At 51.0% G+C, this 70,117-nt stretch overlaps 2 protein-coding genes across 2 annotated transcripts; both read left to right on the plus strand.

Annotated features, from left to right (window-relative positions):
- The first annotated feature begins 23,126 nt into the window (after window positions 1-23,126).
- On the plus strand, window positions 23,127-30,673 carry LOC142050898 (E3 ubiquitin-protein ligase RBBP6-like). Its single transcript, XM_075080114.1, has 9 exons — window positions 23,127-23,171; window positions 25,002-25,090; window positions 25,210-25,306; window positions 25,797-25,936; window positions 26,854-27,026; window positions 27,777-27,880; window positions 28,328-28,504; window positions 28,760-28,767; window positions 29,337-30,673. Exons 1-9 carry the CDS (start codon window positions 23,127-23,129, stop codon window positions 30,457-30,459), a joined length of 1,956 nt encoding a protein of 651 aa, XP_074936215.1. The 3' UTR covers window positions 30,460-30,673.
- A 24,003-nt stretch (window positions 30,674-54,676) lies between these two features.
- LOC142050899 (E3 ubiquitin-protein ligase RBBP6-like) lies at window positions 54,677-66,002 on the plus strand. The gene is made up of 12 exons (XM_075080115.1): window positions 54,677-54,865; window positions 56,130-56,229; window positions 56,983-57,019; window positions 58,662-58,706; window positions 60,539-60,627; window positions 60,750-60,846; window positions 61,337-61,476; window positions 62,393-62,565; window positions 63,316-63,419; window positions 63,867-64,043; window positions 64,299-64,306; window positions 64,880-66,002. Exons 1-12 carry the CDS (start codon window positions 54,700-54,702, stop codon window positions 66,000-66,002), a joined length of 2,259 nt encoding a protein of 752 aa, XP_074936216.1. The 5' UTR covers window positions 54,677-54,699.
- The last annotated feature ends 4,115 nt before the right edge of the window (window positions 66,003-70,117 follow it).

Consider the following 70,117-nt stretch of genomic DNA (forward strand, 5'->3'; position numbering starts at 1 on the left):
AGGAACTACCACCGCACTTTAGGGAATTGCTTTTGCAGCCAGACTTTTCTGAGCTGCTTCCAAGTGCAGCCTTCAGAGTTCACCAATGCAAGAATTAATCGTTATTTCTCACAGCTGATATTTTTTGCTATGGCATGACATGGTAGTATTTGACACGGAAGCCTTGAAAAGCCCTAAGATTAGGTACAAGACCACCAGTGTTTCCGTGGCATCTGCCTCATCACAAAAGTCATACTTATGACCATGACCTTTCAGAGGCAAAAATTACCAGCTCAGCCTTTCTCTTTCTACTTAATCGCTTTCTTTTCAACTAGGTCACCTGAACAGCTTACTTTTCAATTGTCAAGAAGATTCATTACAAAAAATCCCCAAATCCAGAACATCCATTTTACTGCAAGCTACTTAAAACATGGTGAGTGATACTTGAATATAGAATCACGGAACTGTTAAGGTTGGAAAAATCCTCTAGGATCATCAAGTCCAACTGCCAACCCAACACTACCAAGTCTCCTAAACCATGCCCTGAAGTGCCACGCCTACACGTCTTTTAAATACCTCCAGGGATGGTGACTCCCCCACCTCTCTGGGCAACCTGTGCCAATGCCTGAGCACTCTTGCAGTAAAGTTATTTTCCCTCACACCCAACCTAAACCTCCCCTGACAAAGCTTGAAGCCATTTGCTTTCATCCCATCGCTTCTTCCCTGGAGCAGAGACCAACCCCCCCCTCACTCCAGCCCCTCTCAGGGGGCTGCAGAGAGCGAGAAGGGCTCCCCGCAGCCCCCTCTTCTCCAGGCTAAACCCACCAGCTCCCTCAGACATTCCCCAGCACACTTGTTCTCCAGACCCTGCCCCAGCTCCGTGGCCCTTCTCTGGACACGCTCCAGCACCTCAAGGTCCTGCTTGTCCCGAGGGGCCCAAAACTGAACATAACATTCAGTGCCCCACCAGGGCCGAGCGCGGGGGCCCCATCCCTGCCCGGCTCCTGCTGGCCACACCATCGCTGACACAAGCCCGGCGGCTGATGGCCTCCTTGGCCACCCGGGCACTGCTGGCTCATGCCCAGCCGGCTCTCAGCCAGCACCCCCAGGGCCTTCTCCGCCGGGCACTTCCCAGCCCCTCTGCCCCAGGCCTGGAGCGCTGCCTGGGGTTGGGGTGACCCAAGGGCAGGACCCGGCCCTTGGCCTTGTTAAACCTCACACAATTGGCCTCAGCCCATCGATCCAGCCTGGCCAGGTCCCTCTGCAAAGCCTTCCTGCCCTTGAGCAGACCTACACCCCCACCCAACTTGCGGTCGCCTGCAAACTTACTGAGGGTGCACTCGAGCCCCTCAGCCGCATCACCGACAAAGCCACTAAACAGGAGGGGCCCCAAAACTGAGCCCTGGGAACCCTGATCGTGACCGGCCGCCAACTGGGTTTAGCTCCGTTCACCACCACTCTCCGGGCTCGGCCGACAGCCAGTTTTTTACCCAGAAAAATGTTGCTCCCTTCCAAGCACAGCCACGGTTATTACGCTGTGAGCCCGCATGTGCGCACCCAGAGCTCTCGCAACTCCACTTCTGCGCCCAAGATGCGGCTAGAAACGACTCCCCCCACTTCTCCCACCCGCACCCGCAGCCGCCCCGTTTCTGATGCAGCCCACGACGCGCGCCACGCACGGGCGGAGCCGTCTCTCCTTCCCCGCCGCAGGCACGGGCGGAATCCCGGCTGCTGCACGCGCTGCCCCGGCTGGGAGAGGGCTCCCGGGGGACAGCGATCGCCTCGGGAGCAGCTCTTCCCCGCTGCCGAGGGCAGGGTCACCCGCGGCGCGGTGCCGCGTTCCCAGCCCCGCTCCGCAGGCGGCTCCGGCGGTCTCCGCCCGCCCCGCTGCCGCTCTCCGAGAGGGGGGGGCTCGCGGCCCCGAGCCCTCACCCCATCCCCCGCCGCTGCCGCCCCCCGTCCCGCCGCCCCAGCGCGGAGCACATGTGCGCGGCCGCGCAGCCCTACCTGCCGGCTGCCCGCCGCTCCTCTCCGCCGCCGCCCCGCCGCCCCCCGCCGCCAGCCCCGGGCCCCAGGCGGAGCCCCAGGCCGCCCGCACGCCTCCGGCACGGCAGGAGCGGCAGCAGCAGCGGGAGCGGCCCCGATGGCCCCGCCGGGCCGGGCCGGGCCGGGCCGGGCCCCTCCGCGGCGCTCCTGCGGCTGCTCGGCGCGGGGCGGCCCCGATGGCCCCGCCGGGCCCGGCCGCCCGCCCCGCCGCCACCGCCGCCGCCCGCTCCGCTCCGCGCCCGGCCCCGGGGCTGCGCGGGGGGCTGGGGCAGGGGGGAAGGGCTCCGCCGGGAGGGGGAAGGGGGCGGCTGGTGCCGCTCAGGGGGGGCCGCGGCCCCCGCCAAGTGCCGGGGTGAAGCAGGCGCCCTCTCCCATCCCCAGGAGAGCACAGCTGCCTCAGAACCCCCCGGCCGCGCTCCCACGGCGGCTCCGGGGGGCATCGAGCGTCGCGAAAGACACCCGGGCGGTTCCTTTTCCTGGCCCTGGAAGCGCGTGTTCTGCAAAGAGGCGGCGGGAGCGGGCTGAAGGGCTCCGTGGGGCGGGGGCAGCACAGGAGCTGCAGGCAAAGCTGTGGCTCAGCCTGAGGACTCACAGGGCTCATGGGCAGCACCCCCTGCCCCGGCAGGGCTGCCACAGCGTACCCCGAGGCAAAGCCGCCAGCCTGCAGCCTGCTTCGAGTACCCAGCTGTCCTGGGTAGAGACTGGGGGTCCTCACAGCCCCTGGGGGTGTTGGCATGGCCAAAACCACTCTCTCCCGTCACTGCCTCTCCAAAGCCCTGCCTGGCAGGGAGGCTGCTAACCTCTCTCTCTCTGAAAGTGCAGCCTGGTGATAGTCGTAAAATAAGATAAATGCAGGCTGCTGCCAGCAAAGTTGGCCGCAGGCGTGAATGCTTTGAGCAGACCCTTCTGCCTCTCTATCGGGAGATGGGGACAGGACAGGCTGTGAAATGCCTGTCCGAAGGCCCTTGGGGCCGAGGCCCCTCGCGACTCCCACTGGGGGACATTGCTGGAGGAGAGCATGCCAGGAGACGGGCTGTGGTGGCACGAGCCGCTTCCCTTCCCCCCTGCAGTCTCTCCTGCGTGCTGGTACAAGCCACTCGCCTGCACATCTGAGCTGTCGTATTTAGCAAAGCAGGCAGCCAAGCACAGGAGCGACTCTTAGCTGATGCGGTGCTGGGCTGAGTGAGGGTCTTGCAAAAATGATAGTGGGGACTGGAACCCCCATACCTCCCCCTCAGTGCATCCGCACAGAACTTGCTCCCTTAGCAGGCAGAAAGCGATTCCTGACTCAATACTGAGCCAGAGAAAAGCGATGAAGCAGGAAAAGCTTCACTGGGAGTTTTCATACTCTGGGCAAGTTTGATCAGAGATGTGGTCACGTGAGCCTCTGAGTAGGATCCGTTTAGGAGCACACAATAACTATTGCCAACTGTTTCCTGCAGCACCAGGGCTTGTTAGCTGACTTGTGAGCCAGGCTGAGCGTTGCAGCGCCGCAGTGCTGTAACGAGCTGCTCCTCCTGCCCAAGGGACCGTTACGAGCTCGCCTGAGGCTGAAGTGAAACATGGGTTCAGAGATCAGTGCCAGGGTGCCTGGGCAGCAGCCCAAGCTGCCACCCCTTTGCACCCAAGGGTTAAGTAGCATCGGTGGGTGCAGACGCTGGGGTACATTTTCCAGAGCTCATGTCGCTATCCATTTATACCAACAAGGTGCACAAAGGTCTGTGAATCCAGGCAGGTTTATTGCATTTCAAGCCGGGAATAAAACTCCTCAACTCCGGGAGTATTAAAGAGCTGGCACTGCTTTATTCGGCACCGGGTGCGCGGGGGAGAAGTCCTCCTGGCGTGCACACCTACCATAACTCCTTTTTGACATTTATACATGAAAGTTAACGCACCACGCCTACCTAATACATAACCACTGACCTGGCTGGGCATCCCCTTCTTCCATTGGTCAATATAGTCTCTGCTTAAGTTTAAAGGTACAATGTGATTTTAATTCACTGCGCGTGCTCAGGAGGAGTGGCGGGGTACTCCTTTCATCCCCCAGTTGAGTTGGTGGTCGCAGTCTCCCCCTGCCAGGATTACCTTTCCCCCAGTGACAGTGCTTCAGCAATTGTCCAGTTTTTCAGGGCGGCTGGGTCCTGAGACCATGGAAGCAGGCCAGAAGACCTTGCCAAATTCTTTGCTGAAGCTTCTGGGAGCTGCTTCTTCCTTTACTATCCTTATGGGCAAATGAGGTAGAGCAGGATAAGACTGTCTTGATCACGATAGTTCAAAAGACCTCGCAGGGCAGCCAGACGGAAGGTGTTGAATGAGGCCGTCGCTGCTGTTGTGCCCGTCATGCCACAGCAACTGCCCGTCTCAATGATTTCCCATCTTGCTGCTGATTTCCTGTCCTCAATGCTGATTTCTCATGCAGGTGAGGGTTTCCCATCCCCACGATGGATTCCCATCCCCACGGTGATTTCTCATCCCGATGATGGCTTTCCATGCCAGCAATGATTCCTCAGCCCCGTGATGGTTTCCCAGTGTCATGGTTTTAGCTGGGATAGAGTTAACTTTCTTCACTGCAGCTGGCCCAGTGCTGTGCTTTGGACTTGGTATGAAAACAATGTTGGTAACACACCGATGTTTTGGTTGTTGCTGGGTAGTGCTTGTACTAGTCAAGGCTTGTCTAGCTTCCCATGCTCTGCCGGGTGCACAAGCGGCCGGGAGGGGAGGGGGCACAGCCAAGAGAGCGGATTCAAAGTGGTGACCAAAGGGACATTCCATATCATGTGACGTCATGCCCAGTATGTTAACTGGGAGGGGCTGGCCAGGGGATGGAAGCAGGAATCGCGGCTCGGGGACGGGCAGCGTTGGTTGGCGGGTGGTGAGCGGTTGTATCGTTTGTGTTTCTGTTTTTTTCCCTTTTTCCCTTATCCTCTCTGTTATATTATCATTATTATTATTATTATTATCATAATCATTCTTCTTATTCTAATTATTTTATTGTAATTGTTAAACTGTTCTTACCTCAACCCACAAGCTTTGTTATTTGCTCTTGCTCTTCCGATTCTCTCCCGCGTCCCACAGGGTGGGGGCAGTGAGCGAGCGGCTGCGTGTTTAGTTGCCGACTGAGGCTGAACCATGACAGCAGGACAGGCTGCAGGCTCAGGGCTCTTGCAAGGCTAAAAGGCCCAACGAAACCAAGGTCTTCGCCCCTTGGCTATCAACCAAAGTCTTTGTCCCCTTGGCTATGGCAGTTGCCTCTGCCACCAAGGCTCAGGAGGAGAATCTGCACTGTGAGGTTTTCAGGCTCTACTTTCCCAAGGGCTCTGGTCAGGGCTTGGCCTTTCTGCTTCATGAAACTAGCTAAGGGTTTTCTCCCCATCAGGGACGCCTGCATTTTGCATTTTTCAAACCATAACCACAGCCTCCAATTACTTTCTCTAACGAGTCCATGGGGAGGGAGGCTTTGTCGGTAACAGCCCTTAGTGGGGCCCATTAATGAATGCTTCAAGGTACTTTGGGTTTTGCTTCTGACTTTGACTTCCTGAGAGGTTTGTTCAGTGTCCCGACAGTATCTGAGGTTCATGGACTCAGCCCCAATACACCGGGGGGCTCCTTAAAATACTGATGAGCCATGTCTCATCCTATAATTTTTTTCAAATCCTCAAGACTTAGGCAGCTAATGGAGAGGTTTTGTAGGGGCAGAAGATTACAAAGAGCATCTAATACAAATTATTTTAAAAGGTATATTTACGACTTTTCAGTTTAGAAATGTATATTCCGTTGATATTGATCCAGAGTGTTTCTTCAAGGGGCTTGGACAGTTAGGAAAAGCAGGCCCTTAAGGTCCAACACTGTACGGACAACCTTGCTCCTCACCTCCCCAGCGCCAGCATTTCTCTCATCAGCTACCTGTGACTTGCGTCGCTTTTCCGTACATCACGCTTCTCCTCTGAAGTTTGCAGCTGTATGCCACAGCTGCTTTGCACCAACTCCCAACCCGTCTTCCTTAGAGAACTGGCTGTATGCAGGCACAGCATCCAGTAAAACATCGTAAAGTTTCATAAACAAGAAAAAACACTCTGCGACCATACGCTAAGTAGAAGTTACGTTTCTACGAGGGATAGTCTTATGAGGAATGTTTTAGAGTGATAGCTACAAAAAGGTAGACATAAATATAATTAAAGAGTCATCTAAGGAGACAACTAGACTGTTGGAAGACAGGTAATATTTGCTCCCTGAACCTCACAGCAGCAGCGTAGGTGAGGCGACTCTGAATGAACAAAGAGCAAGGGAAGGAGAAAACTGGAGAATAATGGAAAGAGCCTTTGTGTGGACAGCCTGCTGAAACTCCTTAACACCCAACTAGATTGAGGGGTAATCCCTGCCTTAGTCAATGTGATCTTTTTAGGTGAGTCTTTATCTAGTTTCTAGCAGTTTCGTTTTTTCTGCTCTTGATTTACATAAAAACCCTATAAAGCATAAACACTGTTGTTCAGTAATGCACATACTCTGTCCTGTGCTGGTAAAAGTTGGTTTAGGTCTAATCGGTTCCATATTTACCATTTGTGATAATAATTTGATTTCTTCGTGTAGGGCTGTGATCCTCTCTGCGCTTTCATTAGTGGCTTTTTCTAATTCTCTTGACATATTTGCAATAGCTCTTTCTAGTTTTGCAACCCCGTAACCGTGGTATAAAAGCTGTTACAGAGGTGGAACTTAGTGCCACGTTCTGCCCGAGGGCTGTAAGACTTTTTCCTGCAGGTATCAGTAGTTAGGAGCTACAGAGGCAGAAGAGATACTGGTTCTAACCTGAGCGGAGGGTATTAGTGCACTTAGAATGCACTTTTCAGCTCAGGCTGAGGCCGCGTTTGGTGCCTTAATTTTGTCTTGTTTTACGCCACTGCATTGGAAAACGGGTTGTGTGGCTGTTGCAGAAACTGCTCACTAGCAACGTTTTGGCTCAAGGGTGTATCTGTGAGTTAGAAGCTGTGCAGGCACTTGGAAGCCACCTTGCACAGGAGTGTTCTCTCTGTCTAAATTATACTTTGGAATGTCTTGTGACTATAATTTCTTTTCTACACCAAAGGCTGAGCATCATTTCATCGTTCATTTCTAACCGTGCTGTTTTTCCTGGTCCTACGTATTGACCCTGTCAGGGCAGTACTGAAGTTTGATGGCAGAACATTTATGGTGCATATACGTAAGAACTGTTCTTAGAGAAGTCTCTTTTAAGTCTGCTAAATGGTGCTTGATTCTCAGAGATGATAATGGCTTCTTATTCCTTAGTATGATATTTCAGTTTGATAATCTGCCGTCTTGATAAGTTTCAATATGATTCAAGAGTTTGGGATATGACTTTTCAGGAAGAAGACTTGTAAGGTGTTCTCATTCCTTAAACACCAAATTTGAGTGAAGCTTGAGTGAAGATGGCCTACTTGTTCAGAATATCCGAGCTGTCTACTCTTTGACAGTTCATTAACTGTTGCTTTTCGTAATGGGTATCTAGTAATAGAAGCAATAGTAATCTATGCTAAAAGTAAACAGGGTTTTACATATCAGTGGGAAAAAAAGGTACGATGAACTCTCTTTTTCAGATGCTGGGAAGGCTGTCCTTCTTGGGCAGGGATGCGTGAAAAGCGCTCTCGTGCCTGCCCAGTGCTTGCCTGGCATGCAGGGAGAGCTCAAAAGTGGCAGCTCCTGGTGGGTGGTGCAGCAAGGCTGGAGCCCCTCCAAGCACAGGCTGTTCTGCACAAGCAAGAAGCCCTGGGGAAACGGAGCCAAGGGAAGAGCAGAGCTGGCTTCTGCTCCGAACTTGCCGTGGGCAAGAGAGGCAGGGAGAGCCAGGGCACGAGGGGCACCTGGGAGGTGCAAGAGCAGCAGGCAAGAAGCAGGGGAAAGGCCCAGAGGAGCCCTGACAAGGGGCTGTGCTCAGTGCTCGAGCGGACAAGAAGCAAGGTGCGGGGGCCACCCTGGAGGCCTGTCCTGGGAGTCGAGAAAGCTTCCTCCCCCGGGCGCAGGGCATGAGGGCCACTTTGGTGGAGCAGGAGCAGCAGGCATGTGGCCCAAAGGAGCCCTGGCAAGGGCCCGTGCTCAGTGCTGCAGAGGAAGGCAAAAACCCGCGGTGACACTCTCTAGCCCACACCGTGAGGGGAAAAAAGCCTTCCTCCCCCCTGCAGCTGCAGGGCCCCAGAGGCCATCTCGGTGGCACATGCGCAGCAGGCAGTAACCCATCTCAAAGGGACCAGAGGAGCCCTGACAAGTGGACCTGCTCCAGGCTGCAGAGGAAGGCAAAAAACCCCAGGGAGCAGTGCCAGTCTGCCCTGGGGGAAAATTCCTCCCGGAGCCCGGTGCTGGTGATGCGTGGGCTGTTCCCAGAGCACGTGGGCAAGACCTGCCTCCTCGTCCCACAGGCTGGTCGCGCCTGCCGGGAGATGCCCAGGCCTAGTCTCCCTCCATGGAGTCGTCTCAGGGGCTTGCAAGAAAAGCAGGCCATGGGACGCTGCTGCCTTTTATCCTGTCCCGGGGCGTGGGGACTGCTGCGTTGCCGGGTGGTGGCCCTGCGACATGGGGATGACACGGGGGCCCTCCATGCGCAGCCCCAGCCGCCAGCCCTCTGCCCAGCCTCCTTCAGAGGAAGGCTTTTGGGGTGCTGGCCCTGAGGCAGTACCCGTGTACCCAGGAGGCCCAGGGGTCTGTCCCTGCCCTTCGTGGCCATGCACTGGGCACAGCTGCCGGCTGGGCATCCCTGACGTGTCCTCTACCACTCAGCCCCAAGGAGAAACCTCACGCTGTTACTCATAGAATCAGAGAATGTCCTGAGTGGGAAGGGACCCACAAGGATCATCGAGCCCAACTCCTGTCCCTGCACAGGACACCCCAAATTCACACCGTGTCTCTGAGGGCCTTGTTCAAGTGCTTCTGCAATATTGCCAGGCTTGGTGCTGTGATGCCTCCCTGGGGAGCCTGTTCCAGGGCTCCACCATCCCCTGGGGGAAGACCCGTCTCCTAATATCCAGCCTAACCCTCCCCTGGCACATCTTCCTGCCATTCCCTTGGATCCTATCGTTGGTCACCAGAGAGAAGAGATCAGCGCTTGCCCCTCCTCCTCCCCTTGTGAGGAAGCAGCAGACCGCCAGGAGGGCTGCCCTCAGCCTCCTCTTCTCCAGGCTGAACAAACCAAGGGACTTCAGCCACTCCTTGTACGGGTTCCCCTCCAAACCCTTCACCAACTTCGTGGCCCTCTTCTGGACGCTCTCCAAGTCGCTTTATATCCTTGATGTCCTGTGGCGCCCAACACTGCCCACAGCACTCGAGGTGAGGCCGCCTTCATACGGTTGGTGACTGCCCAGCTCTCCAGTCTGTCCAGATCCCTCTGCAGGGCCTCTCTGCCCTCAAGAGTGTCAACAGCTCCTCCCAATTTTGTGTCCTCAGCAGACTGAGTTAGTAAGTTAGTATTCCTTCCAGTCCTGCATGCGAGTCATTTCCAAAGAGATTAAGAAGTGCCGGGCCCCAAGATGGAGCCCTGTGGAACCCCGCTAGTGACTGGGCGCCAGCCCAATGTAACCCCATTTACTATAACCCTTTGAGTGCGACCCCCCAGCCAATTGCTCGCCCACTGCATTACGCGTTTATCCAGCTCTATGCTGGACATTTTGTCCAGGAGGAGACTGTGAGAGACAGTATTGAAAGCTTTACTGAAATCCAAAAAGATGCCATCGACAGGCTTCCCTTGGTCAGCTAGGCGGGTAACCTTGTCATAGAAGGCAATAATATTCTTTGTTGAACGCCAACAGTCGCTCCCATTTGTCGTCAGTCTCCAAGTCTATACTCTCGTGGGACTGCTCCAGGCCTTTGCAGGAGGGCTTTAGCAACAGGCTTGGGGGGCGCGGGGGTGGTTTCCATTTCTCTGGGGCCTGGAGGGTGCTGGGCCGTTCCTGCAACACCTTCTTGGCCGAGTTGGACAGCCATGTGGGCCGGGGTGGAGGCGGGCGGGCCGGGCGTCTGTCCGGGCTGGTGGCGGCTGGTGGGGGCGAGGCTCCCGAAGCTGCGGCGAGGCACCTGCGGAGAGAGGAGGCTGCTGAGGCCCCGCCATGGCTGCGGAGCTGGGGGGGCGTGGGGCAGAGTTGCACACCCCATGGGGTGTGGGCACCCGGCTGCACGTGGGAGCTGTGGGCACAGAGAGCTCTGTGCAGAAAATGAGGCTCCCCACACCCCTCAGCTGGGGCTCTGCTCCCATGAGCCCATGGCTCGGCCCCTCTCGGCCCTGACCGTCCTGACCTGCCTGCTCTGCACGTGTCGGGAAGGAGACCTGACCCCGGCAGACCGCGGGGACCAAAGCTGGGCAGGGCACTGCAGGGCCAGGAGAGCCTCCTGTCCTCCTTTCTCAGCGTGCCTGGCAGAGGCCAGCACTCGGCTTCCCTAGCCAGACAAGGCGGCAGTCTCGGCTCTCTGTTCCGTGAGGTGCTCTCCATCCTCTCTTCAGAATATATAGCCAAAGAGATACGTACCCCTGCCCCTGCCTGTGCTGAGAACACGCACGCTGGCAGTGCTGGGGTGCAGGCGGGACAGGGTTACTCTCTTTCTCCAAAGCAAGGCTGAGAGCTGGGAAGGTTCCTCACTTGCTGGGACACCTTGGCCAAGGTGAACATCTGGAATTTACAGCATCACCTCACAGGCTGATTTCTGCTGCTAGGTTCTAGGGAGATGACACTATGGCGCTTCTCGCTTTCTAGGGCAATGTCATCCCTCGTTGGTTTTCTTCCTGACCTTGCTCTGCCTACGTCTGTTGCTGGGTCTGCGCTTGTCGAGGCAGGGCCACTTTTAACCCACACTTGCAACAGTAAGGACAGGTTTCAGAAAAGAGTGCCCATGAGTTGAGAGGACAGTTAAAACATCTTACAGCAGAAATCTCAGGAGAGTTTGGCCAGTAACTAACTCGGCACTCCAGAATACCCTACCTCGAAATGCTGCGTGGCTAATAGCAGCCATCTCACACGGAAGTTTGGCAACGCCTCCCCCCTGCCACCAACTCACCGTCTTCTCTTCCTCCACAGACGGATGGCACAACAGGAAACCATCCCAAGCAGCATGGAGCCCAAGACCGCCACGCCGCCTTCTGTGTAGTACTTCCAGAAATCTTCTGGATCCATAGCATTTGTGTTCCTCTTGCCACCCACGCCTAGAGGAATGACCCTGTATGTTAGTGTGTCCTGCACACTACTGCTCATCTCACAGGAGGCCTGGCGTTGCCAGGACATGTTCCTTCTCTCTTTGTTAGCTTCCCTGAAGCACTGAACATCCTGGGGCTGGTCCATAGAGGCATCAAAACCTCAGCTTCCCAAGTCTTCTGGCTAGGAGTGATATATACCCACCAGGTGCTGCCTTGTCCCATTCCGTCAGGATTTCTTTTAGGATTTCTGATGACGGCTGGGAAGATTTGCTTGTCTCAGCTTTATACACTGCTCTTTGAGGACCTTAACGGAAAGTATAAAGTTAAATTTCTCACAAATAAAATCTTGAAAAGGAGTGCTTAGTCTGGGAAGCCGGTCAAGAGTGACTACTCACCCCAGCCATGCCAGGTGAGCTCCAGCACAGGATCCTGGCCAGAAGCTGGAAGAGCCCTCCCTGTACCCACACCTGCAACCAAACACCCACGAGAAGTTTCCATCATACATTGGTACATTCGCTGTCGGAACTGAATAGCAGAACGTTTAAGGGGATCACATAACGACATGGCACACGCGGCCTGTATTGTTGCACCTGCAAGAGATGCCTCCCTCACATCTGGGCTTTGAGCTGGCAGCTCTCAAAGGAAGTAAAAAGCCATGACATACCCATGCGATCTCCCAGCGTGTCAGCCCGGGAACCCAGCCAGGAAGCTGGATCTCCATCGCCTCCAGCCACGTCTGTAAACACAGAACAGAGACGCTCCCATGAAGTATTTCAATGTCCTTCTTCAGATCTGACTGGCAGTGAATGCAGTTCAAACGTGGGATTGCTCCATGGCACTCGTCTCTCCCTTCCACTCAAGAGCGTCATGCCCCGGGCTGTGGGCTGGGTGTGTGTGTCCCACAGGGCTTCACCCAAGGAGAGCACTGCAGGGCTGGAGCAGGAATGCTCCCGTCTTCCTCAACAGGCATCTCCCAAGGACGAACGTCCCCGAGGCTGAAAGCCAGAACCCGGTTGGGGAGCGGCAGAGCCACGGCCCTGGGCACGACTGTGACTAGCCTGGAGAAGCGCTCCCTTGGGCTATTGCCTGGCCCCTGAGTTGCCGCTCCAGCCTCAATGCCCACCTACCTAATCCCCGCGCTTTCCATGGAGCAGTCGCGACGTGCCAGGCTTGCAGAGTCACCAGGAGCAGGATAAGGAGGAGGTGGGCGAGGGCCGCAGCCCCCCGTGCCTGTACCATGCCGCTGCTGCTGCTGCTGCTGCTGCCACGGCTGGCACTGCTGGAGCAGTGCCTGCGGCACAGATTTTCACACCATGGCGTGACACGGCGGGTCTGTGACCTCACAGCACGGCCACACCCCCATGGCCACACCCTGGGACACCTCCCTCCCAAGCACCGCCCCCGGCATGCCCCACCCCCACATGTCACCTCGCGGGGCGGGGCTCCCAGAGCCTGCCCCATCCTGCCCCCCTGGCAGGGCCGTGTGCCACGGCAGCCCCTCACCCCATGGCCCTGGCTGGGCATCGCGGCCGGCTCTCTGCAGCGCTGGGGCAGCGGCACAGCCAGGAGCTGCCCTCTCCAGTGCCGGACCCGCGTTTCCTGGTGCAGGTGGGGGCCGAGGGGCAACGCCGAGGCCAGGCGGTGCCAGCATGGGGAACGCTGGTCCTCTGCCGTGGGGCTTCTCGTGGGAGCTGCCCTGGTGTGGGAGCGTTGCTGCGGCATGCTGCCCCAGGGACCCACGCGAGGGCTGTGAGGAGCAGCTGTGACGCCCGCTGAGTCCGAGTGCAGCAAAATTCACCAACCCAGGCTCATCCTGATGTGGCTAAGTGGAAAACACTGCTTTTTGGCTTGGAAAGGTTCCTGGCCTAATCACTCCCAAAACAGACAGACTTGGCTACGCCTCTTTGTGAGTTGTGGATCTGCTTTGTCAAATGGGTCACAAGACAGAAAAAAAAACCTTTTCACAAAAAAGCCAGCCCAGCTTCACTCAGCAGGGCAGCCTTTTGCCTGCGTACACCGGGGCAGTTCCCTCTCGTGCAGGGCAAAACACTTGCGAACGCAGCATCCCTGCCACATAGAGCCGTTGCCAGTAATTACTGAGTCTGCAAACTGTTGCTGTTCCTGCTTCTACAGACGTGTGGAGGGCGCAGAAGTGGAGAAGGGTGGCCCTACCTTTGGAGGCAGTGGTTCCTGTGGGAGTGCACAGGCGCTGGGGTCAGCCGCTGGGCAGACTGGGTGATACGGGGTGCTCAGCGCAGGAGGAGGAACGCTGGGAGGAGGTGCTCATAAAGCCCAGCAAGGCAGCCTGTGAATACAGGGAAAGCCTTTGCTGCCTGGCTCCCGCACCCTTCAGTGGCAGCTGCAGAGCAGAGGTGTGATAAGCCCGGCTTTGTGCTCTGTCCTTGGTGTCCTCTGACATGCTCTGAGAAGATCCTCATGAGTCAGACTCCACATCGGCCTTAATGGGATCCACGGCCTTTAGCCAGAACAAGTTTAGCTGTTTTCCAAAGGTGTTCGTCCCCTTTGTTGCAGTCTGCAAAGCTTAACCACTTTCCCTTTACATGACCACACTGTTAACCTTGACCTTGGTTGTACTTCTTCCTAATTTATGGAGCAACCCAGTCCTGTGAAAATATCATTTTCCAAGAAAGCAATGAAGTCAGTACCTTGGTATTTTAAAAAACCAAGCAGCACGTTTTGTCCTGATACCTGATAGCAGCTTCAAAAGAAGCTACAGCCGCCTCTAATTGGAGCAACATAGCTAAGTTTGCAATACTTGGAATCCTTGATGAACAAGGTAGTCTGCCTGCTTTCTAAAACTACAAATGGCGTTTTAGAGGGTTCTTATATTTGCTGACTTACGGTGTCAGTTTTGCCAGCCCAGATGGGACGCTGCTTCTGAGTCTCGACGGATCCGTGGGATCGCAGGACCTCCAGCCGGAACCGAGGGATTCTCGGGGAGAACCTCCGAGCCCTGGACCGAAGAGCTTGAAGCAAGACCCCGGGCCAGTTTTAAGGCACTCTTCCAACTTGGTTTGGTTTGGTTTGGTTGCCTGCCCATAAGACGCAGCAAAAGCTACGCAGGTTTGGGTGTAAAGGTACCTACGGCGTTAGAGTCCCCAGTTTGGTAATCCCAAGCAAAAGTTTGGATAACCCCCAGGTTTGGAACGTGGTGCGAGTCCCCAGAGTTTAAGGTGTGGGTCAGGGTCCCACTGAAAGGGGTTCGAGTCCCCGTTTTGGTTAATTGTCTTGACCGGTCTCTGAATTTTGGTTTGGTTATCAGAAGTACAGATTTGGTGTTGCATGTTTGGATCAGAGAGTTGTTTTGCATAATAATATTCTATTAATACACTATATCCTCTATTATTCTAGTAGGCTGCACCTTGAATATTGTGTTCGGTTTTGGGCCCCTCAGGACAAGAGGGACATCGAGGTGCTGGAGCGTGTCCAGAGAAGGCAACAAAGCTGGTGAAGGGTCTAGAGAGCAAGTCTTATGAGGAGAGGCTGAGGGAACTGAGGTTGTTTAGCCTGGAGGAGAGGAGGCTGACGGCAGACCTTATCGCTCTCTGCAGCCCCCTGAGAGGAGGTTGTAGCGAGGTGGGGGTTGGTCTCTTCTCCCAGGTCACTAGCAACAGAACGAGAGGAAATGGCTTCAAGCTGCGTCAGGGGAGGTTTGGGTTGGACATTAGGAAAAATTTCTCTACCGAAGGAGCGCTCAGGCATTGGCACAGGCTGCCCAGAGAGGTGGGGGAGTCACCATCCCTGGAGGTATTTAAAAGACGTGTAGACGTGGCACTTCAGGGCACGGTTTAGGAGACATGGTAGTGTTGGGTTGGCGGTTGGACTTGATGATCCTAGAGGTCTTTTCCAACCTGAATGATTCTATGATTCTATATAAATAATACTTTAATTGATTTTTAATTAATTCTTTTTAACAGTGAGTCAGAGGGAAGTGTTTCAAGAATAGCTCCGCTGGTGGAGAAAGCTCGCAGCCGGCAGGGAGCTGCATGGCAAGCGCTGCTGAGGCAAGCGGTCAGGAATGAGGGTCAGGTTGTGGTGAAAGTGCCTTTTTCAATCGCAGATGAATATAACTGGAAAATAGCCACCGGTAGCTGTAGGGATGATCCTGATCGTGTGGCTAATACTTCTGAAGGTGATGATTAAACCTTAGGACCCAGACTGGAAGGATGCTGAAGCCATCCTGCAAGTATTATTTGGTAATACAGAAAGGGAAATGATCCATAAAGTGGCAAGAATGCAGGTTGAGGGTCAGGTGGCATCAGGGTATTGCAAGGACGGGGAGAACAACACTTTCCCTTAGTAGATCCTGACTGGGACCCTAATGATAATGGAGATAAATTGTTATTAAAGCTATATCAGAGGCTGGTTTTGTTTGGTATAAGAAATGCTACACCAAAAGCTATAAATTGGTTAAAAGTGATCTGAAATCAAGCAAGGTAGAAAAGAGTCTCTGACTGATTGCCTAAATAAATTGCAAGAAGCTGCCCGAAGTACACGACCCTTGATCCCGAGTCAGAAGAAGGGAGAGGCCAGTTAGCGACTTTGTTTACTGGGCTGTCTGCTGATGATATTCAGAGGAAGTTGCACTAGACACAGGGAGCAGATGCTAGAAAAATTAGAAGCCAAGATAAAATTTAAAAATGGGGAGGTGGAAGTAGTAATACCTGAGCCTAAATTTGTCCAAGCATCACTATTTTTATTGCAGGAAATTGAACAGGTGGAAAAGAAAACCCCAGCTGAAGTCAAAAATGCAGTGATATCCCTTGCCTGGGCAGGAGAGGTACCGGGGAAATCAAAGAGAGCTGAACCTGTAAGGCTAGACCTTGAGCCAGGATTGTCACCAGGAAGAATTAAACAATACCCTTTAAAACTAGAAGAGAGAATTGGCCTAGTACCAACAATTCAGAAATTTTGGAAATACAAGTTACTGGTAGAATGTGAGTCAATGAATCAGACAGTACAAGACGTACACCCAGTGGTTGCAAACCTGCACACATTACTAACTACCCTCGCTAGGGAATAAGGCAGGTTTACAGCTTTAGATTTAAAAGATGCCTTTTTCTGCATACCCCTTGGCTCTGAAAGCCAGGAACTTTGTGCTTCTGAGTGGGGAAATCCTGAAACAGGGCAAAGGACACAATAGACTTGGACTGTTCTACCACAAGGTTTGGAGAACAGCCCAACCATTTTTGGAAATCAACTAGCAAAAGAACGGGAAATCTGGAGGAAAGAAATCGGTCAGGGAACTGTACCACAATATGTAGAAGACACCTTAAATTGCATCAGAGACTCAAGAACAATGTTCTCCTCTGCCAATAAGCCTTTTTAATTTCTTGGGAATTAGTGGATACCGTGTATCAAAAGGAAAGGCACCGATTGTCCAAGAAACAGTCATCTGCCTGGGCTTTGAAATTCTAACAGGGAAGAGGCAACTAGGAATGGGATGAGAAGAAGCTATTTGCCGCCTCCCCGAGCCACATACACCAAGAGAATTGCGAGCATTTCTTGGCATGGTGGGACGGTGACGCCTGTGGATTGTGAGTTAGGGACTGGTGGTAAAACCTCCATAGGAATTACTAAAGAACTCCCAAAGAGGGAGCCCTGATTGGAGAAGTGACAGCAGAGCTGTGTTCAGACCATTGAAATGGGCTCTGATGAGAGCACCCGCCCGGGCACCGCCAGACCTGACTTGTCACTTGTGAGCGGCAAGGAGTGGCACGAGCTGAGTGAAGGAGAAAGGTTACTTTCTGGACAGGTTCTAAGTACGCTTTTGGAGTTGTGTATGTGCATAGAGCCGTTTGGAAAGAAAGAGGGCTCTTATCAGCACAAGGAACTGAAATCAAGCATGCAGCGCAAATACAAGGATTACTAGAGAGCATCCAAAACCCGCCGGCAGTTGCAATAATGCATTGCAAAGCCCACCGAACAGGAAAGACCCCACCAGAAACAGGTAATCAACTGGCAGATGAAGCTGCCAAGGAGGCTGCAGAAACAGGCATCGTGGCATTATTACCAGAAAAAGAAATAACTCTACCTGAGACACCACCTAAATATGATAATAAAGATGCCAATAATAAAGACCTGACAGGCACCGGAACAAACGGACGGGTGGGCTATAACACACACACAGGGCAAGTAGTAATCCTGCCCTTATTAATGAAAGAAATTGCTAGGCATGAACATAATAAAGTACATTGGGGAACTGAAATTTGAGTAAAGCATTTTTGGAAAATAGTTATAAGCCGGGCAATGACAGAAATTATGGAAAGATGAGAAATTTGTTGTAAAAATAAGCCAAATACTAATAACAGATTGATTTTCAGAGTGTCATGGTTACGCACTGGAAACTGGAGCAGCAGTTTTCCTGGAGAAACCCCGCTCAGTGATTGTTTTTCCTTGCAGCTCACATACCCGTGCCTCTAGGGTCGAGGTAGGTTTTCCATCCCACTTCTTCATGTCCTCTCCGTGGTCACGCAGGTAAAACCACAGGGTGGCCCGTGGTGTGTATCCTCTCTCTTGAGCAAAGGGACGCTTACTCCTAATGGCTGAGACACTGGTCCCTACTGGTGGGGAGCAGGTCATATCTTCTTTGAGTTGCTGGACCTCTCGGGACAGTCTCTCAACAGCAGAGATGAGCGAGGAAGAGAGATTTGCTTCATAGTCCTGGAGTTTACCCATCACCTCCGCCACCGTTGGTGTCTCATCACCTTTCCAGGACACCACTGCCAATGAGTTCCCATGCGTCGCTGGTGCGCTCCGTACCTTTTATTTGCATGTGCAAAAGGAGATGTGCATCCTTCTGTTTGCGTGCCTCTGCATTACCGTCTCAGTTCACTGAGGTCCAATTAGCTATTCTCAGTAACATCCTCTGCTAATACCCGTTACGCATGTTGTGCACACAAGTTTGCCATCAGGAATGCACGAAGGGGACAGAACAAGCAGAACTCGGCAACGTTTGCATGGAAGCGGTGAAGCCAAGGTCAAGCAGCTTTCTAGACAATGAAGACATGAAGAAGGTCTGACACCCAAAACATGAAGGTGTCGTTTTCTAAAATGACAGAAAAGAAGTGAAACAGTCAAGTTCTAATAGGTTTCCATTCTAGGCACTTCTAACACTGTGGTTTAATGTAGTGGCAATCCTTCAGAAGGGCAATGATTTCAGGCAACTGATTTCAGAAACTGATTTCAGATAAGGAAACTCACCGAGCACGACCTACGACGGCAAACCAAACTCCAAATGAAGCTTCTTGTCCCTAATTCTCAGATTTGTCTTACTAACATTCAAAAGAAAACCCTGCTCAAATGCCTAACAAGCCTCTGAACGGTAGAGTCAAAATTCAGCTACTGAACTGTAACAGCTGCCAGAAAACTGAAGCTGACATCAGATCAGCGAATTTGAATGTAAGAGTCTACATCAGGCTTGCAAAATAAACAGGCTGTGGGCTAGGTCAACTTGCCAAGAAATTCAGTTTAGCTGCCACACTGTGCACAAGTGCTCTTTGCTCTAACACACAACCACAAATCTGGTGAAGAATCCGGCAGACAGGAAGATGAGGGCACGGAGAGACTGCTCTCCCCTTCCCACTTAGGAAAGGTACATCTCTTGACATCAAGGTGCTGTGCTGTGAGCTTCGGTTCGGAGTCATTTCATTTGATAACCAACACCACTTCACAGGCTGCGTTACAGAACCACCAAGCCCCCAGACTCAGCACACTGTCAGATGTGTGTCACAGTAGTACGTACTTTGTCACAAGTAGATGGTGTTCTTGACCATGTGTATTCACTTGCCAACTGAAGACTGATACACTGATGTCAGGAGATATTACTGTAAAGGACAAGACGTTGTTTCTTATTGGTAGAAAATACAAGGTCTCTGGTGTTTTTAAAACACCACTTCCTAGTTTGGCTTCCTTCTGTTACATCACTCATGAAACACAACACACACTAAGAATAATAAAAAAATTTACACCATAGCTAACATCTCTGTGATAGGTTTCAGTCATAGTGCCCCCTTTTCTAGTTCAAATTGTATCCGTCCTAAGCCAAATCAAATACACAATTATCAGCTACTCAGGTTTTCCACACAGTAAGAGTGGATAAGACCTTTAGCTAGATAAATAGTTTAGCCAAAAAATATGCTAGCAACACATACATTGCTACTTTTAGAAAGCATACAAATACTTGTCGAATATACTTGTATCACTCAGCTGGCATTCTTCATTGCCAGATTTGACGCAATTACGAGTTTTACGAATAGCTCCTTTCCAGCATAGTCAGAATGAAAGACCACAATTATCACACAAAATGAATAAAAAATCCCCAAACCCAACCCACGGGGAATTGGAATAAAGATGTTAACATAAACCATTGGCAGTGTTATACTCAAGTTCTCTCAAGAAGTGGGGACGGTCTGTCTCTCTGAGGAGGATGCCTTCTCCAGACGTAAGCAAAGTACGTGGCACATCATTCACCCTGACAGAGTAAGGAACAAGAAGACAGTTCATTTGGCAAAATGTTTCTCTGTTCTCTGTTGAATTCTTCATTACTGCTTAGGGACCCTCCCACGCTTTAGTATGTTTCATTGTGAACGTCTGTGCCCTTTCGGTTGTGTCAGCCACTGAAACTGCCTTTGAGGGTATCAATTCTTTTCATCAGTGTCTTCTTTGTAACACCAGACCTAAGTTAAGGCCAGTAAGAAGAGAAGGAAGGTGAATCACGCACCCACACAAAAGGCTGTGAAAATTATCACTGCCGCAGGCTCAAAGATATGGTCAGAGCATAACCGAATCTGTAAAGCCAGAGATGCATATCTAATTCTTGCAAGATCATGAAAGACACCGTAAGAGTTTGAACTGTGTATACGGACAAGGAAAGATAAAGTTATTGCCTTGAGACCTTGCAGGTGTAGGAACCTAGTAGCTATAGAGAGGACAAAATGGACAGGCAGATCATAGACTCATAGAATTATTTAGGTTGGAAAAGACCCTTAAGATCATCGAGCCCAGCTGTGAACCTAATACTGCCAAGTCCACCATTAAACCACGTCCTGAAGTACCACGTCTGCATGTCTTTTAAATACCTCCAGGGAAACCGCGTAAGCTCCTACCAGCTCCTGCTCTCATCTTGTCAGAGACTCATGAGTGAAATATCCCTCCGCTCCTTCACCAAGCGCAGCCAACAGCAAAACAGCACGGCGGACATGGGATGCACATGGGCAATGCGTTTAGGATCGCAAATTACTACAGCGTCAGCCAACTACTTTGAGATCTACAGAGACTCCAGCAGGATTGTGTTGAGCCTCCGAGACCACCATTTTCTAAGTACACATTTACTGAAATACTGTCTTTCCAAATACAGCAGCCAGTCAAATCGTCTCCCCTACAATGCAAAAATTGATAACACCTCTTTCTCCCCAACTTTCCTAAACTTTCAGAGCTCTAAAATGAACTGGCATGAGACAATACATTCTCATACGACCTGATATGTTCCATTTAACTCACTGGTGTGTTAATGGTAAGAGTCTGAGGAGTGCCTAGGGGGAGACCCTACCGCTGAGTCACGAGGTTCAGACAGGACCCCCTTGCTTTCTGAACTCCTGCTCAGAGAGGAGTCTAGGTGCGGCTAAGTCCAGTCTTAGTCTCAGACTTGGTCAACGGTCTATTTTCTAAGGGTTGTAGAAGTGACCGCTCATCAGAGTATTTGTTGTTAGTAACCAGTTTGCCAGATGCCCCAGCCGGTGGCGTTCAATGAGAACGATCATGGCTAGATTAATGAGCAGTACAATTTATTAAAGCAACAGATGCACAGGTTCTTTGGATTACCGGTGATAGGATTGCTGGTTACAAGACACACACAAATACTAAGAAGATGAGTAACACCGCTAGGCTACAAATGGCTTAAGCAGGTATGAAGCAGTGGAGATTTAAAGTGAAGCTATAGAGAGGTTTCTAAGTTTTCCCGGGGAAACAGATGGCATACCCAGATGTTTTGGTGTTACCCAAAGGCGACCCATTGCGGGGGGGCGGGGGAAGGAGGCTCAGCCCGTCGACTGGTCCCAGAAGTCAGAGTGGTACGCGATGGTATCTTCCCCAACACCCTCTTCCTCTTCACACATTTTATACTATTTTTTACCTTTCAGGTGGAGCTGAGTGACTCTAGTCATGCATACCTTTATCATGATTGGTGTAGAATTTCCTCGCTTTACTTTTAAAAGGATAGACTAGAAGAAATTCAAAGCGCACCCAGTGAGGGGTGGTTGCACCTTAGAGGCGAGTAACTTTGGGGATGGAGGTGTGTTTTGGTATTATACCGAATGACCAAAGTTCACCAAAAGGACAGCATTTTGTCAAAAGTATGATGGACTGTTGGCCCAGGGTGGCAAATATGCAGCGTGCCAGCACCAGGGTACCTCGAGTTCCCATTTATCACTGAGCCTGCCACGATGGCCCCGCACCGCTCCACCCTCTGGACAACTCCTCTTACAGTCAGTACGCCAAGTTCTCCTGGCATTGCCGACATCTATGGTTACAAGGGAACTTCCGTGGAATGGATTCCTCACTAGCAGCTGCACTTCACCCTGGCAGCTTCTTCAATGCTGCACCATTTCTAAAAACATTGGTTTAATTTCTAAGTCACCTCCAGCAATTATTCCACACAGATCTATGGAACGTTCCAGGCATAAGGCTCCCCTTTTTGTCTGTATGGTCCTAAGGGCTGAATGGTCCACGTCCATCCATCCTATTAATTTGAAGGCTCTATTGGCATTTCCAGTTCCCAGCCCCTACAGAGTGAGTAAGCTTGTCAACAGCTTTGCTCTCCAAGCACAGGCAGGGCTCTCCCTTCAGACTAGCGACAAACCCTTCTTGGTGCAAGGGCGGTATCCTTCCTTTCTTCAGTGAAAACTCATCACGTAGATGCCTGTCCTTGTACCACTGAGAATTCAACATGACAGACACCCGGGAGAGTTGGTTTCAGGTAGCAGGTGGGCTTTGAGTGCATAGCCAACAGTGGGGCTTGTTTGCCGTGAATGTAAATATCGTTGCTACACAAAGTGGTATTCTAAAGTTCTGCATTTGCTCTTTCCGCTTTCTCTGATGCAGCAGCTTCATCTAATAGCTTGTCTGCAAATGAAAATACCTGAAACCCAGTGTACAAATTTTGGCGCAAGGTTAGAGCCTGGGGCCTTTGTGGGGCATTTTTCACCAGGTTGGAAAACACTGTCATTCTGCTGCTGAAATATAAATAAGTAACAGAAGGAAATGCTTGACTGGTAACAGCCTGGATTTTGGTTTAGTCTTCTGTTCAGTTTCTTTAGTTCTCTTTAGTTTCTGCTTAGTCTTCCGTTTGAAATGGCAGTTCATACATTGACTGTCGATTCTGGATTTTGGATTATTTGGGGTTTGGGGGTTGTTGGTTGTCGAGTCGTGTCCCCGCCCCTCCCCAGTTCTTCTGCAGTATTGCCTTAGGGTGGCAAACAAGTTTCATGGAGCTGTTGGTGCTAACTGACTGGTTGGAGGGACTGGCAGGAAATACTTCAGTAGAAATCTAAAGGAAACAAAAAAAGACCCAGGGCTGGAGGGCCGTGGAAGATGGCCGTTGGGCAAACGTGCTGAACAGTACATCAGTTACCCTTCCTGACCCATTTGACAAGGTTCCCTCTCTGAGATACTCTGGAGCAACAAGCTGATCTCAAGCGGGTCTGGTTCGTCTAGTTTCTTCTCATTAACCGCATGGGCACTCTTAAGCTGGCGTAGCTTTGGACTTTGCCTTGAGCTAATGCAAATGACACGAGGTCGGAAATGCCTCTTGCAGTCACACTCGGAGCGCATCGTGCAGACTTTCAGACTACGGTAGAGGTTAACTATTGCTATGTTTGGACTGTACAACTTGAATATGTGTTTAATTTTTTGTGAACAGATGGATGACTCCTCTGCATCTGCTTCTCTGTCCCAGCTTATTCAGGTATATGTGTATTCTTACCAAATACTTCAAAAAAAAAGTGTTTGCTTCATATTTTTAAATCTTGTACTGTGATCCAGAGCTGTATAACTGTTGTAATGCCAACAATGCTTTACTTTAATTCTTAATAATGTCAAGTATTTATGTTAACTTTAAAATGTGTGTATGCTTTGATCCTCTCCTGTAAAGAGCAGTTGCCACTTTGGGGAGATAGAAGGGGAGAACCTTACCAGCACCAACGTCACGTTGCACTAGTGCTCATCTCCAAGACACAAAGGAGAAGCACTTCAAAGGCCGTTGGCCATTTTTCATACATTTCGTTAGTTCTGCTTTGGGGAGGAGCGCTATTTTTACAGAAGCATGTCACTGGCTGTAAGGGCGGACATTCCAGGGGGTGTGGAGCAGCCAAATTAGAGGCGTGCCTGGAACACGGACAATTGCAGGGCTATTTCTGAATTTCTAGTCCTCAGAGCTGCAGATCCATTCTTTGAACGCTGCACAATTTCATCAGCTGTCGTATAGATACAGTGGGCAACACAATCTGATTTCCTTGAACGCAGACTTTTTGACGCTGTGATTATGTCCCTAGCCGTGTCTAGGAACATACCCATGCGTGTGTGTGGCATGCTGGCGGAGGTGACCTTCTGGAACTCCTGCCACGCCGCGGTTTGCTGTGGAGCTGCTGGCGGTTTTTGCCCGGGAATGTGTAACTTTGGCTGGGAAAGCACTAGTCATTGCGCCTTGTGAGAAGGCGTAGTGCTAGCCGATTCACTGCCTGGGCTTTAAAGTTACAAAGATCAGAGAAGGCAGGGCCTAATGCAGAGGAGCTCGTTCTTTCCTCTGAAAAGAAAGGCTGGAGTTCATTCCCAAGACAGAGAAACCTCTCCCCACTAGCCACTTCTTCCCTCTCTCACCACAGACATGAAATTGTGGACACGTGGCAAAAATATCGGAAAAAATAATTCATTTGGAAGGTAGCCACCAGAAGAAATTGGTCTGCATTAGTGCTGTCCCTAAACGTGTCCTTGGTTCTGTAAACTTAGGTGAAGTTTTACTCTAAAATGTGAGAAGCCGTCCAAGAGGAGCACACATTTAAGCTTTTGAGAACATTGAAGTATTTCAGAACAATACAGGAACAACACCTCAGAGCAGCTCAAAACTGTGACTTACTCTACCCTCTTTAGCGCAGACTGGCTCAGCATGGAGTCAATGTGTTGTAAAAAGTCCTCTGGTTTATTACTGCTATGTACGAAATGCCATATTTGAACTTTCGCCTATCCCTAGAAATGTTTTGTGGGTTTTGGATGTGTCTTGTACATCTCTTGGGTTCAAGCAAATCAGTCAAGTGTCTGTGAAGTTTTCTGTCACGGTTAATGGAAATGATTTCATAGATGTTGATCTGCATTATGTTACAGTTGAGGAAAAACTGTGTATAGGAAACAACCATTTAATAAAATGCTGAAAGTAGTTGGTTGCTCTTGCGAAGGAATGCACCTAAAAGCAAAGACACGAGTGGCTGATCTGAAGGCTTGGTGCTGGACGGTCCAAAGAATGTACAGTCCCTCCCTTAGACCCTGCTGGTATCTGGACTAGTGTGTAATTAAAACGTTTGAACAAATAGTACTTTAAAAACCAAGACATCAGCTGGTTTCCTCCATATGAAGATCTAGTTCTGCGTAAGGCTTATATTACAATTTGCATGGTAAAAGGACACGGCCAGCTGGAGAAACCTGCAGGTTTTGCTTACCGTAGTTAGCTCACTTAACACAAAGAAGTTAGCAGGGGCTCTAAAGTGTTTCTAACGTGTGTGTCGACTAACGGCCTGTTACACAGACTGCCAGTCTGGCTGAAGCCAGCGCTTCCGAAGAAGATAAAATAAAAGCGATGATGATACAGTCTTGCTGTGCATATGAGCCAATCAAGTAAGTGTTGATAACGCCAGATCTGTTCCCCAAAGATTACGGAGGAATGCTAGAGATGGTTGCTTTAACAAGAGAGACACATGCACCCCTTTTCCTTTTTCTCCCCAAAAACCTTTTAGTTACATGAAGAACAGCCTGGGTCTGCCTCCGCCATCATATACTTGCTTTCGTTGTGGAAAACCTGGCCACTATATAAAGAACTGCCCAACAAACGGGGTAAGGTTGGGGGGGACTTCTGGTGTTACTTTGTTTTTGTTTTTTACCTTGGCAGTGAGGTAACAGATACATGAACACGCATATTAAGACGTGTTTCTCTTGGGGTGAAATAGAGAGGTTACGTGGCAAAGTTGCAAAGCCCTTCAAAATTCAAGGGACACCTGCAATTATCAAGGCAAAATTTTCTTTTTTCCAGGCCATCACAACAAACATATCCAGAGATCTTTCTCTGTCAACTTTCATGCATATTTTTCTGTATTTCAGTATGACTGGAAATTTATTGTGGGTTTTAACCCTTTCTAAAGACACTTCACAGTTTTTAGTATTTTGTACAAAACCAGGATGTTTCTGTTGGCCCCATCTATTGGATAGCTGCCTGGTGTAACGACACAAGCCTCTGGCTGAGCGTCCCTGCCATTTAACAACAATCACGGAGATGTCGTTTTAAGTGTGGGTCTTGAGGATACGCCTGCATTTCTTTTCCTACCAGGACAAGACTTTTGAGCCTGTTCCCAGAATTAGGAGGAGCACAGGCATTCCAAGGAGTTTCATGGTGGAGGTGAAAGATCCCAACACAAAGGGTGCTATGCTGACCAGCACGGGAAAATACGCCATACCAATTATTAATGCGTAAGTATGGGACTAACGGGACTGACCCAGGAGCGAAGGAGAGGAACCGTGCGTCAATGTCTGGGCGGCAGTGCAGCCGAGTGGGCCAGTACCTCTAGTTACGGGGGAGGAAGCACTGGCATTGCATCTTAACCTTAACACCTGTGATACTTTCTAATCCCAAGGCCCTAAAATAGGACGCTCCTCCTGTTCATGCCCCTGGAAGCTGGTTAAACTTGTGCCGTGCTAAGAATCAGTATTTCTGCAAAAGGTTTCCGAGGTGTTTGCAGTGGAGTCGTTCTCTTTGAAAGCGCATTTTGCTTCTGTCTGATGCTGCAAAGGCTCCTTGCAAAAGTTAACAAATGGCTGTGGGAGTGAGGTTTCCTCCCCCTCTGACTTTTATCACCTCCCCTGTGTGAAAGAGGCTGCAGTTCTCCTGTTGCTGTAAACTAAGAAAATACTACTGTGTGCTGCCAAGAGCGGCTGCTCTGAAATGCACTCGGTGGCACTTCTGGTGTTCTGCCACGGACCTCCTTTTGTAGAAGCTCTAACATAGACTTCTTCCATTTCCAAAACTTAATTACTCGGAGACTGACTTGATCCTCAGCCTGCCATTTACTTTTACCCTCTGGCAACGAGAGGTGGGATTCATTTCACACGATTTCTAGCTGTCAAAAAATTATTTGCCTAGTCTGAGCTGATTTCTCCATTGACCCAAGGAATGGGAGAGGTCTGCAGCAGGAAAATTGTTCCCCCTCCCTCTTCTCATCCTGTGGCTGTAGAAAAGGAGTTTCAACTAGCGGCCTACGTTTTAGAAGGCTAATGTGGAGTGAGAAGAATTCCATCTGTTCTCTTCCCCTGAGAAAAGCCAAAGCTTGGAAAAGTTCTCCTTGACCCACCTTTAACTTTTTGCTCTCTCCTTCCCCACCCCCCTCCAGGGAAGCTTATGCCAGAGGAAAGAAGGAAAAGCCTCCCTTTTTACCGGAAGAGCCGGCCTCCTCCTCCCCCTCCGATGAGCCTATTCCAGATGAGCTCTTGTGTCCCCTTTGTAAAGATATAATGACCGACGCAGCTGTTATTCCCTGCTGTGGAAACAGTTATTGTGACGAATGTAAGTGTGACCCCATGGCTGTTAATTCAAAACATCACCTCTGATCCTCTGAAAGCAGAAACAGGAGATCAGGAAATTACTTTGTCACCGGCTCTGTGTAGTACTTAAGTCCAGCCTGAATAGGAAAGGACTCTTCTCCTACAAAGGGCAAAAGAAAGGCCAAAAGCTTTTTCCTCCTTTTTATGTATCTCGTTAAATCCTCTTCGCACGTGGAAGGACGAGTATGAGAAGAGGGCGTAACTGCGCAGGTGATGACACTATTAGATAGCGAATGCATTTCGTTTGTCCACAGCCCTTTCCCTCATACAAAATTACAGAGCCAACGCTGGTGACTTCCTGTGGTCTGCAGCAATCGGGTAGTTGGGCATTTAATGCACATTCTCCTCCACGGGAGAGTTGGCTGAAACCTTCAGAACTCAAACCTGCTAACGGGTTTTTGAGGTCTCTTTTATTCACTAGCCCCAAGGTTGGTGACTTCTCACTGTACTAGAGAGTGGAAAAAAGGTGAGTCAAGACATCAAGACACCGCCTACTCCACACCTCCAGATGTTACAGGAGTGAAACATCAGAGCTGTACCGTTATTGGCTGCATACCAGAAGATTATTAGGCTACTGAACTTGAGCTTCATGTTCCCAATTCAAGATCATCTTCACCCATTAATCATATACATGGCTTTATAACTGATGAGAACCCCCAAAAATGTCCTTAGTTTGGCTAAAATCTATTTTGATGACTCTAATTGCACACAGGTATTAGAACAGCGTTACTGGATTCTGAGGATCATACCTGCCCAACGTGTCATCAGACCGATGTTTCTCCTGATGCTTTAGCTGCCAACAAGATCCTACGCCAGGTAACGTGATGGCTTTTCCGTGAACTGCTTGTGAGAGAAGTCTATTCCTGAAAGGCTGAAAGGGAAGAAAACATGAATCGGCAGCTCCTGAAGCAGGGCTCAATTGAACAAGGCTAAATTTATTTACTCCTCCAATGCATGATCCCTTGTTACAGAAGCTTACAACTCCTTAGAGACAGTCTGGCAAATTCAGGTCACAGTTTTAACATGATTGCCTCCCTTTCAAATTCGGTGTTGACACTGAAGTGCTTTAAATACAGACACCCTGAGTTACCAGTCATTAATGCCGGCGCTTAATGCGATGTGTTCCTACCCCTGCCTGCTGATTTATTTTAGGATTGATAGCATTTACAGGAATAGGCGAGTGATGTTCCTCTGTGGAGCCTTTTGTTTGTGTGCCTCCTGAAGTTTCCTATCCCCTTTTTGTCCATGTTTTTCTGCCTCTAGGCTGTGAACAACTTCGAAAATGGAACTGGCTACCCTCGGCAGCAGCAGCCGCAGCAGCCGCCACCGCCACCACCTCCACCACCACTTCTGACTGTCGTGCCTCCCGCCGCGCTGGTGACGGCCGCTAACCTTTCTAAACCTTCCTCTCAGCCAATCAGCGGGTTGTTGGAGGAGAAGGTTAGTTTGATTTCAGCATAGGCACTGATCCTTGTCTTTTAGTAGAGCTTCGTTTCCAACTGTTTCCAACCATTTTTTGCCAAGGGCCGTCAGGTTCCTCTACTAAGACAAGCAGCACTGCCGAGTCGTCTGGGCCCCCAAGGACAATCAATACCCACAACGGGTAAGTAACGCTAACTTTAGAATGCCTTTAAAAGTCTTATCTTCAGATAAACTGAATGGGATTTTTTTCTTTTTCCCTCCCCACTGCAACAGGTCATCCAGTGAGAGCCACTACAATTCGCTCAGCAGGTGGCGGATCGGGCTGGGAACTGTAAGTGTCCCACAGAAATTCAATGCATTACTACCGGTAACTGTACTACTACTACTGGTTAAAGGAGGCTGTAACACGTAACTCCTGCAACAGCTGATTTGCAATGAATAAGTACGCACAGGTAGTTGTGGAGAACACAAGCGGTAATTAATTTTGAAATGGCTTACTTTGAATGGCCTTTAACAAAGGGATCTGTGCTTGCACTAAGATTATTTAAAATAAAACATCAGCAAAGGACTGACAAGGGGACTGCCAAAAACCAACACTTTCTGGGGAAACCGTAATGACATACGAAAATGAAATATAATTATAGGGTCAAGTGGAAAGCCAGGCTAGAAACTTGGAAGCAGAAACTTTACATGCTAACAAGTTCTTCAATTTGCAGTAGCATCATTACATAAACACATGGAGAGAGGATAAAAGAAAACCAAACCAAACCAAACAAAGCAAACCAAATTTGAGAGGAAAAAAGTTGGGGAGTGTGACCCTTTTTTCTTTTTCTGTGTGGTTTTTTTTCAGGTCCAAGTCTCCCTGCAGCGCTTCATCTTACTGTAGAAGTTCGTATACCTCCACCAAGTCAAGATCCAGTTCTTCCCCCACTCACTCCTACTCTCGATCATTCAGTCGTTCCCAGTCTCGTTCCTCCCCGCGATCGCCGCCACATCCAAGAAGAGGCAAAGGGAAGAGTCGTAACTATCGCTCCAGGTCAAGGTCACGCGGCTCTCACCATTCAAGGCTAAGGTCACCCCCGCACAGAAGATACCACTCACGGTCAAGGTCTCCGGTATTTAGGGGCCAGTCTCCAACTAAACGGACTCTACCTCAAGGGGAAGGAGAAAGGGAGTGTTTTAACAGGTCCAGAGAGGTTCCACCATATGATAGGAAAGCTTACGAGGGCAGATCCCGTGACTTTAGGGATCCATTTGAAAAGGAAAGATACAGAGAACGGCGAGGGAACTCTAGACACCGGAGTGAGAAGTTTTACAAGGGCTATGCTGTTGGCTGTCAACCTCCACCTCCACAAAACAGAGAGGACTTTTCTCCAGGTAGGTTTGGTCCACCTGGCACCAGACGAGAGAATTCGCCATGTGCTCAGGGACGTAGGCAGGATTATCCTGGTGGGCAGAGGCACAGAAACCATAATACAGCTGGAAATTGCCCTGAAAAACCATGTGGAGGAGAGAGCCGTGGCATCAAAGATCCTGAAACATCAGAAAAGAAAGAGGCGGAAAAACCACTGGGAGACAAGAAAGGCAATAAAGATAAAAAGCACCGGAATGAAGGATTTCCAAATGCTGAGTTGTTGGAAGGTGCGAGAAAACCAAGAGAGGCAGCTGCAGCAGAAGGTGTTACAGCGGAGTCTGTCTTCATGCTCCCAAGCAGAGACGATGCCACCCCTGTGAGAAATGAGCCTATGGAAACAGAGTCTAGTGCTTTCAGACTGGGGTCTGAAAAGGAGGAAGAAGAGAAGGATAAGCCAAAAGCAAAGACTGACAAGGCCAAGCGGAAAGTAGAAGTGGCTCTTCCTCCTAAGACGGACAATACAGTAAAACCAGCTGAAGGTTCCAACGAGAAGGTGGACACGGGTCGTGACAAATCTCCTCGACTGGAACCTCCTGCGAAAAAGGCAAAGGAGGACTAGCCAAAGTCAGGCAGCATTAAAACACCTTCCTCTTGAAAGGATGAGGGTGTTTTGATGCTGTCCTGCAGCGAGTAGTTGCTACTTGGGGAGGATAGAAGGGGAGTGCCTTATCAGCCAAGTTAGAGCCGTTTCTGGAATACGGGCAATTGCGTGGCTGTTGTTCTCTTTGTTTACTCGCACCTGTATAAACACAAATCGCATGTTCATCAATAAAGTTAACACTCTTTTAGCCTCGTGTGTTCCCTGGCGTGTCTGTGTTACATTTCTAACTAGCGCCTTACCATGAGCTAACAGAGGTGTCTCAAAAATGATTAGGAAAAAAGAAAAATAATACTCCTGGAGTAGGAGGGGAGACTCAGTGTTAGTTACAACTAATTAAAGTCAATGAAAGACAAAGCACAGCCATTCCCTTCTTGTTTGCTCTGACTGTACCTGCTTTGGGTTGTGGGTAGGCATAGGCAGGGTGGAAGCCTTGCATCTCTCTTGACGAGTCCTCTCTCTCTCCTTCTGCCCATCATGAAAGCAGAATGCACATTAACTATGCACACTAACAGGCGTATAAAGAAAAGCTAGGGCCCTGGGGCCATTGCCACTGCCTAATTCTCTTACTATCCCGTTATTTACCGATTTATGTTCTGGAATTCCTAAATTTGGTACTAGAGCAAACCTTACACAACTCATACTCTTTGGGGGGGAAAAGATACACTCACCTTCCCGTTGTGACACTAATGGGTATAGCTTTCCCTCTGCCAGCTGGAAGCGTGCTGACTTCCCACAGTGCTTTACTGGCTCAGGACTCGACAGCTGCAAAGTGTTAGATGAGACCTAGTTTTACATGAACAGAGGAGAAAACAGTTCAGTGGCACACAGGAAAGACAGAAAGGAAGGGAGAAAAAGAAGGGAAAAACGGAGGAGTTAGTTAAATCCGTTACCTTTAGATCTCTCTGGCAGAAGGCCCTACTCCAGAGAGGCAATCCCATCCAAGAAACACTTTGCAGGCATTTAGAAGTCAGCAGGATACAAGCAAATACAGAATTTCTTTCTCAGATTAGGCTCATGGGTTCTCTTCTATGTTTGCACTGTGCACAGCTGATGTTCTGTCGCGCCGCGTGTTTTATGTCTGCTTCGTGTGACTAAGTGAACAAGACACAGCTGTTGCTCACAGACAGGAACTGTGGTGGTCAAGGTTAAACAAAATTCTCCCAGAGAGCCAGGGCAATATTGCCCATTTGGTTAGAGATGGAAGAGGGCCATTCGTCCTCACAGGCGCTGCTTGTTTCACTTGCTTGAGGGAGAAAAATGAAGTAAGACCTTACATCTGGAGATCAAATCTCACCTTCTAAATAGATGTTGGTGTGCCAGCACCAGCACTGAGTGAGGAACTACCACCGCACTTTAGGGAATTGCTTTTGCAGCCAGACTTTTCTGAGCTGCTTCCAAGTGCAGCCTTCAGAGTTCACCAATGCAAGAATTAATCGTTATTTCTCACAGCTGATATTTTTTGCTATGGCATGACATGGTAGCATTTGACACGGAAGCCTTGAAAAGCCCTAAGATTAGGTACAAGACCACCAGTGTTTCCGTGGCATCTGCCTCATCACAAAAGTCATACTTATGACCATGACCTTTCAGAGGCAAAAATTACCAGCTCAGCCTTTCTCTTTCTACTTAATCACTTTCTTTTCAACTAGGTCACCTGAACAGCTTACTTTTCAATTGTCAAGAAGATTCATTACAAAAAATCCCCAAATCCAGAACATCCATTTTACTGCAAGCTACTTAAAACATGGTGAGTGATACTTGAATATAGAATCACGGAACTGTTAAGGTTGGAAAAATCCTCTAGGATCATCAAGTCCAACTGCCAACCCAACACTACCAAGTCTCCTAAACCACGCCCTGAAGTGCCACGCCTACACGTCTTTTAAATACCTCCAGGGATGGTGACTCCCCCACCTCTCTGGGCAACCTGTGCCAATGCCTGAGCACTCTTGCAGTAAAGTTATTTTCCCTCACACCCAACCTAAACCTCCCCTGACAAAGCTTGAAGCCATTTGCTTTCATCCCATCGCTTCTTCCCTGGAGCAGAGACCAACCCCCCCCCCCACTCCAGCCCCTCTCAGGGGGCTGCAGAGAGCGAGAAGGGCTCCCCTCAGCCCCCTCTTCTCCAGGCTAAACCCACCAGCTCCCTCAGACATTCCCCAGCACACTTGTTCTCCAGACCCTGCCCCAGCTCCGTGGCCCTTCTCTGGACACGCTCCAGCACCTCAAGGTCCTGCTTGTCCCGAGGGGCCCAAAACTGAACATAACATTCAGTGCCCCACCAGTGCCGAGCACAGGGGCCCCATCCCTGCCCGGCTCCTGCTGGCCACACCATCGCTGACACAAGCCCGGCGGCTGGTGGCCTCCTTGGCCACCTGGGCACTGCTGGCTCATGCCCAGCCGGCTCTCAGCCAGCACCCCCAGGGCCTTCTCCGCCGGGCACTTCCCAGCCCCTCTGCTCCAGGCCTGGGGCGCTGCCTGGGGTTGGGGTGACCCAAGGGCAGGACCCGGCCCTTGGCCTTGTTAAACCTCACACAATTGGCCTCAGCCCATCGATCCAGCCTGGCCAGGTCCCTCTGCAGAGCCTTCCTGCCCTTGAGCAGACCTACACCCCCACCCAACTTGCGGTCGCCTGCAAACTTACTGAGGGTGCACTCGAGCCCCTCAGCCGCATCACCGACAAAGCCACTAAACAGGAGGGGCCCCAAAACTGAGCCCTGGGAACCCTGATCGTGACCGGCCGCCAACTGGGTTTAGCTCCGTTCACCACCACTCTCCGGGCTCGGCCGACAGCCAGTTTTTTACCCAGAAAAATGTTGCTCCCTTCCAAGCACAGCCACGGTTATTACGCTGTGAGCCCGCATGTGCGCACCCAGAGCTCTCGCAACTCCACTTCTGCGCCCAAGATGCGGCTAGAAACGACTCCCCCCACTTCTCCCACCCGCACCCGCAGCCGCCCCGTTTCTGATGCAGCCCACGACGCGCGCCACGCACGGGCGGAGCCGTCTCTCCTTCCCCGCCGCAGGCACGGGCGGAATCCCGGCTGCTGCACGCGCTGCCCCGGCTGGGAGAGGGCTCCCGGGGGACAGCGATCGCCTCGGGAGCAGCTCTTCCCCGCTGCCGAGGGCAGGGTCACCCGCGGCGCGGTGCCGCGTTCCCAGCCCCGCTCCGCAGGCGGCTCCGGCGGTCTCCGCCCGCCCCGCTGCCGCTCTCCGAGAGGGGGGGGCTCGCGGCCCCGAGCCCTCACCCCATCCCCCGCCGCTGCCGCCCCCCGTCCCGCCGCCCCAGCGCGGAGCACATGTGCGCGGCCGCGCAGCCCTACCTGCCGGCTGCCCGCCGCTCCTCTCCGCCGCCGCCCCGCCGCCCCCCGCCGCCAGCCCCGGGCCCCAGGCGGAGCCCCAGGCCGCCCGCACGCCTCCGGCACGGCAGGAGCGGCAGCAGCAGCGGGAGCGGCCCCGATGGCCCCGCCGGGCCGGGCCGGGCCGGGCCGGGCCCCTCCGCGGCGCTCCTGCGGCTGCTCGGCGCGGGGCGGCCCCGATGGCCCCGCCGGGCCCGGCCGCCCGCCCCGGCCCGCCCCGCCGCCGCCGCCGCCGCCGCCCGCTCCGCTCCGCGCCCGGCCCCGGGGCTGCGCGGGGGGCTGGGGCAGGGGGGAAGGGCTCCGCCGGGAGGGGGAAGGGGGCGGCTGGTGCCGCTCAGGGGGGGCCGCGGCCCCCGCCAAGTGCCGGGGTGAAGCAGGCGCCCTCTCCCATCCGCAGGAGAGCACAGCTGCCTCAGAACCCCCCGGCCGCGCTCCCACGGCGGCTCCGGGGGGCATCGAGCGTCGCGAAAGACACCCGGGCGGTTCCTTTTCCTGGCCCTGGAAGCGCGTGTTCTGCAAAGAGGCGGCGGGAGCGGGCTGAAGGGCTCCGTGGGGCGGGGGCAGCACAGGAGCTGCAGGCAAAGCTGTGGCTCAGCCTGAGGACTCACAGGGCTCATGGGCAGCACCCCCTGCCCCGGCAGGACTGCCACAGCGTACCCCGAGGCAAAGCCGCCAGCCTGCAGCCTGCTTCGAGTACCCAGCTGTCCTGGGTAGAGACTGGGGGTCCTCACAGCCCCTGGGGGTGTTGGCATGGCCAAAACCACTCTCTCCCGTCACTGCCTCTCCAAAGCCCTGCCTGGCAGGGAGGCTGCTAACCTCTCTCTCTCTGAAAGTGCAGCCTGGTGATAGTCGTAAAATAAGATAAATGCAGGCTGCTGCCAGCAAAGTTGGCCGCAGGCGTGAATGCTTTGAGCAGACCTTTCTGCCTCTCTATCGGGAGATGGGGACAGGACAGGCTGTGAAATGCCTGTCCGAAGGCCCTTGGGGCCGAGGCCCCTCGCGACTCCCACTGGGGGACATTGCTGGAGGAGAGCATGCCAGGAGACGGGCTGTGGTGGCACGAGCCGCTTCCCTTCCCCCCTGCAGTCTCTCCTGCGTGCTGGTACAAGCCACTCGCCTGCACATCTGAGCTGTTGTATTTAGCAAAGCAGGCAGCCAAGCACAGGAGCGACTCTTAGCTGATGCGGTGCTGGGCTGAGTGAGGGTCTTGCAAAAATGATAGTGGGGACTGGAACCCCCATACCTCCCCCTCAGTGCATCCGCACAGAACTTGCTCCCTTAGCAGGCAGAAAGTGATTCCTGACTCAATACTGAGCCGGAGCAAAGCGATGAAGCAGGAAAAGCTTCACTGGGAGTTTTCATACTCTGGGCAAGTTTGATCAGAGATGTGGTCACGTGAGCCTCTGAGTAGGATCCGTTTAGGAGCACACAATAACTATTGCCAACTGTTTCCTGCAGCACCAGGGCTTGTTAGCTGACTTGTGAGCCAGGCTGAGCGTTGCAGCGCCGCAGTGCTGTAACGAGCTGCTCCTCCTGCCCAAGGGACCGTTACGAGCTCGCCTGAGGCTGAAGTGAAACATGGGTTCAGAGATCAGTGCCAGGGTGCCTGGGCAGCAGCCCAAGCTGCCACCCCTTTGCACCCAAGGGTTAAGTAGCATCGGTGGGTGCAGACGCTGGGGTACATTTTCCAGAGCTCATGTCGCTATCCATTTATACCAACAAGGTGCACAAAGGTCTGTGAATCCAGGCAGGTTTATTGCATTTCAAGCCGGGAATAAAACTCCTCAACTCCGGGAGTATTAAAGAGCTGGCACTGCTTTATTTGGCACCGGGTGCGCGGGGGAGAAGTCCTCCTGGCGTGCACACCTACCATAACTCCTTTTTGACATTTATACATGAAAGTTAACGCACCACGCCTACCTAATACATAACCACTGACCTGGCTGGGCATCCCCTTCTTCCATTGGTCAATATAGTCTCTGCTTAAGTTTAAAGGTACAATGTGATTTTAATTCACTGCGCGTGCTCAGGAGGAGTGGCGGGGTACTCCTTTCATCCCCCAGTTGAGTTGGTGGTCGCAGTCTCCCCCTGCCAGGATTACCTTTCCCCCAGTGACAGTGCTTCAGCAATTGTCCAGTTTTTCAGGGCGGCTGGGTCCTGAGACCATGGAAGCAGGCCAGAAGACCTTGCCAAATTCTTTGCTGAAGCTTCTGGGAGCTGCTTCTTCCTTTACTATCCTTATGGGCAAATGAGGTAGAGCAGGATAAGACTGTCTTGATCACGATAGTTCAAAAGACCTCGCAGGGCAGCCAGACGGAAGGTGTTGAATGAGGCCGTCGCTGCTGTTGTGCCCGTCATGCCACAGCAACTGCCCGTCTCAATGATTTCCCATCTTGCTGCTGATTTCCTGTCCTCAATGCTGATTTCTCATGCAGGTGAGGGTTTCCCATCCCCACGATGGATTCCCATCCCCACGGTGATTTCTCATCCCGATGATGGCTTTCCATGCCAGCAATGATTCCTCAGCCCCGTGATGGTTTCCCAGTGTCATGGTTTTAGCTGGGATAGAGTTAACTTTCTTCACTGCAGCTGGCCCAGTGCTGTGCTTTGGACTTGGTATGAAAACAATGTTGGTAACACACCGATGTTTTGGTTGTTGCTGGGTAGTGCTTGTACTAGTCAAGGGCTTGTCTAGCTTCCCATGCTCTGCCGGGTGCACAAGCGGCCGGGAGGGGAGGGGGCACAGCCAAGAGAGCGGATTCAAAGTGGTGACCAAAGGGACATTCCATATCATGTGACGTCATGCCCAGTATGTTAACTGGGAGGGGCTGGCCAGGGGATGGAAGCAGGAATCGCGGCTCGGGGACGGGCAGCGTTGGTTGGCGGGTGGTGAGCGGTTGTATCGTTTGTGTTTCTGTTTTTTTCCCTTTTTCCCTTATCCTCTCTGTTATATTATCATTATTATTATTATTATTATCATAATCATTCTTCTTATTCTAATTATTTTATTGTAATTGTTAAACTGTTCTTACCTCAACCCACAAGCTTTGTTATTTGCTCTTGCTCTTCCGATTCTCTCCCGCGTCCCACAGGGTGGGGGCAGTGAGCGAGCGGCTGCGTGTTTAGTTGCCGACTGAGGCTGAACCATGACAGCAGGACAGGCTGCAGGCTCAGGGCTCTTGCAAGGCTAAAAGGCCCAACGAAACCAAGGTCTTCGCCCCTTGGCTATCAACCAAAGTCTTTGTCCCCTTGGCTATGGCAGTTGCCTCTGCCACCAAGGCTCAGGAGGAGAATCTGCACTGTGAGGTTTTCAGGCTCTACTTTCCCAAGGGCTCTGGTCAGGGCTTGGCCTTTCTGCTTCATGAAACTAGCTAAGGGTTTTCTCCCCATCAGGGACGCCTGCATTTTGCATTTTTCAAACCATAACCACAGCCTCCAATTACTTTCTCTAACGAGTCCATGGGGAGGGAGGCTTTGTCGGTAACAGCCCTTAGTGGGGCCCATTAATGAATGCTTCAAGGTACTTTGGGTTTTGCTTCTGACTTTGACTTCCTGAGAGGTTTGTTCAGTGTCCCGACAGTATCTGAGGTTCATGGACTCAGCCCCAATACACCGGGGGGCTCCTTAAAATACTGATGAGCCATGTCTCATCCTATAATTTTTTTCAAATCCTCAAGACTTAGGCAGCTAATGGAGAGGTTTTGTAGGGGCAGAAGATTACAAAGAGCATCTAATACAAATTATTTTAAAAGGTATATTTACGACTTTTCAGTTTAGAAATGTATATTCCGTTGATATTGATCCAGAGTGTTTCTTCAAGGGGCTTGGACAGTTAGGAAAAGCAGGCCCTTAAGGTCCAACACTGTACGGACAACCTTGCTCCTCACCTCCCCAGCGCCAGCATTTCTCTCATCAGCTACCTGTGACTTGCGTCGCTTTTCCGTACATCACGCTTCTCCTCTGAAGTTTGCAGCTGTATGCCACAGCTGCTTTGCACCAACTCCCAACCCGTCTTCCTTAGAGAACTGGCTGTATGCAGGCACAGCATCCAGTAAAACATCGTAAAGTTTCATAAACAAGAAAAAACACTCTGCGACCATACGCTAAGTAGAAGCTGCGTCCAATGAGGTTACGTTTCTACGAGGGATAGTCTTATGAGGAATGTTTTAGAGTGATAGCTACAAAAAGGTAGACATAAATATAATTAAAGAGTCATCTAAGGAGACAACTAGACTGTTGGAAGACAGGTAATATTTGCTCCCTGAACCTCACAGCAGCAGCGTAGGTGAGGCGACTCTGAATGAACAAAGAGCAAGGGAAGGAGAAAACTGGAGAATAATGGAAAGAGCCTTTGTGTGGACAGCCTGCTGAAACTCCTTAACACCCAACTAGATTGAGGGGTAATCCCTGCCTTAGTCAATGTGATCTTTTTAGGTGAGTCTTTATCTAGTTTCTAGCAGTTTCGTTTTTTCTGCTCTTGATTTACATAAAAACCCTATAAAGCATAAACACTGTTGTTCAGTAATGCACATACTCTGTCCTGTGCTGGTAAAAGTTGGTTTAGGTCTAATCGGTTCCATATTTACCATTTGTGATAATAATTTGATTTCTTCGTGTAGGGCTGTGATCCTCTCTGCGCTTTCATTAGTGGCTTTTTCTAATTCTCTTGACATATTTGCAATAGCTCTTTCTAGTTTTGCAACCCCGTAACCGTGGTATAAAAGCTGTTACAGAGGTGGAACTTAGTGCCACGTTCTGCCCGAGGGCTGTAAGACTTTTTCCTGCAGGTATCAGTAGTTAGGAGCTACAGAGGCAGAAGAGATACTGGTTCTAACCTGAGCGGAGGGTATTAGTGCACTTAGAATGCACTTTTCAGCTCAGGCTGAGGCCGCGTTTGGTGCCTTAATTTTGTCTTGTTTTACGCCACTGCATTGGAAAACGGGTTGTGTGGCTGTTGCAGAAACTGCTCACTAGCAACGTTTTGGCTCAAGGGTGTATCTGTGAGTTAGAAGCTGTGCAGGCACTTGGAAGCCACCTTGCACAGGAGTGTTCTCTCTGTCTAAATTATACTTTGGAATGTCTTGTGACTATAATTTCTTTTCTACACCAAAGGCTGAGCATCATTTCATCGTTCATTTCTAACCGTGCTGTTTTTCCTGGTCCTACGTATTGACCCTGTCAGGGCAGTACTGAAGTTTGATGGCAGAACATTTATGGTGCATATACGTAAGAACTGTTCTTAGAGAAGTCTCTTTTAAGTCTGCTAAATGGTGCTTGATTCTCAGAGATGATAATGGCTTCTTATTCCTTAGTATGATATTTCAGTTTGATAATCTGCCGTCTTGATAAGTTTCAATATGATTCAAGAGTTTGGGATATGACTTTTCAGGAAGAAGACTTGTAAGGTGTTCTCATTCCTTAAACACCAAATTTGAGTGAAGCTTGAGTGAAGATGGCCTACTTGTTCAGAATATCCGAGCTGTCTACTCTTTGACAGTTCATTAACTGTTGCTTTTCGTAATGGGTATCTAGTAATAGAAGCAATAGTAATCTATGCTAAAAGTAAACAGGGTTTTACATATCAGTGGGAAAAAAAGGTACGATGAACTCTCTTTTTCAGATGCTGGGAAGGCTGTCCTTCTTGGGCAGGGATGCGTGAAAAGCGCTCTCGTGCCTGCCCAGTGCTTGCCTGGCATGCAGGGAGAGCTCAAAAGTGGCAGCTCCTGGTGGGTGGTGCAGCAAGGCTGGAGCCCCTCCAAGCACAGGCTGTTCTGCACAAGCAAGAAGCCCTGGGGAAACGGAGCCAAGGGAAGAGCAGAGCTGGCTTCTGCTCCGAACTTGCCGTGGGCAAGAGAGGCAGGGAGAGCCAGGGCACGAGGGGCACCTGGAAGGTGCAAGAGCAGCAGGCAAGAAGCAGGGGAAAGGCCCAGAGGAGCCCTGACAAGGGGCTGTGCTCAGTGCTCGAGCGGACAAGAAGCAAGGCGCGGGGGCCACCCTGGAGGCCTGTCCTGGGAGTCGAGAAAGCTTCCTCCCCCGGGCGCGGGGCATGAGGGCCACTTTGGTGGAGCAGGAGCAGCAGGCATGTGGCCCAAAGGAGCCCTGGCAAGGGCCCGTGCTCAGTGCTGCAGAGGAAGGCAAAAACCCGCGGTGACACTCTCTAGCCCACACCGTGAGGGGAAAAAAGCCTTCCTCCCCCCTGCAGCTGCAGGGCCCCAGAGGCCATCTCGGTGGCACATGCGCAGCAGGCAGTAACCCATCTCAAAGGGACCAGAGGAGCCCTGACAAGTGGACCTGCTCCAGGCTGCAGAGGAAGGCAAAAAACCCCAGGGAGCAGTGCCAGTCTGCCCTGGAGGAAAATTCCTCCCGGAGTCCAGTGCTGGTGATGCGTGGGCTGTTCCCAGAGCACGTGGGCAAGACCTGCCTCCTCGTCCCACAGGCTGGTCGTGCCTGCCGGGAGATGCCCAGGCCTAGTCTCCCTCCATGGAGTCGTCTCAGGGGCTTGCAAGAAAAGCAGGCCATGGGACGCTGCTGCCTTTTATACTGTCCCGGGGCGTGGGGACTGCTGCGTTGCCGGGTGGTGGCCCTGCGACATGGGGATGACACGGGGGCCCTCCATGCGCAGCCCCAGCTGCCAGCCCTCTGCCCAGCCTCCTTCGGAGGAAGGCTTTTGGGGTGCTGGCCCTGAGGCAGTACCCGTGTACCCAGGAGGCCCAGGGGTCTGTCCCTGCCCTTCGTGGCCATGCACTGGGCACAGCTGCCGGCTGGGCATCCCTGACGTGTCCTCTACCACTCAGCCCCAAGGAGAAACCTCACGCTGTTACTCATAGAATCAGAGAATGTCCTGAGTGGGAAGGGACCCACAAGGATCATCGAGCCCAACTCCTGTCCCTGCACAGGACACCCCAAATTCACACCGTGTCTCTGAGGGCCTTGTTCAAGTGCTTCTGCAATATTGCCAGGCTTGGTGCTGTGATGCCTCCCTGGGGAGCCTGTTCCAGGGCTCCACCATCCCCTGGGGGAAGACCCGTCTCCTAATATCCAGCCTAACCCTCCCCTGGCACATCTTCCTGCCATTCCCTTGGATCCTATCGTTGGTCACCAGAGAGAAGAGATCAGCGCTTGCCCCTCCTCCTCCCCTTGTGAGGAAGCAGCAGACCGCCATGAGGGCTGCCCTCAGCCTCCTCTTCTCCAGGCTGAACAAACCAAGGGACTTCAGCCACTCCTTGTACGGGTTCCCCTCCAAACCCTTCACCAACTTCGTGGCCCTCTTCTGGACGCTCTCCAAGTCGCTTTATATCCTTGATGTCCTGTGGCGCCCAACACTGCCCACAGCACTCGAGGTGAGGCCGCCTTCATACGGTTGGTGACTGCCCAGCTCTCCAGTCTGTCCAGATCCCTCTGCAGGGCCTCTCTGCCCTCAAGAGTGTCAACAGCTCCTCCCAATTTTGTGTCCTCAGCAGACTGAGTTAGTAAGTTAGTATTCCTTCCAGTCCTGCATCCGAGTCATTTCCAAAGAGATTAAGAAGTGCCGGGCCCCAAGATGGAGCCCTGTGGAACCCCGCTAGTGACTGGGCGCCAGCCCAATGTAACCCCATTTACTATAACCCTTTGAGCGCGACCCACCAGCCAATTGCTCGCCCACTGCATTACGCGTTTATCCAGCTCTATGCTGGACATTTTGTCCAGGAGGAGACTGTGAGAGACAGTATTGAAAGCTTTACTGAAATCCAAAAAGATGCCATCGACAGGCTTCCCTTGGTCAGCTAGGCGGGTAACCTTGTCATAGAAGGCAATAATATTCTTTGTTGAACGCCAACAGTTGCTCCCATTTGTCGTCAGTCTCCAAGTCTATACTCTCGTGGGACTGCTCCAGGCCTTTGCAGGAGGGCTTTAGCAACAGGCTTGTGGGGCGCGGGGGTGGTTTCCATTTCTCCGGGGCCTGGAGGGTGCTGGGCCGTTCCTGCAACACCTTCTTGGCCGAGTTGGACAGCCATGTGGGCCGGGGCAGAGGCGGGCGGGCCGGGCGTCTGTCCGGGCTGGTGGCGGCTGGTGGGGGCGAGGCTCCTGAAGCTGCGGCGAGGCACCTGCGGAGAGAGGAGGCTGCTGAGGCCCCGCCATGGCTGCGGAGCTGGGGGGGCGCGGGGCAGAGTTGCACACCCCATGGGGTGTGGGCACCCGGCTGCACGTGGGAGCTGTGGGCACAGAGAGCTCTGTGCAGAAAATGAGGCTCCCCACACCCCTCAGCTGGGGCTCTGCTCCCATGAGCCCATGGCTCGGCCCCTCTCGGCCCTGACCGTCCTGACCTGCCTGCTCTGCACGTGTCGGGAAGGAGACCTGACCCTGGCAGACCGCGGGGACCAAAGCTGGGCAGGGCACTGCAGGGCCAGGAGAGCCTCCTGTCCTCCTTTCTCAGCGTGCCTGGCAGAGGCCAGCACTCGGCTTCCCTGGCCAGACAAGGCGGCAGTCTCGGCTCTCTGTTCCGTGAGGTGCTCTCCATCCTCTCTTCAGAATATATAGCCAAAGAGATACGTACCCCTGCACCTGCCTGTGCTGAGAACACGCACGCTGGCAGTGCTGGGGTGCAGGCGGGACAGGGTTACTCTCTTTCTCCAAAGCAAGGCTGAGAGCTGGGAAGGTTCCTCACTTGCTGGGACACCTTGGCCAAGGTGAACATCTGGAATTTACAGCATCACCTCACAGGCTGATTTCTGCTGCTAGGTTCTAGGGAGATGACACTATGGCGCTTCTCGCTTTCTAGGGCAATGTCATCCCTCGTTGGTTTTCTTCCTGACCTTGCTCTGCCTACGTCTGTTGCTGGGTCTGCGCTTGTCGAGGCAGGGCCACTTTTAACCCACACTTGCAACAGTAAGGACAGGTTTCAGAAAAGAGTGCCCATGAGTTGAGAGGACAGTTAAAACATCTTACAGCAGAAATCTCAGGAGAGTTTGGCCAGTAACTAACTCGGCACTCCAGAATACCCTACCTCGAAATGCTGCGTGGCTAATAGCAGCCATCTCACACGGAAGTTTGGCAACGCCTCCCCCCTGCCACCAACTCACCGTCTTCTCTTCCTCCACAGACGGATGGCACAACAGGAAACCATCCCAAGCAGCATGGAGCCCAAGACCGCCACGCCGCCTTCTGTGTAGTACTTCCAGAAATCTTCTGGATCCATAGCATTTGTGTTCCTCTTGCCACCCACGCCTAGAGGAATGACCCTGTATGTTAGTGTGTCCTGCACACTACTGCTCATCTCACAGGAGGCCTGGCGTTGCCAGGACATGTTCCTTCTCTCTTTGTTAGCTTCCCTGAAGCACTGAACATCCTGGGGCTGGTCCATAGAGGCATCAAAACCTCAGCTTCCCAAGTCTTCTGGCTAGGAGTGATATATACCCACCAGGTGCTGCCTTGTCCCATTCCGTCAGGATTTCTTTTAGGATTTCTGATGACGGCTGGGAAGATTTGCTTGTCTCAGCTTTATACACTGCTCTTTGAGGACCTTAACGGAAAGTATAAAGTTAAATTTCTCACAAATAAAATCTTGAAAAGGAGTGCTTAGTCTGGGAAGCCGGTCAAGAGTGACTACTCACCCCAGCCATGCCAGGTGAGCTCCAGCACAGGATCCTGGCCAGAAGCTGGAAGAGCCCTCCCTGTACCCACACCTGCAACCAAACACCCACGAGAAGTTTCCATCATACATTGGTACATTCGCTGTCGGAACTGAATAGCAGAACGTTTAAGGGGATCACATAACGACATGGCACACGCGGCCTGTATTGTTGCACCTGCAAGAGATGCCTCCCTCACATCTGGGCTTTGAGCTGGCAGCTCTCAAAGGAAGTAAAAAGCCATGACATACCCATGCGATCTCCCAGCGCGTCAGCCCGGGAACCCAGCCAGGAAGCTGGATCTCCATCGCCTCCAGCCACGTCTGTAAACACAGAACAGAGACGCTCCCATGAAATATTTCAATGTCCTTCTTCAGATCTGACTGGCAGTGAATGCAGTTCAAACGTGGGATTGCTCCATGGCACTCGTCTCTCCCTTCCACTCAAGAGCGTCATGCCCCGGGCTGTGGGCTGGGTGTGTGTGTCCCACAGGGCTTCACCCAAGGAGAGCACTGCAGGGCTGGAGCAGGAATGCTCCCGTCTTCCTCAACAGGCATCTCCCAAGGACGAACGTCCCCGAGGCTGAAAGCCAGAACCCAGCTGGGGAGCGGCAGAGCCACGGCCCTGGGCACGACTGTGACCAGCCTGGAGAAGCGCTCCCTTGGGCTATTGCCTGGCCCCTGAGTTGCCGCTCCAGCCTCAATGCCCACCTACCTAATCCCCGCGCTTTCCATGGAGCAGTCCCGACGTGCCAGGCTTGCAGAGTCACCAGGAGCAGGATAAGGAGGAGGTGGGCGAGGGCCGAAGCCCCCCGCGCCTGCACCATGCCGCTGCTGCTGCTGCTGCTGCTGCTGCCACGGCTGGCACTGCTGGAGCAGTGCCTGCGGCACAGATTTTCACACCATGGCGTGACACGGCGGGTCTGTGACCTCACAGCACGGCCACACCCCCATGGCCACACCCTGGGACACCTCCCTCCCAAGCACCGCCCCCGGCATGCCCCACCCCCACATGTCACCTCGCGGGGCGGGGCTCCCAGAGCCTGCCCCATCCTGCCCCCCTGGCAGGGCCGTGTGCCACGGCAGCCCCTCACCCCATGGCCCTGGCTGGGCATCGCGGCTGGCTCTCTGCAGCGCTGGGGCAGCGGCACAGCCAGGAGCTGCCCTCTCCAGTGCCGGACCCGCGTTTCCTGGTGCAGGTGGGGGCCGAGGGGCAACGCCGAGGCCAGGCGGTGCCAGCATGGGGAACGCTGGTCCTCTGCCGTGGGGCTTCTCGTGGGAGCTGCCCTGGTGTGGGAGCGTTGCTGCGGCATGCTGCCCCAGGGACCCACGTGAGGGCTGTGAGGAGCAGCTGTGACGCCCGCTGAGTCCGAGTGCAGCAAAATTCACCAACCCAGGCTCATCCTGATGTGGCTAAGTGGAAAACACTGCTTTTTGGCTTGGAAAGGTTCCTGGCCTAATCACTCCCAAAACAGACAGACTTGGCTACGCCTCTTTGTGAGTTGTGGATCTGCTTTGTCAAATGGGTCACAAGACAGAAAAAAAAAACCTTTTCACAAAAAAGCCAGCCCAGCTTCACTCAGCAGGGCAGCCTTTTGCCTGCGTACACCGGGGCAGTTCCCTCTCGTGCAGGGCAAAACACTTGCGAACGCAGCATCCCTGCCACATAGAGCCGTTGCCAGTAATTACTGAGTCTGCAAACTGTTGCTGTTCCTGCTTCTACAGACATGTGGAGGGCGCAGAAGTGGAGAAGGGTGGCCCTACCTTTGGAGGCAGTGGTTCCTGTGGGAGTGCACAGGCGCTGGGGTCAGCCGCTGGGCAGACTGGGTGATACGGGGTGCTCAGCGCAGGAGGAGGAACGCTGGGAGGAGGTGCTCATAAAGCCCAGCAAGGCAGCCTGTGAATACAGGGAAAGCCTTTGCTGCCTGGCTCCCGCACCCTTCAGTGGCAGCTGCAGAGCAGAGGTGTGATAAGCCCGGCTTTGTGCTCTGTCCTTGGTGTCCTCTGACATGCTCTGAGAAGATCCTCATGAGTCAGACTCCACATCGGCCTTAATGATCGGATCCATGGCCTTTAGCCAGAACAAGTTTAGCTGTTTTCCAAAGGTGTTCGTCCCCTTTGTTGCAGTCTGCAAAGCTTAACCACTTTCCCTTTACATGACCACACTGTTAACCTTGACCTTGGTTGTACTTCTTCCTAATTTATGGAGCAACCCAGTCCTGTGAAAATATCATTTTCCAAGAAAGCAATGAAGTCAGTACTTTGGTATTTTAAAAAACCAAGCAGCACGTTTTGTCCTGATACCTGATAGCAGCTTCAAAAGAAGCTACGGCCGCCTCTAATTGGAGCAACATAGCTAAGTTTGCAATACTTGGAATCCTTGATGAACAAGGTAGTCTGCCTGCTTTCTAAAACTACAAATGGCGTTTTAGAGGGTTCTTATATTTGCTGACTTACAGTGTCAGTTTTGGCAGCCCAGATGGGACGCTGCTTCTGAGTCTCGACGGATCCGTGGGATCGCAGGACCTCCAGCCAGAACCGAGGGATTCTCGGGGAGAACCTCCGAGCCCTGGACCGAAGAGCTCGAAGCAAGACCCCGGGCCAGTTTTAAGGCACTCTTCCAACTTGGTTTGGTTTGGTTTGGTTGCCTGCCCATAAGACGCAGCAAAAGCTACGCAGGTTTGGGTGTAAAGGTACCTACGGCGTTAAGAGTCCCCAGTTTGGTAATCCCAAGCAAAAGTTTGGATAACCCCCAGGTTTGGAACGTGGTGCGAGTCCCCAGAGTTTAAGGTGTGGGTCAGGGTCCCACTGAAAGGGGTTCGAGTCCCCGTTTTGGTTAATTGTCTTGACCGGTCTCTGAATTTTGGTTTGGTTATCAGAAGTACAGATTTGGTGTTGCATGTTTGGATCAGAGAGTTGTTTTGCATAATAATATTCTATTAATACACTATATCCTCTATTATTCTAGTAGGCTGCACCTTGAATATTGTGTTCGGTTTTGGGCCCCTCAGGACAAGAGGGACATCGAGGTGCTGGAGCGTGTCCAGAGAAGGCAACAAAGCTGGTGAAGGGTCTAGAGAGCAAGTCTTATGAGGCGAGGCTGAGGGAACTGAGGTTGTTTAGCCTGGAGGAGAGGAGGCTGATGGCAGACCTTATCGCTCTCTGCAACTACCTGAGAGGAGGTTGTAGCGAGGTGGGGGTTGGTCTCTTCTCCCAGGTCACTAGCAACAGAACGAGAGGAAATGGCTTCAAGCTGCATCAGGGGAGGTTTGGGTTGGACATTAGGAAAAACTTCTCTACCGAAGGAGCGCTCAGGCATTGGCACAGGCTGCCCAGAGAGGTGGGGGAGTCACCATCCCTGGAGGTATTTAAAAGACGTGTAGACGTGGCACTTCAGGGCACGGTTTAGGAGACATGGTAGTGTTGGGTTGGCGGTTGGACTTGATGATCCTAGAGGTCTTTTCCAACCTGAATGATTCTATGATTCTATATAAATAATACTTTAATTGATTTTTAATTAATTCTTTTTAACAGTGAGTCAGAGGGAAGTGTTTCAAGAATAGCTCCGCTGGTGGAGAAAGCTCGCAGCCGGCAGGGAGCTGCATGGCAAGCGCTGCTGAGGCAAGCGGTCAGGAATGAGGGTCAGGTTGTGGTGAAAGTGCCTTTTTCAATCGCAGATGAATATAACTGGAAAATAGCCACCGGTAGCTGTAGGGATGATCCTGATCGTGTGGCTAATACTTCTGAAGGTGATGATTAAACCTTAGGACCCAGACTGGAAGGATGCTGAAGCCATCCTGCAAGTATTATTTGGTAATACAGAAAGGGAAATGATCCATAAAGTGGCAAGAATGCAGGCTGAGGGTCAGGTGGCATCAGGGTATTGCAAGGACGGGGAGAACAACACTTTCCCTTAGTAGATCCTGACTGGGACCCTAATGATAATGGAGATAAATTGTTATTAAAGCTATATCAGAGGCTGGTTTTGTTTGGTATAAGAAATGCTACACCAAAAGCTATAAACTGGTTAAAAGTGATCTGAAATCAAGCAAGGTAGAAAAGAGTCTCTGACTGATTGCCTAAATAAATTGCAAGAAGCTGCCCGAAGTACACGACCCTTGATCCCGAGTCAGAAGAAGGGAGAGGCCAGTTAGCGACTTTGTTTACTGGGCTGTCTGCTGATGATATTCAGAGGAAGTTGCACTAGACACAGGGAGCAGATGCTAGAAAAATTAGAAGCCAAGATAAAATTTAAAAATGGGGAGGTGGAAGTAGTAATACCTGAGCCTAAATTTGTCCAAGCATCACTATTTTTATTGCAGGAAATTGAACAGGTGGAAAAGAAAACCCCAGCTGAAGTCAAAAATGCAGTGATATCCCTTGCCTGGGCAGGAGAGGTACCGGGGAAATCAAAGAGAGCTGAACCTGTAAGGCTAGACCTTGAGCCAGGATTGTCACCAGGAAGAATCAAACAATACCCTTTAAAACTAGAAGAGAGAATTGGCCTAGTACCAACAATTCAGAAATTTTGGAAATACAAGTTACTGGTAGGATGTGAGCCAATGAATCAGACAGTACAAGACATACACCCAGTGGTTGCAAACCTGCACACATTACTAACTACCCTCGCTAGGGAATAAGGCAGGTTTACAGCTTTAGATTTAAAAGATGCCTTTTTCTGCATACCCCTTGGCTCTGAAAGCCAGGAACTTTGTGCTTCTGAGTGGGGAAATCCTGAAACAGGGCAAAGGACACAATAGACTTGGACTGTTCTACCACAAGGTTTGGAGAACAGCCCAACCATTTTTGGAAATCAACTAGCAAAAGAACGGGAAATCTGGAGGAAAGAAATCGGACAGGGAACTGTACCACAATATGTAGAAGACACCTTGAATTGCAGCAGAGACCCAAGAACAATGTTTTCCTCTGCCAATAAGCCTTTTTAATTTCTTGGGAATTAGTGGGTACCGTGTATCAAAAGGAAAGGCACCGATTGTCCAAGAAACAGTCATCTGCCTGGGCTTTGAAATTCTAACAGGGAAGAGGCAACTAGGAATGGGATGAGAAGAAGCTATTTGCCACCTCCCCGAGCCACATACACCAAGAGAATTGCGAGCATTTCTTGGCATGGTGGGACGGTGACGCCTGTGGATTGTGAGTTAGGGACTGGTGGTAAAACCTCCATAGGAATCACTAAAGAACTCCCAAAGAGGGAGCCCTGAATGGAGAAGTGACAGCAGAGCTGTGTTCAGACCATTGAAATGGGCTCTGATGAGAGCACCCGCCCGGGCACCGCCAGACCTGACTTGTCACTTGTGAGCGGCAAGGAGTGGCACGAGCTGAGTGAAGGAGAAAGGTTACTTTCTGGACAGGTTCTAAGTACGCTTTTGGAGTTGTGTATGTGCATAGAGCCGTTTGGAAAGAAAGAGGGCTCTTATCAGCACAAGGAACTGAAATCAAGCATGCAGCGCAAATACAAGGATTACTAGAGAGCATCCAAAACCCGCCGGCAGTTGCAATAATGCATTGCAAAGCCCACCGAACAGGAAAGACCCCACCAGAAACAGGTAATCAACTGGCAGATGAAGCTGCCAAGGAGGCTGCAGAAACAGGCATCGTGGCATTATTACCAGAAAAAGAAATAACTCTACCTGAGACACCACCTAAATATGATAATAAAGATGCCAATAATAAAGACCTGACAGGCACCGGAACAAACGGACGGGTGGGCTATAACACACACACAGGGCAAGTAGTAATCCTGCCCTTATTAATGAAAGAAATTGCTAGGCATGAACATAATAAAGTACATTGGGGAACTGAAATTTGAGTAAAGCATTTTTGGAAAATAGTTATAAGCCGGGCAATGACAGAAATTATGGAAAGATGAGACATTTGTTGTAAAAATAAGCCAAATACTAATAACAGATTGATTTTCAGAGTGTCATGGTTACGCACTGGAAACTGGAGCAGCAGTTTTCCTGGAGAAACCCCGCTCAGTGATTGTTTTTCCTTGCAGCTCACATACCCGTGCCTCTAGGGTCGAGGTAGGTTTTCCATCCCACTTCTTCATGTCCTCTCCGTGGTCACGCAGGTAAAACCACAGGGTGGCCCGTGGTGTGTATCCTCTCTCTTGAGCAAAGGGACGCTTACTCCTAATGGCTGAGACACTGGTCCCTACTGGTGGGGAGCAGGTCATATCTTCTTTGAGTTGCTGGACCTCTCGGGACAGTCTCTCAACAGCAGAGATGAGCGAGGAAGAGAGATTTGCTTCATAGTCCTGGAGTTTACCCATCACCTCCGCCACCGTTGGTGTCTCATCACCTTTCCAGGACACCACTGCCAATGAGTTCCCATGCGTCGCTGGTGCGCTCCGTACCTTTTATTTGCATGTGCAAAAGGAGATGTGCATCCTTCTGTTTGCGTGCCTCTGCATTACCGTCTCAGTTCACTGAGGTCCAATTAGCTATTCTCAGTAACATCCTCTGCTAATACCCGTTACGCATGTTGTGCACACAAGTTTGCCATCAGGAATGCACGAAGGGGACAGAACAAGCAGAACTCGGCAACGTTTGCATGGAAGCGGTGAAGCCAAGGTCAAGCAGCTTTCTAGACAATGAAGACATGAAGAAGGTCTGACACCCAAAACATGAAGGTGTCGTTTTCTAAAATGACAGAAAAGAAGTGAAACAGTCAAGTTCTAATAGGTTTCCATTCTAGGCACTTCTAACACTGTGGTTTAATGTAGTGGCAATCCTTCAGAAGGGCAATGATTTCAGGCAACTGATTTCAGAAACTGATTTCAGATAAGGAAACTCACCGAGCACGACCTACGACGGCAAACCAAACTCCAAATGAAGCTTCTTGTCCCTAATTCTCAGATTTGTCTTACTAACATTCAAAAGAAAACCCTGCTCAAATGCCTAACAAGCCTCTGAACGGTAGAGTCAAAATTCAGCTACTGAACTGTAACAGCTGCCAGAAAACTGAAGCTGACATCAGATCAGCGAATTTGAATGTAAGAGTCTACATCAGGGGAATTGGAATAAAGATGTTAACATAAACCATTGGCAGTGTTATACTCGTGTTCTCTCAAGAAGTGGGGACGGTCTGTCTCTCTGAGGAGGATGCCTTCTCCAGACGTAAGCAAAGTACGTGGCACATCATTCACCCTGACAGAGTAAGGAACAAGAAGACAGTTCATTTGGCAAAATGTTTCTCTGTTCTCTGTTGAATTCTTCATTACTGCTTAGGGACCCTCCCACGCTTTAGTATGTTTCATTGTGAACGTCTGTGCCCTTTTGGTTGTGTCAGCCACTGAAACTGCCTTTGAGGGTATCAATTCTTTTCATAATTCTGAAGCCGGCTTCATCGCTAACCTCAATCCACATCCAACAGACGCTCACGTGTGCCTTGCACTTGAATAGTTTTTGAATAAAGGCTAATTAGAAACCATCAGAAAAATTACAGGTATTTCTCCATGCCTTGCACTTCATGAAAAGGAGACAGAAAGGGGCTTTTTTGCTGTTGGTTTTGGGTGGTTATTTTTTGGGGGGGTGGGGAGGGTATTGCTTGTTTGTTTTTAACAAGTTTTTGGAAGGCACGCTCTTCAGAAACATGACACAAGTGGAGAAAATCCAAAGGTGCTCTTATTAGATTTTGACACACTGTTGATAGAGGATGGCACCACAAAAGAGGGAGAAGTTGCCTCTTCAGGACTAAGTCAAGCTAATAAACAGAAAGAGCCTAGAAAGGTGACGCAAGTGTCTTCTTTGTAACACCAGACCTAAGTTAAGGCCAGTAAGAAGAGAGGGAAGGTGAATCACGCACCCAAACAAAAGGCTGTGAAAATTATCACTGCCGCAGGCTCAAAGATATGGTCAGAGCATAACCGAATCTGTAAAGCCAGAGATGCATATCTAATTCTTGCAAGATCATGAAAGACACCGTAAGAGTTTGAACTGTGTATACGGACAAGGAAAGATAAAGTTATTGCCTTGAGACCTTGCAGGTGTAGGAACCTAGTAGCTACAGAGAGGACAAAATGGACAGGCAGATCATAAGACTCATAGAATCATTTAGGTTGGAAAAGACCCTTAAGATCATCGAGCCCAGCTGTGAACCTAATACTGCCAAGTCCACCATTAAACCACGTCCCGAAGTACCACGTCTGCATGTCTTTTAAATACCTCCAGGGAAACCGCGTAAGCTCCTACCAGCTCCTGCTCTCATCTTGTCAGAGACTCATGGGTGAAATATCCCTCCGCTCCTTCACCAAGCGCAGCCAACAGCAAAACAGCACGGCGGACGTGGGATGCACATGGGCAATGCGTTTAGGATCGCAAATTACTACAGTGTCAGCCAACTACTTTGAGATCTACAGAGACTCCAGCAGGATTGTGTTGAGCCTCCGAGACCACCATTTTCTAAGTACACATTTACTGAAATACTGTCTTTCCAAATACAGCAGCCAGTCAAATCGTCTCCCCTACAATGCAAAAATTGATAACACCTCTTTCTCCCCAACTTTCCTAAACTTTCAGAGCTCTAAAATGAACTGGCATGAGACAATACATTCTCATACGACCTGATATGTTCCATTTAACTCACTGGTGCGTTAATGGTAAGAGTCTGAGGAGTGCCTAGGGGGAGACCCTACCGCTGAGTCACGAGGTTCAGACAGGACCCCCTTGCTTTCTGAACTCCTGCTCAGAGAGGAGTCTAGGTGCGGCTAAGTCCAGTCTTAGTCTCAGACTTGGTCAACGGTCTATTTTCTAAGGGTTGTAGAAGTGACCGCTCATCAGAGTATTTGTTGTTAGTAACCAGTTTGCCAGATGCCCCAGCCGGTGGCGTTCAATGAGAACGATCATGGCTAGATTAATGAGCAGTACAATTTATTAAAGCAACAGATGCACAGGTTCTTTGGATTACCGGTGATAGGATTGCTGGTTACAAGACACACACAAATACTAAGAAGATGAGTAACACCGCTAGGCTACAAATGGCTTAAGCAGGTATGAAGCAGTGGAGATTTAAAGTGAAGCTATAGAGAGGTTTCTAAGTTTTCCCGGGGAAACAGATGGCATACCCAGATGTTTTGGTGTTACCCAAAGGCGACCCATTGCGGGGGGGCGGGGGAAGGAGGCTCAGCCCGTCGACTGGTCCCAGAAGTCAGAGTGGTACGCGATGGTATCTTCCCCAACACCCTCTTCCTCTTCACACATTTTATACTATTTTTTACCTTTCAGGTGGAGCTGAGTGACTCTAGTCATGCATACCTTTATCATGATTGGTGTAGAATTTCCTCGCTTTACTTTTAAAAGGATAGACTAGAAGAAATTCAAAGTGCATGCCCAGTGAGGGGTGGTTGCACCTTAGAGGCGAGTAACTTTGGGGATGGAGGTGTGTTTTGGTATTATACCGAATGACCAAAGTTCACCAAAAGGACAGCATTTTGTCAAAAGTATGGTGGACTGTTGGCCCAGGGTGGCAAATATGCCAGGGTACCTCGAGTTCCCATTTATCACTGAGCCTGGCCACGATGGCCCCGCACCGCTCCACCCTCCGGACAACTCCTCTTACAGTCAGTACGCCAAGTTCTCCTGGCATTGCCGACATCTATGGTTACAAGGGAACTTCCGTGGAATGGATTCCTCACTAGCAGCTGCACTTCACCCTGGCAGCTTCTTCAATGCTGCACCATTTCTAAAAACATTGGTTTAATTTCTAAGTCACCTCCAGCAATTATTCCACACAGATCTATGGAACGTTCCAGGCATAAGGCTCCCCTTTTTGTCTGTATGGTCCTAAGGGCTGAATGGTCCACGTCCATCCATCCTATTAATTTGAAGGCTCTATTGGCATTTCCAGTTCCCAGCCCCTGCAGAGTGAGTAAGCTTGTCAACAGCTTTGCTCTCCAAGCACAGGCAGGGCTCTCCCTTCAGACTAGCGACAAACCCTTCTTGGTGCAAGGGCGGTATCCTTCCTTTCTTCAGTGAAAACTCATCACGTAGATGCCTGTCCTTGTACCACTGAGAATTCAACACGACAGACACCCGGGAGAGTTGGTTTCAGGTAGCGGGTGGGCTTTGAGTGCATAGCCAACAGTGGGGCTTGTTTGCCTCTGCTGCTGTAGTTTGCCCTGTGGTGATGGCCAAATTATGGGCTGAATATGTATAATCCCTATTCCACCACAGGCTTACAAGCAAGGCTACCGTATTAAAACCTACGCTTCCCAAGCACCATTAACAGGAGAAGCAAAGAGACACCGAGAGCAACAATAACCATCCCTTGGATATAGAGGACAGCCCTGAACTCAGAAGGGTTTCCTGGCTCTGGAAACCCAGAAGGCACTGAAAGATCTAGAGCATGAAGTCGTGGAAGCTCCCGCGTTAGCCCTGCCAGGCTACAACAATCAGTTTCTATCAGATTTCCCTGAACAGGAGGGACAGCCGGTTGGCCCCAAAAGGTCAGCAAGGCGCAGCATGTTCCTCAGGAGAACTAGACCTCGTAACTCAGGGCCTGATTTCATGGACTGAGGCTGTTGCAGCAGCAGCTGTGGTGGTGGAGAAAGCAAGAAATAGTGTCCTGGGGCACCTCCTAAGGCTAAGGGTTCATTCCTTACTTCCTTGTCCTCCCCTACAGAGTTCAAGCAGGTGCGGATGTGCCACTGTGGGGAATTACGTTGGGTTATGGCAATAACCGTAAATGGTCATTGCCTTCTTTGGTGGAACTTTCCATAAACGCAACAAGATACGCTCAAACCGCTGCCTCTCCCCTAGGCTGTCTTGCCCTGGCTCTCTGCTGACAGGAGGGAGCAGTGGGTGGTGTCAGCCTGGAGGGGTGACAGGAGGGAGAGCGGGCGGTGAGAGGCGTGGGGGTGAGAGGACATGGGGCGGTGATGGACCCAGGGCTGTTGGGAGAGCCAGCGCGGGCCCCGGGGCTGATGGGAGGTGACGCTGGGTGGCGAAGACCCAGGGGGTGGCGGGAGGGACAGCGCAGACCTCGGGGTGTGACAGGACACCGGGCAGTGACGGACCTGGGGGGTGACAGGACAGCAGGCTGCTGGAACCCCCTCCCCTAAGGGCCACTCGGCATTAGGGCAAAGAGGGCAGGGCTGCCACACCCACATGATGCAGGTCTTTCTTCATAATGTGCTGAGCATATGAGGAGACCATGACACCGCGTGCTGCAGTAGACGCCATCCCAGAGCAGGCACCGCCTGGCCCCGACCATGTCCTGTGTCCACTACAAGTTCTTCTCCAGGCTGAACTATGATACGGTCACCTTCAGCGGCCTCCACATCACCCTGCGCGACCTCAAGCGCCAGATCATGGGCCGCGAGAAGCTGAAGGCGACCAGGAGCGACCTGCAGATCTCCAACGCCCAGACCAAAGAAGGTGCGTGGGGGCGGCGGGCGCGGGGCCTCGGGGACCAGTGCGGAGCTGCACCCCGGCGGGGAGCTGCATTGCAGGGGGGAGCAGCACCCCAGTAGGGACTTGCACCCCAGCGGGGACCTGCACCACTGTGGAAAGCGACAACCCGCAGGGGACCTGCACCACCGGCCCCGGCGCCCCCAGGGGCCCTGGCACCACCTGCCAGACGGTGGGCTGGCCCAGCTGGTAGGTGACGGTCTGGAGCCGGGCAGGCTCACCGGACACCGGCAGCCCTGGGGCAGAGGGCAGCACACGGGCACTGACCGGTGGCGGCATGGCCGTGGTGGTGAAGCTCATGTCGGACACCTCCGATGCCATCGGCAGCTGCAGAGGGAACCTCTCTGTTGGGGGAAGCAAAGAGGGGTGGTGGGGTGAGCTACTGGTGGGCAGAGGCCGTTGCGGGGTTACCCAGAGGGCAGGAGCACCACGAGGAGCAGGAGCTGCTGCTGTACCTGCCATGGTGGCGGGTCAGTGTGGGGTTTGTCTGGGGCAAAGAGTGTTCTGGGGTTCTGTCCCCATGGCAATCATTCCACCAGCACCTGCCTCAGCCAGCCCTGCCAGGGTTTCATTTTTCATGCCTGAATGACTGCCCATCTCAATGACTTCCCATCCTGCTGATGGTTTCCTGTCCTCAATGCTCATTTCTCATCCCGGTGAGGGTTTCCCATCCCCACGGTGATTTCTCAGGCCCGTGATGGTTTCCTATCCCAATGGTTTCCCATGCCCACATTTCCCTTCCCAAGCACGATTTTTGCAGGGAGCTGAATTTCCTGCCCAAGGGGAAGGGATGCAGCCAGTACGGGTGGCCCTGCGATGCCAGCGTGTGAGCTGCCCCATCCTGCCCCAGTAGGGAGGGAGGGGGCACTTTTGGGGGGTGTTTTTGTGCTTCCCGTCCCTGGAATCCTTACACGTGCATACAGAGTACTGTTCTTTTATAACCTTGCCCGTGCAGGAGTCCTGACTAAATGTTGACCTGATCTTGGAAAGAACAAAGTGGAGCTTGAGTGAAGATGGCCGACTTGCTCAGATTTTTCTGAGCACTCTAACCTTTTACAGTTCCGGGACTGTAACTTTTCATAATGGAGATCTAGTAACAGAAGCAATGCTAACCAAAGCAAAAAGAAAACAGGATTTTAAATATCAGTGGAATATCTACCTATAGAGTCATGTTCTGTATACGTTCTTACAAACTGACTACTGCTTTTTTCTGTACTGATGTTGTTTTCAGAATACACAGATGATGACGCCCTGATTCCGAGGAACTCCTCGGTAATTGTCAGAAGGATCCCTGCTGGAGGAGTTAAAGCTACCAGCAGACCCTCTGTTACGTGAGTATCCGTAAAGCGGTGTAGTCTTTGCTCGGGGGTTCAGTGAGGTCACTGGTTTAATGGATATTAGTTTACCAGTGGCGTTCCAATTGCATCTCCCTTGTTAAAGCGGCTGTTAGTTTTTGTTGTCCTGGGGTAGGTTTCAATGGACCTGTCCCAAAGCAGACTGACCTTTTTAGGCCTGCTGGGACATGGGCTTCAGACTCCAACAACGGTAACTTCTAGGATGAATATGTAGGGTTTGTTCTTGGGCTTGATTGTTCTGAGACCCGAGTTGTAGATGCTGTTTCCTCCAGGTGGAGAGATGCCTTATGCTATGGGCTTGCTTGTATTGCTTTCAGAGTAAAGACAGATACGCACCGTAGTGTACACTTAGAATTTGTTCCCATCCCAGAGGAGCCCGATTGTCAGTGTTTGTCTATTTCCTGCAGTTGCGGGAGGAGGCAGGATATGGCAGGTACTCTGAGGCCCCAGATCTGGGGTGTATCGGTTGAGATTACAGCTACTCAAATGTGATCCTGCCTACAGGATTGTTGCGGTCATTTTGGGATTTTGGGATTGTTTTTTTTAGTTGCACTGAATGTGAGAATTTGAGAATGAGAACAGTTTATATGTATGAATAGATGTCCACATTCACTAGATTATCAGAACAATGTCCTGATGGGCAGGTTTCATAACCTGTTTCACTGCTTGATGTTGGGCACAAGTGCTCTATTTTAAGTTCTGATCACCTTCCTTTCTTTCTCCTTCCAGAAGTCGAACGGAGCCAGTGAGCGGAACACCAAAAGCAGTATGTAAAAGCATAGGGTCACACATTTTTCTGCACACTGCACTGAATTCTGAACAACGTAGCCTTGTATGAAATTTTCCAAACACTAGCTTCATATAATTTCTTCCAGTAAAACATAGCCTATGCTGCAAAGACAATGGATTTGATTCAGCATAGTAAGAACTGCGTAATGCCATCATTTGCACAGTTCTAATGGGACTATTGGTATTTGTGCCCAGTCACGCATTGTATTTCATCCTGAATAGGCGAGGCTATTTCCTGAATGGCTTTGTGTTGTACAGATAAGGTACGATCGTTCTTAGGCGATGTAGGTTCAAGGTTTGCACAACTGGACGTGGTGCCGTGCTCTCCATCTGTCTGTCTACAGCTAGTAACGTGTCTGTTGGCGTAGCTGCTTGTGCGCTTTGTGTTTCTTGAAATAAAAATGCTCCGGAGTGTATTTTTGCCATTTTCACCTTGTATCACTTAGCTTCTGTTTTTGCTTGCTTTGCCCAACGGTTTTTGAGAACGTTCATAAAAAACACCGAGAAACCATTGTTGTTAAACTTGGTACTGTTTCTGACTTTGACGTGGGGGTTCAAACAAAAACTAAAACTGACATACGCCCTACGTTCTGAGGACAGTTCTGGGCAGCTAAACGAGTCCTTTCCGTGCCTTTGAATACCTGGGTATTTGTTCCTGGAACTGTTTATTTGCAGTGATGTTGTTTGGGCTCCTCCAAGTACATGAATGTCTTTAATAGATTGCCGTGAATGTAAATATCGTTGCTACACAAAGTGGTATTCTAAAGTTCTGCATTTGCTCTTTCCGCTTTCTCTGATGCAGCAGCTTCATCTAATAGCTTGTCTGCAAATGAAAATACCTGAAACCCAGTGCACAAATTTTGGCGCAAGGTTAGAGCCTGGGGCCTTTGTGGGGCATTTTTCACCAGGTTGGAAAACACTGTCATTCTGCTGCTGAACTATAAATAAGTAACAGAAGGAAATGCTTGACTGGTAACAGCCTGGATTTTGATTTAGTCTTCTGTTCAGTTTCTTTAGTTCTCTTTAGTTTCTGCTTAGTCTTCCGTTTGAAATGGCAGTTCATACATTGACTGTCGATTCTGGATTTTGGATTATTTGGGGTTTGGGGGTTGTTGGTTGTCGAGTCGTGTCCCCGCCCCTCCCCAGTTCTTCTGCAGTATTGCCTTAGGGTGGCAAACAAGTTTCATGGAGCTGTTGGTGCTAACTGACTGGTTGGAGGGACTGGCAGGAAATACTTCAGTAGAAATATAAAGGAAACAAAAAAAGACCCAGGGCTGGAGGGCCGTGGAAGATGGCCGTTGGGCAAACGTGCTGAACAGTACATCAGTTACCCTTCCTGACCCATTTGACAAGGTTCCCTCTCTGAGATACTCTGGAGCAACAAGCTGATCTCAAGCGGGTCTGGTTAGTCTAGTTTCTTCTCATTAACCGCATGGGCACTCTTAAGCTGGCGTAGCTTTGGACTTTGCCTTGAGCTAATGCAAATGACACGAGGTCGGAAATGCCTCTTGCAGTCACACTCGGAGCGCATCGTGCAGACTTTCAGACTACGGTAGAGGTTAACTATTGCTATGTTTGGACTGTACAACTTGAATATGTGTTTAATTTTTTGTGAACAGATGGATGACTCCTCTGCATCTGCTTCTCTGTCCCAGCTTATTCAGGTATATGTATATTCTTACCAAATACTTCAAAAAAAAAGTGTTTGCTTCATATTTTTAAATCTTGTACTGTGATCCAGAGCTGTATAACTGTTGTAATGCCAACAATGCTTTACTTTAATTCTTAATAATGTCAAGTATTTATGTTAACTTTAAAATGTGTGTATGCTTTGATCCTCTCCTGTAAAGAGCAGTTGCCACTTTGGGGAGATAGAAGGGGAGAACCTTACCAGCACCAACGTCACGTTGCACTAGTGCTCATCTCCAAGACACAAAGGAGAAGCACTTCAAAGGCCGTTGGCCATTTTTCATACATTTCGTTAGTTCTGCTTTGGGGAGGAGCGCTATTTTTACAGAAGCATGTCACTGGCTGTAAGGGACGGACATTCCAGGGGGTGTGGAGCAGCCAAATTAGAGGCGTGCCTGGAACACGGACAATTGCAGGGCTATTTCTGAATTTCTAGTCCTCAGAGCTGCAGATCCATTCTTTGAACGCTGCACAATTTCATCAGCTGTCGTATAGATACAGTGGGCAACACAATCTGATTTCCTTGAACGCAGACTTTTTGACGCTGTGATTATGTCCCTAGCCGTGTCTAGGAACATACCCATGCGTGTGTGTGGCATGCTGGCGGAGGTCACCTTCTGGAACTCCTGCCACGCTGCGGTTTGCTGTGGAGCTGCTGGCGGTTTTTGCCCGGGAATGTGTAACTTTGGCTGGGAAAGCACTAGTCATTGCGCCTTGTGAGAAGGCGTAGTGCTAGCCGATTCAGTGCCTGGGCTTTAAAGTTACAAAGATCAGAGAAGGCAGGGCCTAATGCAGAGGAGCTCGTTCTTTCCTCTGAAAAGAAAGGCTGGAGTTCATTCCCAAGACAGAGAAAGCTCTCCCCACTAGCCGCTTCTTCCCTCTCTCACCACAGACATGAAATTGTGGACACGTGGCAAAAATATCGGAAAAAATAATTCATTTGGAAGGTAGCCACCAGAAGAAACTGGTCTGCATTAGTGCTGTCCCTAAACGTGTCCTTGGTTCTGTAAACTTAGGTGAAGTTTTACTCTAAAATGTGAGAAGCCGTCCAAGAGGAGCACACATTTAAGCTTTTGAGAACATTGAAGTTATTTCAGAACAATACAGGAACAACACCTCAGAGCAGCTCAAAACTGTGACTTACTCTACCCTCTTTAGCACAGACTGGCTCAGCATGGAGTCAATGTGTTGTAAAAAGTCCTCTGGTTTATTACTGCTATGTACGAAATGCCATATTTGAACTTTCGCCTATCCCTAGAAATGTTTTGTGGGTTTTGGATGTGTCCTGTACATCTCTTGGGTTCAAGCAAATCAGTCAAGTGTCTGTGAAGTTTTCTGTCACGGTTAATGGAAATGATTTCATAGATGTCGATCTGCATTATGTTACAGTTGAGGAAAAACTGTGTTTAGGAAACAACCATTTAATAAAATGCTGAAAGTAGTTGGTTGCTCTTGCGAAGGAATGCACCTAAAAGCAAAGACACGAGTGGCTGATCTGAAGGCTTGGTGCTGGACGGTCCAAAGAATGTACAGTCCCTCCCTTAGACCCTGCTGGTATCTGGACTAGTGTGTAATTAAAACGTTTGAACAAATAGTACTTTAAAAACCAAGAAATCAGCTGGTTTCCTCCATATGAAGATCTAGTTCTGCGTAAGGCTTATATTACAATTTGCATGGTAAAAGGACACGGCCAGCTGGAGAAACCTGCAGGTTTTGCTTACCGTAGTTAGCTCACTTAACACAAAGAAGTTAGCAGGAGCTCTAAAGTGTTTCTAACGTGTGTGTCGACTAACGGCCTGTTACACAGACTGCCAGTCTGGCTGAAGCCAGCGCTTCCGAAGAAGATAAAATAAAAGCGATGATGATACAGTCTTGCCGTGCATATGAGCCAATCAAGTAAGTGTTGATAACGCCAGATCTGTTCCCCAAAGATTACGGAGGAATGCTAGAGATGGTTGCTTTAACAAGAGAGACACATGCACCCCTTTTTCTTTTTTTTCTCCCAAAAAACCTTTTAGTTACATGAAGAACTGCCTGGGTCTGCCTCCACCATCATATACTTGCTTTCGTTGTGGAAAACCTGGCCACTGTATAAAGAACTGCCCAACAAACGGGGTAAGGTTGGGGGGGACTTCTGGTGTTACTTTGTTTTTGTTTTTTACCTTGGCAGTGAGGTAACAGATACATGAACACGCATATTAAGACGTGTTTCTCTTGGGGTGAAATAGAGAGGTTACGTGGCAAAGTTGCAAAGCCCTTCAAAATTCAAGGGACACCTGCAATTATCAAGGCAAAATTTTCTTTCTTCCAGGCCATCACAACAAACATATCCAGAGATCTTTCTCTGTCAACTTTCATGCATATTTTTCTGTATTTCAATATGACTGGAAATTTATTGTGGGTTTTAACCCTTTCTAAAGACAGTTCACAGTTTTTAGTATTTTGTACAAAACCAGGATGTTTCTGTTGGCCCCATCTATTGGATAGCTGCCTGGTGTAATGACACAAGCCTCTGGCTGAGCGTCCCTGCCATTTAACAACAATCACGGAGATGTCGTTTTAAGTGTGGGTCTTGAGGATACGCCTGCATTTCTTTTCCTACCAGGACAAGACTTTTGAGCCTGTTCCCAGAATTAGGAGGAGCACAGGCATTCCAAGGAGTTTCATGGTGGAGGTGAAAGATCCCAACACAAAGGGTGCTATGCTGACCAGCACGGGAAAATATGCCATACCAATTATTAATGCGTAAGTATGGGACTAACGGGACTGACCCAGGAGCGAAGGAGAGGAACCGTGCGTCAATGTCTGGGCGGCAGTGCAGCCGAGTGGGCCAGCACCTCTAGTTACGGGGGAGGAAGCACTGGCATTGCATCTTAACCTTAACACCTGTGATACTTTCTAATCCCAAGGCCCTAAAATAGGACGCTCCTCCTGTTCATGCCCCTGGAAGCTGGTTAAACTTGTGGCGTGCTAAGAATCAGTATTTCTGCAAAAGGTTTCCGAGGTGTTTGCAGTGGAGTCGTTCTCTTTGAAAGCGCATTTTGCTTCTGTCTGATGCTGCAAAGGCTCCTTGCAAAAGTTAACAAATGGCTGTGGGAGTGAGGTTTCCTCCCCCTCTGACTTTTATCACCTCCCCTGTGTGAAAGAGGCTGCAGTTTTCCTGTTGCTGTAAACTAAGAAAATACTACTGTGTGCTGCCAAGAGCGGCTGCTCTGAAATGCACTCGGTGGCACTTCTGGTGTTCTGCCATGGACCTCCTTTTGTAGAAGCTCTAACATAGACTTCTTCCATTTCCAAAACTTAATTACTCGGAGACTGACTTGATCCTCAGCCTGCCATTTACTTTTACCCTCTGGCAACGGAGAGGTGGGATTCATTTCACACGATTTCTAGCTGTCAAAAAATTATTTGCCTAGTCTGAGCTGATTTCTCCATTGACCCAAGGAATGGGAGAGGTCTGCAGCAGGAAAATTGTTCCCCCTCCCTCTTCTCATCCTGTGGCTGTAGAAAAGGAGTTTCAACTAGCGGCCTACGTTTTAGAAGGCTAATGTGGCGTGAGAAGAATTCCATCTGTTCTCTTCCCGAGAAAAGCCAAAGCTTGGAAAAGTTCTCCTTGACCCACCTTTAACTTTTTGCTCTCTCCTTCCCCACCCTCCTCCAGGGAAGCTTATGCCAGAGGAAAGAAGGAAAAGCCTCCCTTTTTACCGGAAGAGCCGGCCTCCTCCTCCCCCTCCGATGAGCCTATTCCAGATGAGCTCTTGTGTCCCCTTTGTAAAGATATAATGACCGACGCAGCTGTTATTCCCTGCTGTGGAAACAGTTATTGTGACGAATGTAAGTGTGACCCCATGGCTGTTAATTCAAAACATCACCTCTGATCCTCTGAAAGCAGAAACAGGAGATCAGGAAATTACTTTGTCACCGGCTCTGTGTAGTACTTAAGTCCAGCCTGAATAGGAAAGGACTCTTCTCCTATAAAGGGCAAAAGAAAGGCCGAAAGCTTTTTCCTCCTTTTTATGTATCTCGTTAAATCCTCTTCGCACGTGGAAGGACGAGTATGAGAAGAGGGCGTAACTGCGCAGGTGATGACACTATTAGATAGCGAATGCATTTCGTTTGTCCACAGCCCTTTCCCTCATACAAAATCACAGAGCCAACGCTGGTGACTTCCTGTGGTCTGCAGCAATCGGGTAGTTGGGCATTTAATGCACATTCTCCTCCACGGGATTGTTGGCTGAAACCTTCAGAACTCAAACCTGCTAACGGGTTTTTGAGGTCTCTTTTATTCACTAGCCCCAAGGTTGGTGACTTCTCACTGTACTAGAGAGTGGAAAAAAGGTGAGTCAAGACATCAAGACACCGCCTACTCCACACCTCCAGATGTTACAGGAGTGAAACATCAGAGCTGTACCGTTATTGGCTGCATACCAGAAGATTATTAGGCTACTGAACTTGAGCTTCATGTTCCCAATTCAAGATCATCTTCACCCATTAATCATATACATGGCTTTATAACTGATGAGAACCCCAAAAAATGTCCTTAGTTTGGCTAAAATCTATTTTGATGACTCTAATTGCACACAGGTATTAGAACAGCGTTACTGGATTCTGAGGATCATACCTGCCCAACGTGTCATCAGACCGATGTTTCTCCTGATGCTTTAGCTGCCAACAAGATCCTACGCCAGGTAACGTGATGGCTTTTCTGTGAACTGCTTGTGAGAGAAGTCTATTCCTGAAAGGCTGAAAGGGAAGAAAACATGAATCGGCAGCTCCTGAAGCAGGGCTCAATTGAACAAGGCTAAATTTATTTACTCCTCCAATGCATGATCCCTTGTTACAGAAGCTTACAACTCCTTAGAGACAGTCTGGCAAATTCAGGTCACAGTTTTAACATGATTGCCTCCCTTTCAAATTCGGTGTTGACACTGAAGTGCTTTAAATACAGACACCCTGAGTTACCAGTCATTAATGCCGGCGCTTAATGCGATGTGTTCCTACCCCTGCCTGCTGATTTATTTTAGGATTGATAGCATTTACAGGAATAGGCGAGTGATGTTCCTCTGTGGAGCCTTTTGTTTGTGTGCCTCCTGAAGTTTCCTATCCCCTTTTTGTCCATGTTTTTCTGCCTCTAGGCTGTGAACAACTTCGAAAATGGAACTGGCTACCCTCGGCAGCAGCAGCCGCAGCAGCCGCCACCGCCACCACCTCCACCACCACTCCTGACTGTCGTGCCTCCCGCCGCGCTGGTGACGGCCGCTAACCTTTCTAAACCTTCCTCTCAGCCAATCAGCGGGTTGTTGGAGGAGAAGGTTAGTTTGATTTCAGCATAGGCACTGATCCTTGTCTTTTAGTAGAGCTTCGTTTCCAACTGTTTCCAACCATTTTTTGCCAAGGGCCGTCAGGTTCCTCTGCTAAGACAAGCAGCACTGCCGAGTCGTCTGGGCCCCCAAGGACAATCAATACCCACAACGGGTAAGTAACGCTAACTTTAGAATGCCTTTAAAAGTCTTACCTTCAGATAAACCGAATGGGATTTTTTTCTTTTTCCCTCCCTACTGCAACAGGTCATCCAGTGAGAGCCACTACAATTCGCTCAGCAGGTGCCGGATCGGGCTGGGAACTGTAAGTGTCCCACAGAAATTCAATGCATTACTACCGGTAACTGTACTACTACTACTGGTTAAAGGAGGCTGTAACACGTAACTCCTGCAACAGCTGATTTGCAATGAATAAGTACGCACAGGTAGTTGTGGAGAACACAAGCGGTAATTAATTTTGAAACGGCTTACTTTGAATTGCCTTTAACAAAGGGATCTGTGCTTGCACTAAGATTATTTAAAATAAAACATCAGCAAAGGACTGACAAGGGGACTGCCAAAAACCAACACTTTCTGGGGAAACCGTAATGACATACGAAAATTAAATATAATTATAGGATCAAGTGGAAAGCCAGGCTAGAAACTTGGAAGCAGAAACTTTACATGCTAACAAGTTCTTCAATTTGCAATAGCATCATTACATAAACACATGGAGAGAGGATAAAAAAAAACCAAACCAAACCAAACAAAGCAAACCAAATTTGAGAGGAAAAAAGTTGGGGAGTGTGACTCTTTTTTCTTTCTTTTTCTGTGTGGTTTTTTTTCAGGTCCAAGTCTCCCTGCAGCGCTTCATCTTACTGTAGAAGTTCGTATACCTACACCAAGTCAAGATCCAGTTCTTCCCCCACTCACTCCTACTCTCGATCATTCAGTCGTTCCCAGTCTCGTTCCTCCCCGCGATCGCCGCCGCATCCAAGAAGAGGCAAAGGGAAGAGTCGTAACTATCGCTCCAGGTCAAGGTCACGCGGCTCTCCCCATTCAAGGCTAAGGTCACCCCCGCACAGAAGATACCACTCACGGTCAAGGTCTCCGGTATTTAGGGGCCAGTCTCCAACTAAACGGACTCTACCTCAAGGGGAAGGAGAAAGGGAGTGTTTTAACAGGTCCAGAGAGGTTCCACCATATGATAGGAAAGCTTACGAGGGCAGATCCCGTGACTTTAGGGATCCATTTGAAAAGGAAAGATACAGAGAACGGCGAGGGAACTCTAGACACCGGAGTGAGAAGTTTTACAAGGGCTATGCTGTTGGCTGTCAACCTCCACCTCCACAAAACAGAGAGGACTTTTCTCCAGGTAGGTTTGGTCCACCTGGCACCAGACGAGAGAATTTGCCATGTGCTCAGGGACGTAGGCAGGATTATCCTGGTGGGCAGAGGCACAGAAACCATAATACAGCTGGAAATTGCCCTGAAAAACCATGTGGAAGAGAGAGCCGTGGCATCAAAGATCCTGAAACATCAGAAAAGAAAGAGGTGGAAAAACCACTGGGAGACAAGAAAGGCAATAAAGATAAAAAGCACCGGAATGAAGGATTTCCAAATGCTGAGTTGTTGGAAGGTGCGAGAAAACCAAGAGAGGCAGCTGCAGCAGAAGGTGTTACAGCGGAGTCTGTCTTCATGCTCCCAAGCAGAGACGATGCCACCCCTGTGAGAAATGAGCCTATGGAAACAGAGTCTAGTGCTTTCAGACTGGGGTCTGAAAAGGAGGAAGAAGAGAAGGATAAGCCAAAAGCAAAGACTGACAAGGCCAAGCGGAAAGTAGAAGTGGCTCTTCCTCCTAAGACGGACAATACAGTAAAACCAGCTGCAGGTTCCAACGAGAAGGTGGACACGGGTCGTGACAAATCTCCTCGACTGGAACCTCCTGCGAAAAAGGCAAAGGAGGACTAGCCAAAGTCAGGCAGCATTAAAACACCTTCCTCTTGAAAGGATGAGGGTGTTTTGATGCTGTCCTGCAGCGAGTAGTTGCTACTTGGGGAGGATAGAAGGGGAGTGCCTTATCAGCCAAGATAGAGCCGTTTCTGGAATACGGGCAATTGCGTGGCTGTTGTTCTCTTTGTTTACTCGCACCTGTATAAACACAAATCGCATGTTCATCAATAAAGTTAACACTCTTTTAGCCTCGTGTGTTCCCTGGCATGTCTGTGTTACATTTCTAACTAGCGCCTTACCATGAGCTAACAGAGATGTCTCAAAAATGATTAGGAAAAAAGAAAAGTAATACTCCTGGAGTAGGAGGGGAGACTCAGTGTTAGTTAGAACTAATTAAAGTCAATGAAAGACAAAGCACAGCCATTCCCTTCTTGTTTGCTCTGACTGTACCTGCTTTGGGTTGTGGGTAGGCATAGGCAGGGTGGAAGCCTTGCATCTCTCTTGACGAGTCCTCTCTCTCTCCTTCTCCCCGTGAAAGCAGAATGCACATTAACTATGCACACTAACAGGCGTATAAAGAAAAGCTAGGGCCCTGGGGCCATTGCCACTGCCTAATTCTCTTACTATCCCGTTATTTACCGATTTATGTTCTGGAATTCCTAAATTTGGTACTAGAGCAAACCTTACACAACTCATACTCTTTGGGGGGGAAAAGATACACTCACCTTCCCGTTGTGACACTAATGGGTATAGCTTTCCCTCTGCCAGCTGGAAGCGTGCTGACTTCCCACAGTGCTTTACTGGCTCAGGACTCGACAGCTGCAAAGTGTTAGATGAGACCTAGTTTTACATGAACAGAGGAGAAAACAGTTCAGTGGCACACAGGAAAGACAGAAAGGAAGGGAGAAAAAGAAGGGAAAAACGGAGGAGTTAGTTAAATCCGTTACCTTTAGATCTCTCTGGCAGAAGGCCCTACTCCAGAGAGGCAATCCCATCCAAGAAACACTTTGCAGGCATTTAGAAGTCAGCAGGATACAAGCAAATACAGAATTTCTTTCTCAGATTAGGCTCATGGGTTCTCTTCTATGTTTGCACTGTGCACAGCTGATGTTCTGTCGCGCCGCGTGTTTTATGTCTGCTTCGTGTGACTAAGTGAACAAGACACAGCTGTTGCTCACAGACAGGAACTGTGGTGGTCAAGGTTAAACAAAATTCTCCCAGAGAGCCAGGGCAATATTGCCCATTTGGTTAGAGATGGAAGAGGGCCATTCGTCCTCACAGGCGCTGCTTGTTTCACTTGCTTGAGGGAGAAAAATGAAGTAAGACCTTACATCTGGAGATCAAATCTCACCTTCTAAATAGATGTTGGTGTGCCAGCACCAGCACTGAGTGAGGAACTACCACCGCACTTTAGGGAATTGCTTTTGCAGCCAGACTTTTCTGAGCTGCTTCCAAGTGCAGCCTTCAGAGTTCACCAATGCAAGAATTAATCGTTATTTCTCACAGCTGATATTTTTTGCTATGGCATGACATGGTAGCATTTGACACGGAAGCCTTGAAAAGCCCTAAGATTAGGTACAAGACCACCAGTGTTTCCGTGGCATCTGCCTCATCACAAAAGTCATACTTATGACCATGACCTTTCAGAGGCAAAAATTACCAGCTCAGCCTTTCTCTTTCTACTTAATCACTTTCTTTTCAACTAGGTCACCTGAACAGCTTACTTTTCAATTGTCAAGAAGATTCATTACAAAAAATCCCCAAATCCAGAACATCCATTTTACTGCAAGCTACTTAAAACATGGTGAGTGATACTTGAATATAGAATCACGGAACTGTTAAGGTTGGAAAAATCCTCTAGGATCATCAAGTCCAACTGCCAACCCAACACTACCAAGTCTCCTAAACCACGCCCTGAAGTGCCACGCCTACACGTCTTTTAAATACCTCCAGGGATGGTGACTCCCCCACCTCTCTGGGCAACCTGTGCCAATGCCTGAGCACTCTTGCAGTAAAGTTATTTTCCCTCACACCCAACCTAAACCTCCCCTGACAAAGCTTGAAGCCATTTGCTTTCATCCCATCGCTTCTTCCCTGGAGCAGAGACCAACCCCCCCCCCCACTCCAGCCCCTCTCAGGGGGCTGCAGAGAGCGAGAAGGGCTCCCCTCAGCCCCCTCTTCTCCAGGCTAAACCCACCAGCTCCCTCAGACATTCCCCAGCACACTTGTTCTCCAGACCCTGCCCCAGCTCCGTGGCCCTTCTCTGGACACGCTCCAGCACCTCAAGGTCCTGCTTGTCCCGAGGGGCCCAAAACTGAACATAACATTCAGTGCCCCACCAGTGCCGAGCACAGGGGCCCCATCCCTGCCCGGCTCCTGCTGGCCACACCATCGCTGACACAAGCCCGGCGGCTGGTGGCCTCCTTGGCCACCTGGGCACTGCTGGCTCATGCCCAGCCGGCTCTCAGCCAGCACCCCCAGGGCCTTCTCCGCCGGGCACTTCCCAGCCCCTCTGCTCCAGGCCTGGGGCGCTGCCTGGGGTTGGGGTGACCCAAGGGCAGGACCCGGCCCTTGGCCTTGTTAAACCTCACACAATTGGCCTCAGCCCATCGATCCAGCCTGGCCAGGTCCCTCTGCAGAGCCTTCCTGCCCTTGAGCAGACCTACACCCCCACCCAACTTGCGGTCGCCTGCAAACTTACTGAGGGTGCACTCGAGCCCCTCAGCCGCATCACCGACAAAGCCACTAAACAGGAGGGGCCCCAAAACTGAGCCCTGGGAACCCTGATCGTGACCGGCCGCCAACTGGGTTTAGCTCCGTTCACCACCACTCTCCGGGCTCGGCCGACAGCCAGTTTTTTACCCAGAAAAATGTTGCTCCCTTCCAAGCACAGCCACGGTTATTACGCTGTGAGCCCGCATGTGCGCACCCAGAGCTCTCGCAACTCCACTTCTGCGCCCAAGATGCGGCTAGAAACGACTCCCCCCACTTCTCCCACCCGCACCCGCAGCCGCCCCGTTTCTGATGCAGCCCACGACGCGCGCCACGCACGGGCGGAGCCGTCTCTCCTTCCCCGCCGCAGGCACGGGCGGAATCCCGGCTGCTGCACGCGCTGCCCCGGCTGGGAGAGGGCTCCCGGGGGACAGCGATCGCCTCGGGAGCAGCTCTTCCCCGCTGCCGAGGGCAGGGTCACCCGCGGCGCGGTGCCGCGTTCCCAGCCCCGCTCCGCAGGCGGCTCCGGCGGTCTCCGCCCGCCCCGCTGCCGCTCTCCGAGAGGGGGGGGCTCGCGGCCCCGAGCCCTCACCCCATCCCCCGCCGCTGCCGCCCCCCGTCCCGCCGCCCCAGCGCGGAGCACATGTGCGCGGCCGCGCAGCCCTACCTGCCGGCTGCCCGCCGCTCCTCTCCGCCGCCGCCCCGCCGCCCCCCGCCGCCAGCCCCGGGCCCCAGGCGGAGCCCCAGGCCGCCCGCACGCCTCCGGCACGGCAGGAGCGGCAGCAGCAGCGGGAGCGGCCCCGATGGCCCCGCCGGGCCGGGCCGGGCCGGGCCGGGCCCCTCCGCGGCGCTCCTGCGGCTGCTCGGCGCGGGGCGGCCCCGATGGCCCCGCCGGGCCCGGCCGCCCGCCCCGGCCCGCCCCGCCGCCGCCGCCGCCGCCGCCCGCTCCGCTCCGCGCCCGGCCCCGGGGCTGCGCGGGGGGCTGGGGCAGGGGGGAAGGGCTCCGCCGGGAGGGGGAAGGGGGCGGCTGGTGCCGCTCAGGGGGGGCCGCGGCCCCCGCCAAGTGCCGGGGTGAAGCAGGCGCCCTCTCCCATCCGCAGGAGAGCACAGCTGCCTCAGAACCCCCCGGCCGCGCTCCCACGGCGGCTCCGGGGGGCATCGAGCGTCGCGAAAGACACCCGGGCGGTTCCTTTTCCTGGCCCTGGAAGCGCGTGTTCTGCAAAGAGGCGGCGGGAGCGGGCTGAAGGGCTCCGTGGGGCGGGGGCAGCACAGGAGCTGCAGGCAAAGCTGTGGCTCAGCCTGAGGACTCACAGGGCTCATGGGCAGCACCCCCTGCCCCGGCAGGACTGCCACAGCGTACCCCGAGGCAAAGCCGCCAGCCTGCAGCCTGCTTCGAGTACCCAGCTGTCCTGGGTAGAGAC

This window comes from Phalacrocorax aristotelis, unplaced genomic scaffold (genome assembly GCF_949628215.1).
Source record: "Phalacrocorax aristotelis unplaced genomic scaffold, bGulAri2.1 scaffold_45, whole genome shotgun sequence".
Classification (NCBI taxonomy): domain Eukaryota; kingdom Metazoa; phylum Chordata; class Aves; order Suliformes; family Phalacrocoracidae; genus Phalacrocorax; species Phalacrocorax aristotelis.

Excerpts from the sequence above, each read along its gene's own strand:
- LOC142050898 (XM_075080114.1), top strand. The coding sequence starts at position 23,127 with ATGGATGACTCCTCTGCATCTGCTTCTCTGTCCCAGCTTATTCAG. Across the intron at positions 25,091-25,209 it reads TGTGCATATGAGCCAATCAA|TTACATGAAGAACAGCCTGG; the intron begins GTAAGTGTTGAT and ends AAAACCTTTTAG. Across the intron at positions 25,937-26,853 it reads GCCATACCAATTATTAATGC|GGAAGCTTATGCCAGAGGAA; the intron begins GTAAGTATGGGA and ends ACCCCCCTCCAG.
- LOC142050899 (XM_075080115.1), top strand. The coding sequence starts at position 54,700 with ATGTCCTGTGTCCACTACAAGTTCTTCTCCAGGCTGAACTATGATACG. Across the intron at positions 56,230-56,982 it reads ACCAGCAGACCCTCTGTTAC|AAGTCGAACGGAGCCAGTGA; the intron begins GTGAGTATCCGT and ends TTCTCCTTCCAG. Across the intron at positions 60,628-60,749 it reads CGTGCATATGAGCCAATCAA|TTACATGAAGAACTGCCTGG; the intron begins GTAAGTGTTGAT and ends AAAACCTTTTAG.